The 72089-nt window shown below is 41.5% G+C and overlaps 1 protein-coding gene across 2 annotated transcripts; it reads left to right on the top strand.

Moving 5' to 3' along the window:
• Positions 1–41450: 41450 nt before the first annotated feature.
• Positions 41451–64317, top strand: REST (RE1 silencing transcription factor). 2 transcript variants are annotated; one of them, XM_081095978.1, is made up of 4 exons: positions 41451–41805; positions 44161–45064; positions 55188–55271; positions 60705–64317. In XM_081095978.1, exons 2-4 carry the CDS (start codon positions 44170–44172, stop codon positions 62561–62563), a joined length of 2838 nt encoding a protein of 945 aa, XP_080952104.1. In that variant the 5' UTR covers positions 41451–41805; positions 44161–44169; the 3' UTR covers positions 62564–64317. The 2 variants fall into 2 exon arrangements, with proteins under 2 accessions (XP_080952104.1, XP_080952103.1); XM_081095977.1 differs by lacking the exon at positions 41451–41805 and adding an exon at positions 42644–43158.
• Positions 64318–72089: the final 7772 nt, after the last annotated feature.

Below are 72089 nucleotides of genomic sequence, written 5' to 3'. Positions count from 1 at the left end.
TCTTCTGTTACCTTGTTTTCACTTCTTAATCAAATCTAATCCCTCCTTCAGGATCTGTTCAAACACTCCCTACCCAGTGAAGTCAAACTTTCCTGCCACTCCCAGTTTGCATGCATTCAGTCCACAAACATTACTGAACTCTTGCTACTATTATGCTTATAGCTGCCACTATACCAGCACTGAGGCCTAAAGGCAGAATGGTGTGCAACAAAGGCCTTTAAGCACTTCAGTGTTGTAGTGGGGAAAGCAGACCCATAGATGCATAGTTACAATATGAAATGGCAAGTGTAGTGATAGAAATGTTAGAGGGCCCCTAAGAGGGGAAGTGTGTGCCAGCTAGACTCCAGGAGGGTTTCAGCAGAATACTCATCCGTTTTCCAGGTGTGCTCTTTCAGGGATGTGGTCTCTACAGATTGTTCAGCACCAGGGCAGGGGACCATTAGTCATTGCAGATGGTCCTGGTGTCATCCACCAGGTTTTGCTGCTTTTCTGGGGCTGAAGCTGAAATACAACTGAGACTTAGATGTTATCTGTAGGGAGGTGACCTCTGTATCTGGCTATAAAAATCTCAGACAGTTTGTTCAGCTATCTGTCTCAGTTTCCCTATTCCACTTGTCCTGGCTTACCAGCCTGTCTCATAAGTGGATCCTTTAGCCACATTAAGCCTTCAGATGAGACTGCAGCCCCAGTTGACATCTTGACTGCAACTTCATGAGACCCCCAAGCCAGAAGCACCTAGCTAAGGTGCTCCCACATTCCTGAAATTGTTTCAGCTAGCTAGTGTTTATTATTGCTTTAAGCCACTCCGTTTTGACTTACTGCAGAAATAGAAAAGTAATACCAAAGATTTATCTTCCTCCTGACTCCTGAGATAAACATTAAGAAACCACCTGGCTGGCATGGCTCAGTGGTTGAGTGTCAACCTATGAACCAGGAGGTCACAATTTGATTTCTGGTCAGGGTACATGCCCAGGTTGCAGGCTCGATCCCCAGTCTGGGGCATGCAGGAGGCAGCCTACCAGTGATTCTCTCTCACCATTTATGTTTCTACCTCTCTCTCCCTCTCCCTTCCTCTCTGAAATCTATACTAATAAAAGCCTTGGGGGTGATCTGGCCAGCAGGGGAGGGCAGTTGGGGATGATCAGGCCAGCAGGGGACCTGTTAGGGGGCGATCAGGCTGGCAGGCTGAAGCAGTTAGGGGCAATCAGGCAGGCATGCAGGTGAGTGGTTAGGAGACAGCGGTCCAGGATTGTGAAAGGGATGTCCACCTGCCGGTTTAGGCCCAATCCCGGCAGTCGGACATCCTGGGATCAGGCCTAAACCAGCAGTCAACATCCCCCAAAGGGTCCGAGATTGGAGAGGGTGCAGGCTGGGCTGAGGGACACCCTCCTCCCGTGCACGAATTTCGTGCACCGGGCCACTAGTATATATATAATGGACTATAGCCTAGGTTTTTTGGTAAGTCATTTTTTTGAAACAAATACATAAATAAATACAAACTCACTGTAAAAGAGTCAAACAATAGAGAAGTACAGAGATCAAACAAGAAAGTTCCCTTGTATCAACTCCCTACACCCCTGTCCCACATCAACTGTCCTTGGAGGACGTATTGACATTTTTGTGTACAATCTTTTAGCTCCTTCTCTGTAGCATGAGTGCCGAATGGCTGCTTTCTTTATCATTTCTTCGGACCTTATGCATTTCTCTAGCATTTATTTCATTCTATTTTATATTAATGGTTTGCTGTTTTCTTCAGGGACAGCTTCATGTGTATGCAACCTGTGCAGTCACATGGGGCCCTGAAATTAGAAGGAGCCTTTGATTGATTTAATGCTCTGTTGTCCCTGTCTTGATATTATTTTTTAAAATATATTTTTATGGATTTCTGAGAGGAAGGGAGAGAGAGAATCATTGATCGGCTGCCTCCTACATGCCCCCTCCACCCCCCCCCTCCCCCCCGCATCAAACCTGCAACCTGGGAATGTGCCCTTGATGGGACTCTAACCCAGAACCCTTCAGTTCACAGGCTGAAGCTCTATCCACTGAGCCACACTAGTTAAGGCTGTCTTGAAATTCTTAAAAAACATTTTAGCAGAGAACTTGACATTTTAATTTATCCTGGGACTGGTTTTCAGATTTATCTTCCACACGATTATAAAGATAGGGGCCCATGGCAGTGATCCTGTCATGATCATCTTGGATTTCCCCAAGTACCTTGAGAATGTCCACATTTAACAGTAAACATTTGTTAAAATGAAGAGAAAGTTTATCTCTGAAGGGCTCTTTTCTTTTTGTTTTGAAGTTATGCACAGATATCTTTAATGATGATCAACAAACACAGAATAATCCAGAATTCTTATTATTATAGTTGAGCCTCATTTTCTCTCTGATTTTTGCATGCTACTCTGAGCTCCCTTTGTTCCATGCAAGGAACACAGGAAGAATAACGTTCTTTGTTTTTCCTTTAGAGAGATCTAGAAACACATTCTCAAGAAGCAACAACTTCTGCCTCTTGCAGCCTGTAAGTCCCATGTTTCAACAATATCTGTACTCAGAGAAGGACTGTAAGCCAAGCATAAAGAAGAAATTCATGTTTTCAGGCAAGCAGTCAGTAGGCGCACTGAATATATAATGGAGTATATAACTATAATATTTAATATTTTGTCTTCTGCCCCTAGTTCAGCCAGTGATATTCTGCGCATTTCAAATGTTCAATGTTCCTTGAATTTCTGTCAGGGGGAGATTAGCATGACTTCTTAAAAGGAACATATAAGATTTCAGGTTGTTCTAATTAATGATATGGGACTTTCGGACTGGAACACGTGGTGTTCCCCTGGGCAGGATGGCTTCCCTGGGCTCTTTGTCGGAGTCGAATGAAACCACGGGCAGAAAATGGTATAGAAAAGGCGGAAATTTATTGAAGAATAAGCACAGATTCCCACGTGGAGAGAGGGAAAGAGTCCAACTGAGTTCCTTTTTCCCAGGTTTATAAGGGCTGCAGTTTTTGTGCCTCGATATCCCCTCTGATTGGCCACTATTCCCCTTTGATTTGATCACCATAGCAACTCCTGAGCTCAAAAGGTCAAACCTCAGGTGGGGCATGTGTGGCCCTCCTCCCTTATTATTTTCCTAATTCTCCTTCTTTGAATGAGGGGCTTCCTTCCCTTTATTTTGTAAATGTATCTTTTGCTACTTCCAGCTCCCTTATCTTATGGAAATGTGGCGTCTGCCTCCCCCAACTCCCTTGTCTTATGGAAATGTAACTTTTTGCAGCTCGATAGCCTGTGCTTTTTCCATGGACCCCTTTAATTTTTTTAAATACATTTTTATTGATTTCAGAGAGGGAGAGGGAGAGAGAGATAGAAACATCAATGATGAGAGAGAATCATTGATCAGCTGCCTCCTACATGCCCCCTACTGGGGGTGGAGCCTGCAACCCAGGCATATGCCCTTGACCGGAATCGAACACGTGACTCTGCAGTCCCCAGGCCTATGCTCTACCCACTGAGCCAAGCTGGCTAGGGTAAGGCTTTATTTTTTTAAGTGAAACATTCCTTTGTAAGTGAATCTTCAGTGAAAGTGCCCTGAGTGTGTGTGGGGAAAGGAAGGCTAGCCTGGATATTTATTGATATGAAAAGATCTTTGGAGTACGTTATTAAATGAAAAATGGGAGTTGCAAAACTATAAGGTATAGGAACCTCAATTTTAGGGATATGTAGGTGTATTACCAAAAAAAGAGAGTTGAGAAATGTACATACACTAAAACAAAATGAGACCATTTGATTTTGAGATCTATTTTCCAATATTAAGAGCAGAAAAGGGGGGCGGAGTGTCAGCTTAATTCTCTGAGACCATCAAAACATCAGCTTTATCAGATTTTATGGCCAACTGGAGAGGAATTTTTCCTGATGGCCTGGAGCCAATACTGACAAACATAATTGACAGGGTGATAATTAATGCGGGATCTCTGGTTTGCTTTAATGTGCTCCCCTGTCTACCTCTGTGGTCAAAATTTCACATTACCTGAAGCAATGCTTTGCACGTAGTGGATGCTACATAACTACTTCGAGCTGGCAGGAAGGAATGTAAGAACGTACTGTGAAATGGAAAACAGATGTGACTACTTTGGAAATGTAATCAAACAGCTTTTGAGGTACTGGGAAGGCGCGTGTTTGCAAACCAGGAAACACCCAACCCCAGGAAGCAGATGCTGGTCTGCTGTTGGTCAAAACATCTTTTTCATAGAAAGCTCTGGGGTCTCATTTTTACTTTGGTGACTTTTTAAATGTTCTAATCTGTCTCGGGAATTTATTTCTAAAATGACATTCCGAGTCACTGCCTCCATTCACAGCAAGCTGGGTTTTGCGATAATTGCCTTTGATGTCTGTTCTGTGGCCTTTCTTCCTCTCCTAACCTCTGTCGTTGTCAATTACCCTGGGAGGCTACCCACACAATGGAGACTATTGCCTCAGTAACAGCTGTATCAGCAGTACTGCTGAAGCCTCCACAGAGAGCCAAGCCAACTTCCAAGGGTTTGCGCACACTTTGCGCAAGGAAAATAGATGATTTTCCTTTCTACTGGGTATGCCCACCATCACATGGTTTTGAGCCGCAGTTCCTCTCAGAGCTACACTGGATCCCAAGCTGCCTCTACTGTGGGCAAATAGACTCTTTTTTTTCCTTTTAAATATGTTTTTTATTGATTTCAAAGTGGAAGGGAGAGGGAGAGAAAGATAGAAACAACAATGATGAGAGAGAATCATTGATCAGCTGCCTCCTGCACATACTACACGGGCAATTGAGCCTGCAAACCAGGCATATGCCCCAACCGGAAATTGAACTCTGACCTCTTGGTTCATAGGTCTACGCTCAACCACTGAGCCACGCCTGCTGGGCCAAATTGATTCTTAATAGTGCAAGGTTGCAGCTGGTGAACTCGGAAGACAGGTGGAAAGAGGAGGAGATCCTGGCTGTGATGATGGCACTGCCCCAGAGGCTGTCTTCCACAAACCATTTCTACCTTCCACACCTAGAACCTTTTCTTGAAGGATTAGGACAGCGCTTCTCAACCTGTAGGTCTCGACCCCTTTGGGGGTCGAACGACCCTTTCACAGGGGTCCCCTAAGACCATCGGAAAACACATATATAATTACATGTTGTTTTTGTGATTAATCACTCTGCTTTAATTATGTTCAATTTATAACAAAGAAAATACATCCTGCATATCAGATATTTATATTACAATTCATAACAGTAGCAAAAATGAGGCTTCCTTGGGGTCTAAACTCTGACCTCTTGACTCAAGGAGCTTTGAGGGAGGGGGAATGGGACTCAAGATTACTGGCTTGTTTGGGGCAGTAGCTCAGTAAGTGGCATCGGGACTATGCTTCATAGGGATGGGGCTAAAATAATCTAATCCAACATATTAGTTTATTTAAGTTGGAGGAAAATGCTCACATCTAATGCATCCTGATTTGGGGAAAATAACTGAAATTTGAAGACCATTAGAAGTACCTCATTACGAACTTTTTAACAGTTTAACATGTGTCCTGATTCCCAGCCCATCACACCTCGACAATTCTCAAGGACCAGAGGCTCCTTTTTCAGACACTCGCTCTCCAGATTTTCACTATTGGCCATTTCCCAGTAAGGTAAATTAAAGATGCCAGCCATACTGGATAAAGTCATACTTTGGGTTTCCACTGCCTTCCAGAATTATCACATTTCAAATAAGACAAAACAGTGAAAGTTATGCCCATCATCATGAACTCAATGACTTTCTGAGCCCAATCTTAACATTATTTAAATTGACAAGTTGTTGGCCCTGGTTGAGTAGCTCAGTTGGTTAGAAACGTCTTCTTGATACCCCAAGCTTTTGGGTTCAATCCCCAGTCAGGGCACATACAAGAACCAACCAGTGAATGAATTAGTAAGTAAAACAAGAAATCAACATTTTTCTATCTCTTTCTAAAATCAATCAATAAATAAAATCAACAAATTGTTTCTTACAAATGATATTAAATTCAAATGTCCTTGCAAAATGTCTATTTTGACAAATAGAGTTGCAGGTTGAAGTGGTTTTAAAATTTCTGTGAAGCCAAGCAGTTCACAGAGAGTAAGAGGTAGTTTCTTATTTAAAAAAAAAAAAAAAAAAAAAAGATCAAATTTTTATGTGGGCTAGTGGAAGAACGTATTGTCATAGAGAATACTAAATTGTCTACAATGTAAGATGAGTTCTTTAGAAATAGAAAAAAAAACATTTTAAAAAGTGGCTACAATTGATTCTGGAAGGAAAAAAAATATATGGCAAGAGAAGTCATTTAACCTCTTCTTCTATTGGACCTATGACATTGGACATGACTTTGTCCTTTCCATTGTCTTTATTTAAGTCAAACTTATCACATGAGATTCCAGCTGTATTACAAAGGAGCTGAACCCTAGCTGGTTTGGCTCAGTGGATAGAGTATTGGCCTGGGGACTGAAGGGTCCTGGGTTCAATTCCAGTCAAGGGCACGTGCCCAGGTTGTGGGCTAGATCCTCAGTAGGGGGCATGCAGGAAGCAGCGGATCAATTATTCTCTCTCATCATTGATGTTTATATCTCTCTCTCCCTCTCCCTTCCTCTCTGAAATCAATAAAAATAAAGAAATAAAAACTAAATATTTTTTTAAATGGAGCTGAAACTTTGTAGCAAGTCACCTGAATAGGTATAATTAATGTCACAAATTTTATTTTGAACTTGTAAATCTGCTTTTGGAAACCATTTATTTGCATGGTAGATTTAGTTTTAATATGTCCTACTTCTGTGCAAAAATCCCTTGGATCCCTGAAGTCTCTCTAAGCTCCTTTCAATGCTTCTTAAATTTTAATGTGCATGGACAGCTTGTCAAAATGCAACTTTGAACTCAGTAGATCTGGGTTGGGCCTCAGATTCTATATTTTTCACAACCTTTCAGGTGATGACAATGTGCTGGTTCATGGACTACATAAAGCAAGACTTTGTTTTTTTAACATTTTTTAAAAATATATTTTTATTGATTTCAGAGAGGAACAGAGAGGGAGAGAGAGAGATGGAAACATCAATGATGAGAGAGAATCATTAATCAGCTGCCTCCTGCATGCCCCACACCAGGGATTGAACCCACAACTCAGGCATGTGCCCTGTCAGGGAATCAAACTCTGACCTCTTGGATCCTACTGAGCCATGCCACCTGGGCCATAAAGCAAGACTTTAGGCCACAGAATTCTGAAAATGCACTGGGACCAGGTCTCAAAAGCAGGAACCAAATGGGTTGATAAAGGAAGACTTTTCATAAGAGGACATTTAAGAATGAAAGAGATAGCAATAGAAACTACCATAAAACCGGACTTTTTGAGGGCTTTTTTTTTTTTTTAAATAAAAAGGGATTTGGTCAAATTGGCTTATTATCATTCCTTTCTTGCTAAGTAAGCACTAAACTTTAGTCCCAGAGTGGATATGAACAACACACAAGCCACCACTGGAGAAAGTAGCCAGATAACAGAACAACAAAGCCTGGACAAGTCCTGATCTCTCCATCTCCCTCCCGCCCTTGCTGCCCTTAAGTGCAAGTTAACATCAAGGAATTCCATCGAGCAGAAGAAGATAGGAGTTACAGTTTTTGCTAAAGATATATATGATCTCAAAGCTGCACACTCCCAGGCCTTTACAGTTTTGCAGAATTCAAGAAAAATTCTTTAAGGACGCTTTCTGGCTTCCGTAACAAAATGCAACATCTATTCTCTGATTCTTTCTGAACTTTGATTTCTTTGTAAAATGTAGTATATCCTCACAGGTCATCATGAGAAAAAAAATCATAGAATTCAGACACAGGTCAAGAGTGACCTCAATAGGGATTTTTCCTGGGCCTTTACTCGGCCAAGCAACTCCTCTTGTTTCCCATAATCTATATTCATGCTTCGATCATGACACTTAATACCTTGTATTTAAAAGTCTCTTTAATAATTTTCTTTTTAAAATTTTTATTTATTGATTTGAGAGAGAGAGAGAGAGAGAGAGAGAGAGAGAGAGACCTCAGTTTTTTGTTCCACTTACTTATGCATTGATTGGTTGATTCTTGTAGTTGCCCTGACTGGAGAATGTATCTGCAACCTTGATATATCGGGATGATGCTCTAACCAACTAAGCTACCTGGCCAGGGCAATAATTTTCTTACTTAAACTAGCTCCTTGGAAAAGATAATAATAAAGGTAACATTTAGTGGGCACTTGCTCTGTGCCAGGAATATTCTAAAGACTTTTTATCTCTACAGTAGTCTATGAATTAGGTGCTATAACCATTTTACAGATGAAGAAACTGAGATTCAGAATTGTAGGAATTGCCTAAATTCATTGAGTGATTGGGATTCGAGGCCAGGCAGTCAGCTCTAGAACCCACATTCCACGTGAGGGGAAGCCTTCTCCAGTATTCCTCTCAATAATTCTATAACACAACACAGTGTGGTGTGTAGTAGGCACCCAATCATGTTGGATTTCTCATTGGTGAAATCATCAGGAACCTGCTAGAAATGTAATAAATGCTTGTAGAGTCTAAATCTCTTCCGGAAGTGCCAGATACATCTGTGGTATGAATGTTCTACTTGTCTCAGCACACCGGACCCAGATTAGCCTTCTGGTTTCTTTTACACTATATTGTTTTTCGTCTCTGATGTCTCTGTTCCCTTTCCAGTCTCTTTGTTACTCCTTCATCCTCCATGGAGCTCTACATATTGGAGTTCCAACTTGATATTATGTAAAGTTGTCTGTCTTTATTTCTTCTCTCATTCTTTTCCCCACTCCTTCACCCTGCCTCTTTATCCTATAACTCTAAATACTTTCGTGATGATGCTAATGATTCCCAATTTATATTGTCAGCCCAGGCCTCTTCCCTGAACTCTATGCTCAGGACTTCCTTGACCTCGCCACTGGCATGTTTCATGGGCATCTTAAACCTCACAGGTTCAAAACTAAACTTGACTGTAAGGTAAAGGCAGAAAAAATAAACCCCACAAGGTGTGGAGACCGGCAAACCTCTTGCCAAAAAAAAGTGTTTTTTCACATGACATTGACTATGAAGGAGTAAGTAAAATGATATTTATCAATAACTTGCCCAAAGTCAAACTATGGCCCCTAGACAAATTGTGTGTGTGTGTGTGTGTGTGAGAGAGAGAGAGAGAGAGAGAGAGAGAGAGAGAGAGAGAGAGAGAGAGAGTTGATTAACTTGTCAATGCAAGAACTAGCAGATGGCAAAGCTGGTTCAAAGACCATTTGAAGAATAGAGATTTATAAATGCTGCCTGGAAAGACATGCTGAAATAAATTAACTAGGTGAGAGACAAAACTAGTTAATGTCCTATAGGGCTGTAAGACTGTAACCATTTAAAGGTATCTATTCTGCTGGAGAGAAATCATTTCCATTTCTATCGGACAGAAATCTACAAGTTAACATGTAACTTCAAAGATTCTGGGTGTAATCAATAGTAAGTAGCATAGCAAGTGTGGTCATTTTTTCTTTTTCTTTTTATTTTTTTAGAATTAAATCATCCTTGGGTGGGCCCGTTAAGAGAGAACTCAACTACAATATTGAAAAGTTGCACTGCCTTCTTTTTGCCTTATTTCCACGTTTTGAATGATTTTTCTTAACAAGTATCAGAATCTTTATGCACTTTTTTCTTGAGCACAGAGCTGGGGTATTTTTTGTTTGTTTAAATATATTTTTATTGATTTATTGAGGAAGGGAGAGGTGGAGAGAGAGAGAAACATCAATGGTGAGAGAGAATCATTGATCGGCTGCCTCCTGCATGCCCTCTACTGGGGATCAAGCCCACAACCTGGGCTTGTGCCCTTGACCAGAATCGAACCTGGGACTCTTCAGTCCACAGGCCAATGCTCTATCCACTGAACCAAAAGGCTAAGGCAGAGCTGGGTTTGGTTTTTTTTTACTCCAAAGCTCATATTCCTTATACCATACTTCATCAATACATAATATATTTTTAGAAAATATTTTTTAATTGATTTCAAAGAGTAGAAGGGAGAGGGAAAGAAACATAAATGATCAGAATCACTGATTGGCTGTCTCCTGCATGCTCCCTACTGGGGATCAAGCCCACAACCCGGGCATGTGTCCTGAGAGGGGTTTGAACTGTGACCTTCTGGTTCATGGGTCAATGTTCAACCACTGAGCCAGGCAATACATAATATCTTTAATTTAGGAGGGCTGCTAAAGTGATTTTCAGGCTCTAGGGCTGACAACTGAATATCCATTACCAGAATCAAGTGCTCTTAGAAGGCCAAAGGTTGAGCCTTCTTGTTAGATTTCCTCAAAGCCTACTCTGTTAGTCCCATTGAATTTTCTGTTCCCAGAAACCTAACAAGTACTTCAAGTTTATACCATTCATTTGCAGTTCACCCAATGTTTTGTTTAGTGTTATTTATCTGTACGTATATTCCAGTCTCCACAAGTAGATCATAAGCCTTTCATAAGGAGATTTTCTTTCTTATAGCTCCTTGGATATGCTCTACAATGCTCAGTAAGGGTTACTGAGTAATGAGGCCGCATGCATGTGACAAAATGAATGCTAACGAAGTTGAAATAAAAGAGGCATATTGTTAAGTAAAATAATATGGAAAATTTGATGGAAAGAAGGAACCTGAAATTTGACTAGAAGAAGGCATAGGATTTATACTGCAATAATAAGAAGGCTATACTTATCCCCAAAGAGATTTCCTAAGAGAGGGAATTATCAGTGATACCTGCTGGAGGAGGTGTTTCATGGGCAAATCACTTATTCATTCAGCAATCTCTATTGAGTGTATGCTATTTGTAATCACTGGGGATACAGCTATGAGTAAGTCAGACATGGCCCTAGCCTTCATGGAGATTATAGTGTTCTGGGAAAGATGGATACTAATTGCAAAAAGAGTATTAAATTACTACTATAAAATTAAACTTAAAAAATTTACTTAAAATAACATCCAAAATATACCTAACCAGAAGAACCAAGATGGCGGCATAGGTTAACGCCGGAGTCTGCTGCTTTGAACAACTACTTCAAAAGTGAAACTAAAAGACGGAATGGACATCACCCAAAACCACTGGAATGCTGGCTGAATGGAAGTCCTACAACTAGGAGGAAAGAGAAACGCATACGGACACTCAGAGGAGGCGCAGTGCTGAAGTCGAATTCTGAGGTGCGGAGTGCGCGCGCGGAGTGGGCTGGCGGCGGAGGGCGCGGTTGGCGTTTTCAATCGGGAGGGAGTCGCAGACTCTGAGCTCCAGATCCGGGCGAGTCTTTAGGGACCCAGACTCAAACGGGAGAAGCGGGTCTGTCTGGCTTCGGTCAGAGCGAGTGCAGCTTTCTCTCCGAGCTTTGCAGCGGGTGCTGGGACTCAGAGAGGCAGAGCCCCTGGGGACAGGACTGAGAGCCGCAATAACTGCTCTCTCAGGCCCACCCTATTGATCCTGTGCGACCCGCCCCGCCCAAGCCCTGCACAGAGGCATTTGCTGGATAGCCTCAGGCAAACGCCAGATTAGCACCTCCCTAGAGGACAGAAGTTCTCTCACTGCTGACACAGCTGATTCTCATAGCCACTTGGCCTGGAGGTCAAACCCTCCCTGGAATTAGCTACAACAATCAAGATTTAACTATAAGACCACGAACAAAGACCACTAGGGGGTGCACCAAGGAAGCATAACAAAATGCGGAGACAAAGAAACAGGACAAAATTGTCAATGGAAGATATAGAGTTCAGAACCACACTTTTAAGGTCTCTCAAGAACTGTTTAGAAGCCGCCGATAAACTTAATGAGATCTACAAGAAAACTAATGAGACCCTCGATGTTATATTGGGGAACCAACTAGAAATTAAGCATACACTAACTGAAATAAAGAATATTATACAGACTCCCGACAGCAGACCAGAGGAGCGCAAGAATCAAGTCAATGATTTGAAATGCGAGGAAGCAAAAAACACCCAACCGGAAAAACAAAATGAAAAAAGAATCCAAAAATGCGAGGATAGTGTAAGGAGCCTCTGGGACAGCTTCAGGCGTACCAACATCAGAATTATAGGGGTGCCAGAAGATGAGAGAGAGCAAGATATTGAAAACCTATTTGAAGAAATAATGACAGAAAACTTCCCTCACCTGGTGAAAGAAATGGACTTACAGGTCCAAGAAGCGTGGAGAACCCCAAACAAAAGGAATCCAAAGAGGACCACACCAAGACACATCATAATTAAAATGCCAAGAGCAAAAGATAAAGAGAGAATCTTAAAAACAGCAAGAGAAAGAAACTCAGTTACCTACAAGGGAATACCCATACGACTGTCAGCTGATTTCTCAACAGAAACTTTGCAGGCCAGAAGGGAGTGGCAAGAAATATTCAAAGTGATGAATACCAAGAACCTACAACCAAGATTACTTTATCCAGCAAAGCTATCATTCAGAATTGAAGGTCAGATAAAGAGCTTCACAGATAAGGAAAAGCTAAAGGAGTTCATCACCACCAAACCAGGATTATATGAAATGCTGAAAGGTATCCTTTAAGAAGAGGAAGAGGAAGAAAAAGGTAAAGATACAAATTATGAACAACAAATATGCATCTATCAACAAGTGAATCTAAGAATCAAGTGAATAAATAATCCGATGAACAGAATGAACTGGTGATTATAATAGAATCAGGGACATAGAAAGGAAATGGACTGACTATTCTTGGGGGGGAAAGGGGTGTGGGAGATGCGGAAAGAGACTGGACAAAAATCGTGCACCTATGGATGAGGACAGTGGGTGGGGAGTGAGGGCGGATGGTGGGGCGGGAACTGGGAGGAGGGGAGTTATGGGGGGAAAAAAGAGGAACAAATGTAATAATCTGAACAATAAAGATTTAATTAAAAAATTAAAAAAAATATATATACCCAACCAATACACCTCAAAACTGTCAAAGTCATCAAAAGCAAGGAAAATCTGAGAAACTGTCATAGCCTAAGGAGACACGATGTCTAAATGTAATGGGGTTAGGATTCTGGAACAGAAAAAGGACAATATGTAAAAACTAAAGAAATCTCAGTGGACTTATTAACTATGGACTTCAATTCATAAGGATGTATTACAATTAATGAACCCATATTGGTTCATTAACTGTAACAAATGTGCATTTTAATATAAAATGTTAATAATAGAGGAAACTATGTGTTTGGGGAAGAGGTCTATGGGAATTCTGTCCTATCTGCTCCATTTTTCTGTAAATCTAAAAATGTTCTAAAAAAAATAAAGTCTAGAAACAATTTTAAATGTGTTCACTGTAAATAAAGACAAAAATTATTTGTGATCAACACTAAGAAAGCAAAAAACGGGATGTTTGTCGTTAGAGTCTATAAAACTCCCAAGAAAAGGCTTTCCTGGAGAAATCAGACTAAAGCTGAAACTTAAAACTTGAAAAGGAGTTGGCCAAGAAAAGAGAAAGTCAAGATCCTTCTAGGCAAAGGTCACAGGGAATTCTAAGACTGTGAGAAAATTAAAAACAAGTTCTGTGTGGCTACAAGAGCTTTAGGCAAAAAAGATAAAATGATTCTGTGACTGCCTCAGATAAGCCTTGGATACCCATACCAAGTTAAGGATGTTTAAGTTTTTTTCTAAAGCCAAAGGAGAACCATTCATTCAATAATAATATTATCAGCTACTAGTATATTAGGGGAAGCTCTGCTAAGCACTGGTCCTATGACAATGAACACAGCAATGAAACCCCTGCCCTCAGGAAGCCCACAATGGCTGGAAAGGGCAGAAGGGTGTTGAGAGAAGATGGAGGGGGTTGGGGGATTGAGCCCTGAAGGGCCTTACTCTGCAATAGAGGTTTTGAGGCAAGGAATGGCTTGATCTTTTGCATTATTTCTAAAACCTCACTTAGGCTATAATCTATTCCTCCACATCAGCCAAAGTGGGCTTTGCAAACATAATCTCAGGACTGGTCATTCAACCATAAACCCTCCATTGTTTCTCCTTGCACAGCAATGGAAATCCAAACACCTAACACACTTAAAGTAAATTAAGCACTAAAGAAATTTTCTCAAAATATGTCAACTTGGAAAGAAAATATATCTGACTTGTTTTTCAAACAGATTTCTACAGTGTTAAAGTGAGAATAATAAGAATTCCTCTCCAGATTAAACCAGGCATCTTCAAGGTCACTCTGAAGTGATCTGCATATGCAGCCCAATGTTCTTTAGCTTATCTATACTACTAATCTCTGAAATCCATTTAGTGACAGCCCTCCTTTAAATGGAAAAAAAAGAAGAAGCTTTTAAAGTATTCCTGACATTCCTGAAGTTGCATACCACAGTACACCAAATATACAGGTTTGTGAAACATCTTTTTATCTTCCATACTGACTTGTTTAATATATACATATATCAAGGTTTGGCCAGGTTTATGCTTGAGCAAATTTTGCTATAATGTTTTTAGGAGACACAACACAGTAAAAATGATAAGTAAATGTATGCATTTGGTTAATATTCTGTAAGATTTTAGTTTTGAGATTGTATATTTCTGTAACGGCTGCTATTTTCTTTTTTAATAAGTTGGCTTCTTTCATTTATTGATTTAAAAAAAAATTTTTTTTAGAGAGACATTAATTCGTTGTTCCACTTATTTATGCATTCATTGGTCGATTTTTGTATGTGCCCTGGTTTGGGATTGAACCTGGAACTTTGGCATATTGGGATGACACTAATCAACTGAGCATCCAGTCAGGGCTGTTTGCTATCTTCTTACAACTTTCTTTCTGATTAGTTGTAAACCACACAAACAAAAAAAATCACAAATTCTAATTTTATAAAATATATAAGTATTCAGTATTTAAATTCATATTTATAGAAACTAACAAAATAGAAGTAAATTGTAGGACTATCGAAAATAATGTCAATGATAGGACTAAAACTTCTCTTTAGCTGTGAATGACCCATTTCATTTTGACTTTTAGTTCAAGATGACTTTATACTTGCTGACATTAAAAGTGAGTATTCTAACCCTAGCTGGTTTGGCTCAGTGGACAGAGCATTGCCCTTTGGACTGAAGGGTCCTGGGTTTTATTCCAGTCAAGGGCAAATACCTCGGTTTCAGGCGCCACATGAGGGAGGCAACCAATCGATGTGTCTCTCTCACATCAGTGTTTCTCTCTGTCTCTCCCTCTCCCTTCCACTCTCTCTAAAAATCAATGGGAAAAATATCTTTGGGTGAGAATTAAAAACAAACAAAAACTGTAAGCAAATAAATGTATTTTTTAAAAAGTGGGTATTCTAAAAAAAAAGTTTTTATTGAATGTTAACTATAATTGGAAAAAAAGTTATGTTGCCATTTCACAGTTTAAATAAAGGGAAAGTTTACCTTCTTAATTATAATTTCCACTCCCCTCTTTGAAAAATAAAGAGCTTGCCCAGTTCATACCCATTTACGAACCCACCTTAGGACCAACTAACAGCTGCTCTGCTTACAACCCATTCTGTGGGTGGGAAAACATTGGAGACTACAGGTCAAGTTAGTCTGGGGCAAAACAAGTGGGAATGTCAGCATCTGAACATTCCTATAAGGTCACTGAGGCAGCTCCTTATTGCACCCCTCTCCGCAGACACAGCTCTATCAGAGGCTTGTTGGGTGGATTTCCTCCACGAAGCCACTCTCCCCTCTGCTAGACCTCTCTTGGCCCAGACCAGCTTAGGTGCCCTTTAGTGGACCCCATTGGCTGTCATGCATCTGTTCTCCCACCCTAGCATTTCCAGAAATGCATTGTCTTCTTTCTCTTACTTTTCAGTCTGTTTTCTGAAAAATCAGACAGAGGCCAAAAACCAGGACGACAGGCTTTATTAGAGGAGAAGGACCTGCCGGGCTGTCTCGCCAAGGGGAGGACAGCAGCACGTGCAGGGGTGGGCACGCCTTTGGAGGGGTGGAATGGGAAGGGGTGGGGGCTTAGGGTACTCGGCGCACACTGATTGGTGGCTTACTGCATTGTCCATATAGGACAAGGGCTTAGGGTATTTGGCAGGTGTGGATTGGTGGTCCAATGTATAGTCCACATAAGGTACCTGGTTAGTCACTCAGGTATTTCCGGGCTGCAGGTTATGTCATACCCCGCCCACCAGTTGGGGAAAGGGAGGATCTATCATTCTCCCCACTAAACTGTGAGCTATTTTTTTTTTTTTTTATCCTTAAGGCCTAGCAGGGAACTCGTTGCTTGTCCACAAATATTTATTTGAATGCCTATTTTGTGCCAGGCACTGTGCTAGATGCTGGAATTACAATGATGACCAAAGCAGATGTTATGGAATTTATAGTCTGGTAAGGGAGATCAGTTGTTAAATAAATATACAAGTCATGAATTCATTCAAATAGTGTTTAGGGCCATGAAATCCAAGCACCAGGTGCCAACAGAGCGCATACAGGCTTTGCAGGACTTGATCTAGTGAAGGCCTCCTGGAGGATGTGACCTTTAAGTGGATTCCTGAAGAATGAGAACAAGTTGCCAAGCAGAGTAAGTCTGTGTTGGGAAGGGGGTGGGTGCTGAGTTGGAACAACTCACTGGGGGAGCCTGAGACTGGAAATGGCCAGTTTGGTGCAGTTGGTGAAAGAAGGGCCTCAGCCAGGTCAGGTGCCTCCTCCTATGAACCAGCTTGAACACTGCCCTGAAAGTTGAATTTGTAAAGCCACTGGATGAAGAATGGAATGTAGAGGAACAGGAAAGGACAAAAGGAGATTAAAACAGGAGATAATGGGATCTTGTTGAGTGGAAGTTGACTGAGTGACTAAACTTTAGACTCAAAGTATAGAATATAAGACCTGGAAGTCCCCAGAAATTCCACCTAGGTTTTATATCTCAGTTAACAAGGAAATTGAGTCCCAGGTGGTGCTATAAATTATTCAATGCTAATAGCTTAATCATAGCAAGGCTAGGACTACAAACCAGTTGCCCCTTCTGTCTCTTCCCATCATTTCACATTGACCACTTTATGTGAGGCAGGTTTTTTAACTTTTAAAAAAGCATGCTTTACCCCTTGCCAATGTGGCTCAGTTGATTGAGAGTCTTCCTGTGTAGCAAAAAGTTGTCAGTTTGATTCACTGTCAGGTACATGCTCAGGTTTCGGGCTCTATCCCTAGTAGGGGCATGCAGGAGGCAGCCAATCTATGTTTCTCCTTCATGTAGATGTTTCTCTCTCTCCCTCTCCTTTTCTCTCTCTCTAAAATAACACACACACACACACACACACGCAATGCTTTACAAAATAATCGATATATAGCGTTCATTGCATTATTCTCTACTTTGATTATGTTTGAAAATGTAGATAAAGTTTTATAAGAAGCAATGCTTTAACACTGTTGGAGTGTAGGTACAAATGCAAGGCATTTGAAAATTTGACAAAAGAAACTGGTCCATAGCTTCCTGGGACTCCCAGACTTACACAGCACCCTTTGGTTCCCAGCCTGCTAGACCCAGCTGGGTGGCATTTGGAGGGATTGCCATAGTCACAGATAATTCCAGATTGCTGATCTCCACGGTACTTGCATGAGGCAAGACACATAACCTCTCTTTGGCTCTTCTGTAAAATCGGAGTCCATGCTGTAATGCCAAAAATAATAATGCAATTTAGTGATGAATTTGATGTCCTTTATTCAAGAGGGTAGACTCCATGGATTGGGGGAGTAAAGTGCCTAAACAAGCAGGGAAGCACTCTTCCCAAGGGATTTGGGCAAGAATGAGTCTTACAGAGTAGCGGTTCTCAACCTGTGGGTGGCGACCCCTTTTGGGGGTCGAACGATCCTTTCACAAGTGTCACCTAAGACCATCGGAAAACACATATATAATTACATATTGTTTTTGTGATTAATCACTATGCTTTAATTATGTTCAATTTGTAACAATGAAAATACATCCTGCATATCAGATATTTACATTACGGTTCATAACAGTAGCAAAATTACAGTTATGAAGTAGCATCGAAAATAATTTTATGGTTGGGGGTCACCACAACATGAGGAACTATATTAAAGGGTCATGGCATTAGGAAGGTTGAGAACCACTGTTATAGAGAATCAGAAGAGGCAAATGGGAAAGAGGATTGGCTAGGAGGTCAGGGTCTCTATAAGAACAGCAGGTCCTGTTTTCTAGGATAAGGTAAGCAGGCTAAAGCTGAGTTGGAGGTTTATGATTGGTGTATGTTAGGTTTCCTCAACAGTAAGCTATTTCCTGTAAGTGCAGACTGACTTCAGTTTAGATTTATGACATGGGCCAGGCCTCTGGGGCAGTCTCTATTCTATGGGTCTCAATATATAAATTACCTTTATCATTACTTATTATAAGGGGGATGTTGTGAAACCAAAATGAACTCATGTATGCAGAAGTACCTGCCTGTCCCATGTACCCTGATCAATGAACACTATTTTTAATTGATTTTTAGGAAGAAAAAGGAGAGATTAATTTGTTGTTCCACTTATTTATGCATTTATTGTTTGATTCTTGTATGTGCCCAGACAGGGAATCCAACCTGAAACCTTGGCGTATTGGGAGGACACTCTAACCAACTGAGCTACCTGGCCAGGGCCATCCTAGAATTATTTTCTTAGCGTATTTTCTCCCACATGCTCACAAAATTTTTTGTTGTTAGTTTATTTTGTTCATTAGATTCTACCTATGAGTAAAATCACATGGTACTTGTCTTTCTCTGACTGGCTTATTTCACTTAGAATAATGTTCTCTAGGTCCATCCGTGATATTACAAAGAGTAAGATTTTCTTCTTTTTTTACGGCTGAGTAGTATTCCATTGTGTAAATGTACCACAGTTTTTATCTACTCATCTACTGATGGACACATGGGCTGCTTCCAAATCTTGGATATTTGAATTAGTGTTTCAGGTTTTTTCAGATATATCCCCAGAAGTGGAATCACTGGGTCATTTAATTTTTTAAGGTACCACCATGCTACTTTCCACAGTGGCTGCATCAATCTGCATTCCCACAAACAATGCACAAGGGTTCTTTTTTCACCACATCCTTGCCAACACTTGTTGTTTGTTGATATATTGATGATAGCAATTCTGGAAGGTGTGAGGTGATACTCATTATGGTTTTAATTTGCATTTATCTAATGATTAGTGAAGTTGAGCATCTTTTCACATGCCTATTGGCTATCTGTATGTCCTCTTTGGAGAAGTGTCTATTTGGGTCCTTTGCCTGTTTTTTTAATTGGATTGTTTGTCTTTTTGGTGTTGAAGTTGTTTTTTTAAAATATATTTTTATTTATTTCAGAGAGGAAGGGAGAGGGAGATAGAAACATCAATGATGAGAGAGAATCATCAGTTGGCTGCCTCCTACACTACTCCTACTGGGGATCGAGTCCACAACCTGGTCATGTGCCCTTGACTGGAATCGAACCCAGGACCCTTCAGTCCACAGACTGACACTCTATATATACACTAAGCCAAAATGGCTAGGGCTACTCTTGACTCTTACAAGTTCTCTGTAAGTTTTGGATATTAACCCCTTATCAAATGTATCATTAGCAAATATGTTCTCTGATTCAGTGGATTATCTATTCATTTGATTGATGGTTTCCTTTGCTGTGCACAAACTTTTTAGTTTAATATAGTCCCATGTGTTTTTTATTTCTTTTGTTTCCCTTGCTTGAGGCAAGATATATATATATATATATATATATATATATATATATATATATATATATATTTTAATATATTTTATTGATTTTCCACAGAGAGGAAGGGAGAGAGAGATAGAGAGTTAGAAACATTGATGAGAGAGAAACAACGATCAGCTGCCTCCTGCACATCTCCCACTGGGGACCGCAACCCAGGTACATGCCCTTGACTGGAATCGAACCTGGGACCTTTCAGTCTGCAAGCCGACGCTCTATCCACTGAGCCAAACCGGTTTCAGCTATATATATTGCTACAAGAAATGTTCAAGATTTTATTGCCTGTGTTTTCTTCTAGGATGTTTATGGTTTTGAGTCTAACTTTAAGACTTTAATCTATTTAGAGTTTATTCTTGTGTGTGGTGTAATAATATGGTCTAGTTTCTTTTTTTTTTTTTTTGCACATATTTGTCCAATTTTCCCAACACCATTTAGTGAATTGACTATCTTAACTCCCTTGTATGTTCCTGCCTTCTTTGTCAAATATTAATTGACCATAAGGCATGGGTTTGTTTCTGAGCCCTCTATTCTGTTCCATAGATCTATATGTCTGTTTTTATGCCAGTACCATGCTGTTTTGATGACTATGGCCTTGTAGTATAGTTTAATATCAGGTAGCATGATTTCTCCAACTTTGCTCTTCTTTCTCAGATTGCTATAGCTATTTGAGATCTTTTGTGGTTCCATAATTTTTTGGAATATTTTTTCTAGTTTTGTGAAATACACCATTGGTATCTTGATAGAAATTTCATTGAATCTATAGATTGCTTTGGGTAGTTTTATGATGTTAATTCTTCCTATCCATTAACATGATATACATTTCCACTTATTTGTAACTTCTCCACTTCCCCTCTCTCCCTCCCTCTCTCCCTCCTTCCTTCCTTCCTTTCTTTCTTTCTTTTTCTTTTTTATACTGTACAACCCCCTTCAGTGCTCACAGCCCACAGGTAAGGAGGCTGGGCAATGGTTCAATGATGCAGTATTCTGTGGCATGGGTTCACTATGAGAGGCCCACAAAGAAGGGCCCATCATAAAAAATTCAATTTATTTCTTCAGTGTCTTAAAATTTTCTGAATATAGGTCTTTTACATTCTTGGTTAAATATATTCCTAGGTGGTTTGTTTTTGTTTTAAATATATTTTTATTGATTTCAGAGAGAAAGGGAAAAGGAGATAGAAACATCAATGATGAGAGAGAATCATTGATCAGCTGCCTCCTGCATGCCCCCTATTGAGGATGAAGCCTGCAACCTGGGCATGTGCCCTGATCAGGAATCGAACCATGGCCTCCTGGTTCATAGGCTGATGCTCAACCACTGAGCCACCTCGGACGGGCCTCGGTGTTTGTTGTTGTTGTTGTTGTTGTTGTTTTTGATGCAATTGTAAATGGGATTGTTTTCTTAGTTTCCCTTTCTGATAGTCCATTATTTGGTGTATAAAAATGCAACTGATTTCTCAGTGTTTATTTTGTGTCCTGAATTTATTTATCAGTCCTAGTAGTTTTTTTATGGATCACATATTTTTACATCGTCACAGCTATGCTAATATTTTTGTCTTCTGTTTCCGTCATTTAACACTTTTTAGCCTAAACATATAAGATAAATATATTTCTAGTACTTTTAATAATTATCATATGTAATAACTAGAGTATCTTTTCTTGTTGATGTACCATGAATCATTAATCTGGTCCTTTAATGTGTATTTGTATTTTAAAGTTATTTGCCTTAAGAGCTAAAACTAACTTACTTTCTTGTCCCTGGGCTAAACAATTCTGGATCAGATAAAAGTAACAGCTATTTGCTCTATGAAATTCTTGCCCCTAGGAGATACCACTATGAATCAACTGAAATAATTTATTATCAAAATGAATAACTTGTTTATTTATACTTGTTTCAAAAATTTTCACCTTGCTGTGCTCATTAATCCAACACCATCCTATCTAATAATAGACAAACATGGTAATTAACCGTACCTTCGCTACCATCACCATTGGCTGATCAGCATAATATGCAAATTAACTGCCAACAAAGATGGTGGCTAATTTGCATACTGCAGGCAGGGCAGGACACCAGAAGCCGCCATCCAGGCCCCCGTGTGCAACCCCAGGAGCCGCCAGAAAGCCAGGCCGCAGGCAAGGCAGCCTCCCAGGGCCAAGGAGCCGCCTTGCCTGCTGCCCGTGATCGTGATCGGAAAGCCGGGCCACAGACAAAGCAGCACCCTGGGACTCAGGAGCCCATCGGCAAGGTCTGCAGGCGAAGCAGCGATCAAGCTATGAGGGGGAGGTTGGGGGGCGGAAGGAACTACAGGAGCAGCTCTGGCCAGAGACTGAAGACTCCCACCAGAGCAAGGAGCAAAGACTGAAGGCTCCAGCCGCAGTGAAGACTGTGTCCAGAGCGAAGGTGGAAGGCAGTGGCCAGAGTGAAGGTCTGGGTCCTGGGTGCCAGAGGAAAACTGGTGCTGGCAGCCAGGGGAAAGAGGGCCTATTGGACAAATCTTTGTGCAACGGGCTTCTAGTTATATTATAAACCCTGATCATTCCCAAACAGTCCCTGCCTTGCCAGACCTGATTAAGTTATCCAACTTGGGCCTAAAACCCTATAAATATCCTCCTCTGAGCACTAAGATTCTGTCAAGTGCTGTTTCTGCAGTATTCTAATAGGCAGCTTTGCTTGATCAATAAGTTTTCCTGGGGGTCTTTGGAGGTTAATGATTGGCAACAATAATCTACATCCTAGGATTATCACAAGCAGTGAATGAAATCAAGTACAGTAATTACTTTAATCACAGACCAGGAATGTATGACCTATCATGGTTTCCTGTTTTTCTTTTGCTGCACGGAAGCACAGAAATACATTTAGTGCTTACTCATAAGAACTTGGAGCTTTGGTCTCTCAGATGGTTACTTTCTATTTTTTACAGCTTTGTATTCTTTTTTCTTTCTCTCTTTCTTTCTTTCTTTCTTTCTTTCTTTCTTTCTTTCTTTCTTCCTTCCTTCCTTCCTTCCTTCCTTCCTTTCAATCCTCACCTGAGGATATTTTCCCATTGATTTTTAGAAAGAGTGGGAGGGAGGGGAAGAGACAGAAAAAGGGAGTCATCAATGTGAGAGAGACACATTGGATTGGTTGCCTCCCGACCATACCCCAATCAGGATTGAACCTGCAACTGAGGTATGTGCCCTTAACTGGATTTGAACCCGGGACCCTTCCATCCGTGAGCTGATGCTCTATCCATTAAGCCAGACTGACTAGGGCTTTCATATTTTAATTTTTATTATTCTTTTAATCATCACCCAAGGATATGTTTTTATTGATTTTGGGGGGAGGGCGGGGGGGGGGCGGCAATTCATGTGAAAGAGTAACATTGGTTGCCTCCTGTACAAGTATCAGCCTGAATGGGGTTGTGGGTCGAGAACCAAAGTTTTCTTCAACAACAGAGACATTTTTCCACGAAAAACTTGGTAGAGAACCGAGTTGTTTGAGATAGGAGCTGGTGAAGAACAGACTTTTCTTGAATGTCTCCCATCTCGAACAATTCAGTTCTCCACCAAGTTGTCTGTGGCAAATGTTTTAGACCAGACAACTCTTTCATGCTGGTACCTATGTTAATTACCAGTCACGCATTTCTCGGGAGAGAATGTGTGAGAATGAGTTAGTTTACCACTAAACCCCGCGTTGTTAGCATCCCAGAAAATTGTGCTGTGAATCTTCTCGTTTGTGCTGTGAACCATGCTTTTGCTTTTGCTGCTGTTTAGTATTCCTATTTACATATGTACAGCAAGTCACCATGGTTCCTAAGTAGGTTAGTGATAGCAGCAAAGAGAAAAGGAAAGTTGTGAAAACAATGATAGACCTTAAAAAAGAAATAATTCCGGGGTGAGGGCATGTGCTGGGAGATGGGAGCGACTGGGGAGAGATCAATAGGGAGAAAAGGAGGCTTATGTAATACTTCAAACAATAAAGAATTTAAATAAAATAAAATAAAAATTTGTAAGAAGTAAAAAGAAAAGAAAAGAAAGAATTGCAAAGCATATAGAGGTGTTCATGTGTCTCATCTGGCTGCTGAGTATGGCATGGGGGAATCAATGATAAGCACAATTTTAAAATGTAAAGAGGCCATCAAGAGTGCTGCTAAGGACGTGAAAGTGCTCACGAAATAAGGATCACAGGTAATTGAAGAAGTAAAAAAATTGTGTTGGTTTGGACAAATGAAAAGCAGTTAGCCTGTGACAGCATTTCGGAGGCAATGATATGTGAAAAAATGAAGACGCTGCATACTGACCTCCTTAAAGATACCCCTGAAACTAGTGCTGGAAGTGATTTAGTTAAGGCTAGTAAGGGATGGTTTGATAAATTTAAGAAAAGACGTGGCATTCATGCTATACTGAGGCATGGGGAGGCTGCCAATTCTAGCAAAGTACTTGCTGATAATTTCATGACAGAATTTCAAGAATAGTACATAGAGGCTGAGGGATTTGATCCCCAACAAGTGTTCAGTTGTGATGAGACAGGCCTCTTCTGGAAGGAAATGCCAAAGAGGACCCACAGCACACAAGAGGAGAAATAATTGCCAGGACACAAGCCACTGAAGGAAAGGCTGATGTTACTGCTGTGTGGGAATGAGAGTGGGGACTTTATATTAAAGCCTCTACTTGTCTACCATTCTGAAAACTTGTGAATTTTCAAGAAAAATAATGTCATGAAAAACAAGTTGAATGTTATGTGGCGGGCTAATAGTAAAGCTTTGGGAACCAGGCAATATTTTATTGAGTGGAGTCATGAAGTGTGAATAAATTCCTGGAGGAAAACCAGTTGCCACTCAGGGTACTGCTTGGAATGGACAAGGCTCCTGCCCACCCTCCAGGCTTGGAGGCCGAGTTGGTGCAGGAGTACAGCTCCATCGCTGTCAGGTTCTGGCCACCTAACACAACTCCTCTTACCCGGCCCATGGGCCAAACAGGTCATTTCTAAGTTTAAGAAACTTGACACAAAGGCACTGTTTCAGAGGTGTTCTGAGGTGACCTCTGAAACTAATTTAACCCTCAGGAAGTTCTGGAAGGAACATTTTAATATCCTCACTTGCTTGAGGCTCAGAGACAAAGCATGGGTGGAGAGGCAGAGTATCTTTCAGGACCATGCAATCAGCCTGGAAGAAACTGTGGCCTGAGTCTATTGCTGAAAGAGACTTTGAGGGCTTCAAGGATAATGTGTCTGTTGTGGAGGATATTGTGTCTCTTGGCAAGTCCATAGGGTTGGAGGTGGATGATGATGATGTGGAGGAGTTGATAGAGGACCACAACGCTGAGGTGACCACCAAGGAACTCCAAGACCATCAGAGAGAGCTGCGGCTAAGGAGCTCTCTTCGGAGGAGGAGGAGGGAAGAGAAAATATCCCTACTTCACTAATCAAGGAAATGCTTGGGAAATGGGGAGAAATGCAAGTTTTATTGAAAAATATCACCCTGACAAATTAAACTCGTTCAGTGACAATGCAGTGTTTCACTTCAGGCGAGTGTTAAAACACAAGCAAAACCAAACAGCATTGGAAGGTTTTTAGTGAGACGGAGGCCCAATGAGCCCGAAGCAAGTTCTAGTGGAGCAAAGAGACAAAAGAGAGAAAGAACCCCGGAACCGGACTCCCCTCCAAACAGTAACATCCCTCCACCCTCCTCTCCATGTTCGGTCATCTGCAGCTCTCAGCATTAAAGGTAAGGTCTAGTGTGTGTGTAAATTTTCATTTTTTACTGTAAATTTCATTTTTTTGGTTAAAATTTAATTTACATTTCATGTCCTTTCTGTTTTTAAAGTGTTTCTCTATAGATTAAACAGTACATCCTATATAATAAAAACCTAATAATGCAAATTGACCAAACGGCGGAACTACTGGTCAGCGGGGGGCAGGGCTGGCAAGCAGGGGGCACCAGGCCAGCCGAGGCGGGTGTAGAGGGAGGGGACAGTGACTGGGCAGGGGCAGCCACTTGCTGGCCCATGCCGGGCCCCCAATTGGCCCTCCGGTCGCCTCCTACAGAGGGAGGTCAGACTGTGGCTTAGGCCCACTTCCCATGGGACCGGGCCTACACTGTCAGATGGACATTCTTTGAGGGCTCCCAGATGGCAAGAGGGCACAGTCCCAGCTGAGGGACCCCCCACCCCCCACCCAGTGCACTAATTTTTGTGCACTGGGCCTCTAGTTAGACAATAAGAAAGGTTAAGACAGAGAATCATTTGGGGGTCTGGAACAGATTAATTCAATTTACGTTTTTTCTAGTGGGGAAAAAATTATTTGGGTTTCAAACAAATAGCTTCTCAAACAGCCTTCTAGGACAAATTAACTTCAAGAACCAAGAGTCTACTGTATCTGAAAGTCTAAACAATAATGTTCTTTGCAGTGCATGTCAGGCAGCTTCTAAGATAGCCCACAATGATCACTTCCCTCCTCTTCCCTTTTCTTGAAACATCAAGACCTAGTGTGGAATATGAAACTTAGAAGAGAGCCCTGGCTGGTGTGGCTCAGTTGGTTGAGCATCATCTGTGCACCGAGGAGGGATCACCAGCTCAATTCCTGGTCAGGGCCTGTACCCAGGTTTTGGGTTTGATCACTGGTCAGTGTGCGTATGAGAGGAGAAGATGGGGGAAACCAATCTGTTTCTCTCTCACACTGATGCTTCTCTCTCCTCCTCTCCTTTCTTCTCTCTCTAGAAAATCAATTTAAAACACACACATGCAGGCTCTTAGAAAAGTAAAGAACTGACATTCCCTGAGCATTCAGTATGTGCCAGGTACTGTTCTAGGTGTTCTCCACCTGTGATCTCATTCTGTCCCCACATCAGCCCTGTTAAAATGGCATGATTATTCGGAATCACCAGACTAAGAAAGGCAGGCTGAGAGAGGTTAAAGAATTTGCCTGAGGTCTCACTCTAAGTGGCAAAGCCAGGATTCCACCCGGGCCTGTCTGACTCAGCTTATACTTTCTCCCCTGTTATCACTTTACTTCTCAGACTTATATTGTTTTTACTGCAATTATAGAAGGTGAGGCTGAGGTTTCAGGGCAGGAGTCTGTTTATATAGAACCTCACAGGGAAAAATAACATCCTGGAGCAGTAAGGATCAAATGGAAATATACTGCAAGCCACATATGTAATCTAAAATTTTCTAGCAGCTGCAACTGAACATAGTAAAAAGAAACAAGTGAAATTAGTTCTTTAAACTTTTCTATTGAAAGTATTTTTAGATTCACAGGAAGTTGCAAAAATAGTACAAGGGTATTCCGTGTTCCCCTTTCCACATTTTTCCAATAAGAATATCTTATATAATTATAATGTCAAAATAAGGAAATTGACATTGATATAACCCACAAACCTTATTCTGATTTCATTAGATTTACATGCATACAAAAATGTTCCATCATAAGAAAGATCTCCTTTGTGGTACCCCATTGTACTCACAAGCCACCACCCCACATCTCATTCTTTCTTTTTTTTTAATATGTTTTTAATGATTTTTAGAGAGAGAAGAAGGGAGAATAATAGAGAGAAACATCAATGATGAGAAAGAATCATCGATTGGCTGCCTCCTGCATGCTTCCTCCTAGCAACTGAGCCTGCAACCCTGGCATGCGCCCTGACTGGGAATCCAACTGGATCTTGTGGTTCCGGGTCAACGCTCAACCACTGAGCCACACCAGCCCAGCTCATTCTTTTTTTGTTATTGAATTTATTGGGATGACATTGGGTAATAAAATTATATAGGTTTCAGGTGTACAATTCTATAATACATTATCTGTATATTGCATTGTGTGTTCACCACCCCAAGTTAAGCCTTTGTCTATCACTATTTACTCACCTTGACCCTCTTCTACCTCCCCACAACCTTTCCCTCTGGTAATTACCATACTGTTGTCTATGAAGTTTTTTGTTTGTTTGTTTTGCTTTGCTTAATCCCTTCATTTTTTTCAGCCTGCCCTCCAACCCCCTTAGTTAGACAGAGCAAGGATGATGGGCCAAGTACAGAAGAAGGTCACCAGAGCGGAAAGCTCTGGGTGTCTAGCAAAGGACAATTGTAGGGTCGGACCTAGTCCTCAGGGTGTCTTTCCTCCCATAGCTTATCGCTGTCAGTCTGTTCTCTGTACCTATTAGTCTGTTTCTATTTTGTTTGTTAGTTTATTTTGTTCATTAGATTCCACATTTAAGCAAAATCATTCGGTATTTGTCTTTCTCTGACTGGCTCATTTCACTTAACATAATACTCTTTAGATCCATCTATGCTGTTGCAAAAGGTAAGATTTCCTTCTTGTTTTATGGCCTACTAGTATTCCATTGTGTAAATGTACCACAGCGTTTTTATCCACTCATCTACTGATGAACGCTTGGGCTGCTTCCCAATATTGGCTATTGTAAATAATGCTGCAATGAACTCAGGAGCGCATATATTCTTTTGAATTCAAATTTCGGGTTAATTCAGATACATTCCCAGACGTGAAATCTGTGGGTCACTATATCTCATTCTTAACAACTTGACCCCATCTAATCTATTCTTTATATCTACAATTATGTCTGTTTGAGATGATACGCAGATGTAATTGTGCAGTATATTAGTTTCCTAAGGCTGCTTAACCAATTATCACAAACTGGGTAGCTTAAAACAACATAAATTTATTATCTCACAGTTCTGGAGCCTAGGAGTCTAAAATCAGGTGTCAGCAGGGCCAGTCTTCCTCTGACTAACCTCTAGGGCAGTGATGGCGAACCTATGATATGCGTGTCAGAGGTGACACGCGAACTCATTTTTTTGGTTGATTTTTCTTTGTTAAATGGCATTTAAATATATAAAATAAATATCAAAAATATAAGTCTTTGTTTTACTATGGTTGCAAAGATCAAAAAATTTCTATATGTGACACAGCACCAGAGTTAAGTTAGGGTTTTTCAAAATGCTGACGCGCCGAGCTCAAAAGTTCGCCATCACTACTCTAGGGAAAGAGCCATTCCATGTCTCTCTCTTCCAGCTTCCAATTGTTGCCAGCTTCTTTGGCTTGTGGCCACATCACTCCAATCTCTACCTTAGTCTTCACCTTAACTTGTCCTCTGTGAATCTCATGAATACACTTGGGACACACCAGGATAATCTAATTTCAAGATCCTTAATGTAATTACATCAACAAAATCCGTGAGATCAAACTATACCTGGCATGTGTGGCTGGAGCCCTGTGAGTGAGGGTGAGAGAAGGAGGAGATATTGTAGGAGATGTGGGGGGAAAATAGTAGGAGATGAAAGTTAAAATACCAGTTGATAAATTACTTTTTGTTGTTGTTGTTGTTAATCCTCACCCGAAGATGTTTTTCCATTGAATTTTAGAGAGAGTGGAAAGGAGAGGCAGAGAAAGAGAAACATCGGTGTGGAGAGAGACACATTGATTGGTTGCTTCCCGCACACGCTCTGACCAGGGCGGGGGATTGAGCCTGCAACCGAGGTACTATGTGCCCTTGATCAGAATCGAACCCGGGACCCTTTGGTCCTCAGGCCAATGTTCTATCCACTGAACCAAACTGACTAGGGTCAAATTACTTAATTGTGGCTTGAGATCAAAGCGTGGGGAAGCAGTGTATATTATTAACTGTTAAGTTGCTTTGTAAGCATGGACTTAATGTCATGTGGCCAAAAAAGTTGCTGCAATAAATCATAAATACCTGGACAGGTCATGGGGTGTAGCCATGCCTCGGGCCTATAACTTCTTTAGTAAAAGGTTTTTAAGCAAGCCCTGTTCATTGTTCTTGTGCATCTAGGTTAACACACCTTTGAAATGCCAGAAGTAATACCTCTCCAAGGCTAAGGCGTGACCATCCTCAAGAGAGTACATAATTTTGATTACTACCCTGTAATCCAATCCCTGCCTTACTTTCTCTCACCTCCAGGTAACCTCCCTTAACCTCCTTCATTTCAAATGCATAAAATAAACTGCAAAACTATTATTCTTGGAAGCATTTGCGATCTTACTTCCCAGCAGTTACTGTCAGTTTTGGCTCAAATAAACTCATAAGAATTCTCTACAGGTTTGGACGCTCTTACGTCCACAGTCAGGAGAGATGAAATAATCCTGACATCTTTTCTAAGCCATGGAAAGTCTGAATAAACTATCCTTGTCTGAGACCTAGAGTATGCATTTCTGTCTATCAGATTCAGTGTTTCAATCCTCTGGGCTGACACTCCTCCACCCCCTTCATTTTCCTTGTTTCTAGGTTACATGCGGACTAGCTTCTTATGGAACACATACTTTCTTCTGAGCACAATATAGGAATTTAGATTTTATCTGCATCCAATTCAATATGCTTGACTTGGTTAAAGTTAGATTGTGTGACAACCACAATTGTGAAGAGATTGCAGTGCTCTGGTTTTGTTTCTGGGAGAACTCATCACTGCTTATGTAAGGTCTCTTACAGCTAACCAAGCCCATACCTTAAGGGTGTCTGTCCTGGACTGTGCCATGCACTTCATCTTCAGTCCCGATCTGCTCCAACTCCTTTCTGGCTTATCTGACTTTCTTTCCTGCATCCCTCCTCCTGCCTCTTTATCTTTCAGCCAAGAATGAGTCTCCCTTCCTGAACGACACACTAGGAATAACCTTAAGACAGGGGTCCTCAAACTACGGCCCGAGGGCCACATGCAAATACAAATATTGTATTTGTTCCCATTTTGTTTTTTTACTTCAAAATAAGATATGTGCATAGGAATTTGTTCATAGTTTTTTTTTAAACTATAGTCCAGCCCTCCAACAGTCTGAGGGACAGTGAACTGGCCCCCTGTTTAAAAAGTTTGAGGACCCCTGCTAAGGTAACTGATGTCTGTCTAGACTTTGAAATCTTTCCTTGTAAATTGCATGCATGTGCTGCTTAGTTTCCTGCAAGTCATACTCCGCCTCCGCCTTGAAGCTTTGCCTAGCTGGAAACAGTTTTTCCTCCAAACTCCAAAAAGCACTGCCTGTGCTTTTATTAAGCAGGGTATTCCCCCCGCCCCCTCCCCGCTCCCCCAAGCTAGATTACAAACTATTGAAGGTCAAAACCTATTTTATACTTCTTTACCTGTCTCCCACCCCTCACAACCTTGTGCCTTAAACAGAGAAGGTGCTTAGTAAATATCTGCTAAATAAAACAGCTTTAAGAATAGAAAATGACTTGTTAGCATAAATTGGTAGAGACTCTATCAAGAGAAGAATCATCATGCTCAGATATAACATTTTAGATTTTGAAGACTTACCAAAATTATGCAAATAACCCCCCTTCCCTTCCCCGCCCCCCCACCCCCCCACCCCCCAACACACACACACTACTTTCTGTTGTTTACAGCTATAATTTTAAAGTCAGGCTTATTGAGGTATACCTCTGATTCAATAAAATTTGTCCTTTTAAGTTGTTTATTTCTTCTTTTCTTTATGTTAATCCTCAACCAAGGAAATTTTCCCATTGATTTTTAGGGAGAGTGGGAGGAGAGGAAGAGACAGAGATAAACATCAATGATCAATGTGAGAGAGACACATCGATTGGTTGCCTCCTGCTCATACCTTGACCAGGGTGGAGGAACCTGCAACAGAGGCATGTGCCCTTGACTGGAATCAAACCCGGGACCCTTCAGTCTGCAGGCCAACACTCTATCCACTGAGCCAAACCAGCTAGGGCTAAATTGTTTATTTCTATGAATGTTGAGACCTTTATAGAGTTGAATAGCCATACTATAGCCAAGTTATAGCTCACTGGCATCACCCCCAAATTCCCTTGTGTCCTTTTGTAGTCAAATTCCTTCCCTCACTGCCAGCACCTGGCAACTGATGATCTGCTTTGTGTTTCTATAACTTGCCTTTCCCAAAATGTTACATACATGGAATTATAAGGTAAGTGACCTTTTGTATCTGACTTCTTTCACTTAGCACAGCGGTTCTCAACCTGTGGGTCACAACCCCTTTGGCGGTCAAATGACCCTTTCACAGGGGTCGCCTAAGACCATCCTGCATATCAGATATTTACATTATGATTCATAACAGTAGCAACATTACAGTTATGAAGTAGCAACGAAAATAATTTTATGGTTGGGTCACAACATGAGGAACTGTATTTAAAGCGCCAGAAGGTTGAGAACCACTGATAGCACAATGAAAAGTTGCATGTATTAGTAGCTAGTTCCTTTTTATTGTAATTGGAAGGGTCCAGAATACCTCTTTTTATTTTTCAGTAGAAGGCATTTGAGTTCCTGAAAGCTTTTATCTTCCTAAAAGCAGGACCTCCCAAAAGAACTAAAAAGAAACCAATTGTCATAAATCCCTTTTCCAAGCAGGGATGATTCACTCTTATCACAAGATGAGAAGTCTTCACACTACATCTAACCAGACATTGTCACAAAACTATTATATCTCCTATCTATTCTCCTGAGGCACAGTTATCTTTCCAGTCATTATTTTTCCATAAATGTCCTTTCTCCTTTTCCCTTCACTTAGAAGAAGTTCTTTGTTTGCCTTAGCTGGTTTGGCTCAGTGGATAGAGTGTCGGCCTGCGGACTGAAGGGTCCCAGGTTCGATTCCAGTCAAGGGCACATGTCCAGTTGCGGGCTCGAGCCCCAGTAGGGGGTATGTAGGAAGCAGCCAATCAATGGTTCTCTCTCATCATTGATGTTTCTATCTTTCTCTCCCTCTCCCTTCATCTCTGAAATCAACAAAAATATATTAAAAACAAATACACAACTGATAAAAAAAAATAGTTTTTTGTTTTAACATGTGCCCTTCTCCACTGACCTTATCAAGTTGGTATATGATCCCAAATTCTAACTTCCCCTTTGAGTCACATTGTGTGTGTGTATGTGTGTGTGTATGTTTGTGTGTGTGTGTGTGTGTGTGTGTGTGTGTGTGATCTATATACCTTAACAAAAATATGGTGCCTAAATTTTATCTTTTGCTAATCTGTCTTTTGTCATCTTGATTCCCAGGACCCCAATCACTTAAACTAAGAGAGTTCAAGGAAAGTTTCAATTCCCTGACACTGTTATTCTATTGTATGGACATATTAAAATTTGTTTATTCATTCAACCAGTTGGACTTTTGGGTTGTTCCTAGTTTTTGAACACTTCCCTGCAGGGTCTTTGTGTGTCATATAGTTTCAATCCTCTTAGGTTAATATCTAGGAATAGGATACCTAGAGTATATGCTAAGTGTCTCTATAAGAAACTGCAAGACCCCAGGTGGGGTGGCTCAGTTGGTTGGAACATCATCTGGATGGGCTGGGGTTGTGGGTTCGATCCCTGGTCAGGACACATACAAGCAGCAACCAATGAGTGCATGAATGGGTGGAAAAACAGATCAATGATGTTTCTCTCTCTCTCCCTTCTTCTCTGAAATTAATGGGTGAAAATTTTAAAAAAAAAGAAAGAAAATGAAGCTAATTAGAGAGAGAGAGAGAGAGAGAGAGAGAGAGAAATGAATTGCAAGACTGTTTTCCAAAGTGGTTGCACCAGTTTGCATGTTTGTCAGTAATTTATGAGAGTTCCAGTTGCTCAGCATCTTTTTTTAGAATATATTTTTATTGATTTCAGAGAGGAGGGAGAGGAAGAGAGAAGAAATAACAATGATGAGAGAGAATCATTGATCAGCTACCTCCTACACGTCCCACACTGGAGATTGAGCCTGCAACCTGGGCATATGGCCTGACTGGGAATTGAACCGTGACCTCCTAGTCCATAGGTCAACGCTCAACCACTGGGCCACGCTGGCCAGCTCAGCATCCTTATCAGCACTTTATATTGTCAACTGTTTTTATTTTTAGCCATTCCAGTATGTGAAGTGATAATTTGAAGACAAATAAGAAAAATGTACATGCTCACTCAGCTAAGAAACATTTATTGATATAACCAGTGCCTGGTTTTAGCTTTGGCTAGGTTAATACACTTTGTCAGATGTTTGATTTTGTGACTGTCAGAAATATGATCATGTTGATAACATGCGACACAATTCCTTATCTCCAGGTCCTTACAGTCAAGTGAGAAAGACGTGGGAGAGAGTATACTTCTCATGGCACTTTGGGAGCAGACTGGAAGCATTTTGCCTTTTCCCGGGAGGAAAAGAAAGGCTTCTAGAAGCTGTCTTCTAAGTCAAGTCCCCTTTTCCCTTGGTTGAGCTTTGTAGATTATGTCAGTGCTAGGTCTTCAGTATTTTATTTTAAAATTAAATTTTTCTTGTTGAAATATATTTTCAGGAAGTGGGGCTTCTGGGGCCAGGGAAAAACAGAGGGAAGACTGGAGCGTCTGAGAGATGTGGAATGAGCACCAGACTGTTTGGAAAATTGAGCCTCTGGATTCTAGTTCCAGCTGTGCCCTAACTAGTTGTACAAACCTGGACAAGCCAGCTGCTTGCCGACCTCTCTCCTTTCATCTCTAAAATAAAAGCTTGGACCCCGAGATCTTTTTCATTTGTGACCTTTTATGGTCTGTACACCATATGAGGGGAAAATTTTGGGAAGAAGGACAATGGCAAAGGCTAGAGCAAAGAGATAGAATGCAGAGCTGGGGCAGGGCAATGCGGGTGCTGGCTGTGCTGATAGAGGGGTGTGGATTGTATCAAAACACGGGGAGATGGAGAGGCAGTTGCCTAAGGCCCAAATAGACTGTTAAAAGCCACCAAGGAAAGTAGAAGAGATTGGTATGAGAAACTAGGGGTATGTTAGCAAGCAGGGAGATTTTCTACAAAAAGCTGAGCACAGGGATTGAGGATTCAGGAGCGTTTATTTGTTCGTTCAACAACAGTGGGGTATTTTAGGAAAAATTCAAGGAGGCAGGCTAACATTTAGCATGAGGGGTCTGTGATGGGAACTGAGCTGGAAGTATTGACTTGGGGATGGTGTCTCCTCTTTGAGAGACTGCGATACCAAGCTAGGATCCTGTACAATTTAATAAACACTTGTTTATCAACTACCAAGTTATAGGCACTGGAGGTAAAGATCGATTTCTCTGCCCTTCTGGAGCTTGAGTTCTAGTAAGGGAAGATAAATATTAGATAAGGTAAATAAAACACATAACTTATTAGTGATAAATGCTAATAAGAAAAACAAAGCAGGGAAGGATTGGATATAAAGGGGTGTGTGTGTGTGTGTGTGTGTGTGTGTGTGTGTGTGTGTGTATCCTAAATAGTGTGGCCTCTGAGAAGATGATTCCTGAATAGAGGAAGGGAGGGAATGAGCAGCATTCAGAGAGGTACTGGATGGTCTTAGAAATGGAGCAGCAAGCACAAGACACCTGAGTTGGGAGAGTAGTCAGGGTTCAAGGAGGCCCTTAGTGCTGAAAAGAATAAGAATAAGGGGAGAGTAGTTCAAAATATGACCTGGGCTTTGGGAGAAGGCAGAATGGAGCCCAGCTCATTCTGAAGCTCCTTGTTCACCTCCCTCATCTCAGCATTTAGGGACTACCTTCATGGCTGAATAAGACACAGTTTTCCAGGTATCAGAACCCAGAACAAAAGGTCAGGGGCCAACTGGCCCCAAGGGTAGATGCTGCTGCATTAAATAGACCTAGACTAGGCCTTAAATCCCTCTGTCTTCAGACACTATCTATCTTGAAGCCAGTGTGGCTCAAGGCCTACTGATGGATCTCCAGAGAGGGCAAAGAGAGCTATGAAGGAGAAGGAGGAGAAGGAGGAGGAGGAGGAGGAGGAGGAGGAGGAGGAGGAGGAGGAGGAGGAGGAGGAGGAGGAGGAGAAGGAGAAGAAGGGGGAGGAGAAGGGGGAGGAGGAGGAGGAGGAGGAGGAGGAGGAGGAGGAGGAGGAGGAGGAGAAGAAGGGGGAGGAGAAGAAGAAGAAGGAGGGAGCTATAGAAAAGAAACTAGAGAGGCCAGGTATAGTGAACTTTTAATATATATGATTGTACTAGGAAAAAACTGCACATGATTTGAAATTTCAAGTGGAATAAAAAGCACCCTAGCTTTCTAAGCTCCTGAGAATTTTAGCCATCACTAGTCCAAGCTCTGCATCCTACAGAGAAAACTCAAGAGAAGTGATTTCTCAAAGCAACACAAGAAAGGAGAAAGAGGTCTCTGGCTTACATGGCCAGTGCATTTTCTGTTCTATCACAACCTTTTCACCCTCACGGTAAGCTGCAGAATAAGGTTACAGAGAAAGTGAAACTATTTTAAGTTGTGTTTTAACTTCACTGTTGACTAAATGAGAAATAGAAATCATGCTGAGCAAAATTTCGGAGCCACCATTCTCTCCCTGCAGGATCAGTTACATTGGCAGGAAATTCCTGGAGGTGTGAGCAGTGACAGGTTCTACTGGAAATGTAGAGAGCATGGGAGAAAGGCCCGTATATTGGTCTTTGACAGGCCAATGTCTCTCATTGGCTGGTGACAGCAGGAGTGGAACTGAAATCTTTCAACATCAGGATGAAGATGTTGTTGCCAGAATCGGTTTGCCTCAGTGGATAGAGCATCGGCCTGAAGACTCAAGGGTCCCGGGTTCAATTCCGGTCAAAGGCAAGTACCTTGGTTGCGGGCACATCCCCAGTGGGGGGCGTGCAGGAGGCAGCTGATCGATGTTTCTCTCTCATCAATGTTTCTGGCTCTCTATCCCTCTCCCTTCCTCTCTGTAAAAAATCAATAAAATATATATATATATTAAAAAAAAGGATGAAGATGTTGTACCTTAATTTTTAATCTGAATAAACCTTTCAGATATCACATTTTGCACAGATAATTGAACTTCAATGTAACATTAATGTGGTTCAGTCAGATTAAGCTCTTTTCTTTCTTTTTTTTAAAGTGTAACGTTTTAAAATTATGTGTAGCACAGGCACAATTATTTTAAGTTAATAAATTTTTATTTAAGGAATTTTACATATTGTAATTCCTTCCACTGCCTTAGTTCCTCCTGAGTTTGAGTCTTAATCTCTTTTAAAAATAATTTTCACTCAACCAACAGTTGTCATGTCAGTCAGTCCATAGTTCTTTTAGTTGGGCTTCTTTGATCTCCACTTGAATATGGACATACTTCAAAAATTCCCCACCTAGCCCTAGCTGGTTTGGCTCAGTGGGTAGAGCATTGGCTTGCAGACTGAATGTTCCCAGGTTTGATTCTGGTCAAAGGCATATGTCTGGGTTGTGGGCTTGATCTCCAGTGGGGGGCGTGCAGGAGGCAGCCAATCAATGATTCCCTCTTATCATTGACTAGAGGCTCAGTGCACACAATTTGTGCACTCGGGGTGGGAGGGAGGGCGAGGGGGGGTCCCTCAGCCCAGCTTGAGCCCGTAGGGGATGTCTGACTGACAGGGAGTGGGCCTAAGCCAGCAGTCGGACATGCTCCCACCACCTCCACTGCACTGGTCAGCTTTGAGCCCATCTTCTGGATGAGCAGAGCTCCCCCTGTGGGAGTGCACTGACCACCATGGGGCAGCTCCTGCATTGAGCATCTGCCCCCTGGTGGTCAGTGCTCATCATAGCGACTGGTCGTGCCACTGTTCAGTCAATTTGCATATTAACCTTCGTGCAAGAATAGGCCTTCCTTCCCCTGGCTGCCAGCACCACCTTTGTTCCGGCCTGGAGCCACCTTTTCATAGTCCCATGCTGCCCAGAGGCCCGGAGTGGCTGGGGTAGTGCGGAATGCCTGCGTTGTCGCCATGGTGATGACGCAAGCATCCCGCCCCACCCCAGGACGCTCGGCACCTGCATATGCAAATTAACCCACCATCTCTGGTGGGTTAATTTGCATACGCACTCCTGATTGGCTGGTGGGCGTCACAAAGGTACAGTCAATTTGAATCTTTCTCTTTTATTAGTGTAGCTGTTTCTAACTCTCTCCCTCTCCCTTCCTCTCTGCAATCAATAAAAAATATATTTAAAAACAATTCCCCACCTATAATCATTGGGACCAAGCTTCTTCTAGGAATTTAGTTTAGGGCCAGAGTTAGGGTCAGAGTAGATGGAGCTGCCTGGTTTCCAATTTCAGACACCCTCTAAATATCAATAAGTTCATTCCTAAACTATCACACTCTAGAATAGTACAGATCTTTGGGATATGCCAATATCTAAGATGAAAAAAATTTGACTATTAGCTTTTCATAGTTTTAGCAGCAGTCTTTTTTCTTCCCACAGATCTAACAAATAGGTCTGTGAATAAAGGAAACAAAATATTTACTCTATGGTGTGTTTCCAATGATGTAGGTCTACAGAAAAATAAGCTCTTTTCAAAATAAAAATTTTAAAAATGGTTAGGAATAAGAAGCACATGAAACTAAAAAGCTACATTTTACCAAACTTTAAAATTAATTGTTGTGCCCAGATTTCAAAGTTCCCAAGACCTCCAGGGAGCCAGTCAGTCCAATGCAAAAGCAAAGAGTCATTTATTTCAAACCTAGGTTTGGCTCCCCTGCCACACTCACCGATGCAACGGTAAGCTCCAGTGGCCGAGAGAGAGAGGCCTGATGGGACAGGGGGTTTTAAAGGGGGCTGGAGTGAGGGCAGGAGAGGGGACTGTGGGCCCCGCCGATTGGCCAGGCGCGAGTCGGTACAGGATGTGGTCATAGTGATGGCGAGCACTTCCCTTGATTATTATTGGTTAGTCCAGAGAAATCCTGGGTGTGGCTAGCAGCGGCTTCTTCCCGTGAGGAAGCACATGGCTCCATCCCAAAATGGAGGACCCAAGGCAAGATGGAGGGCGCACATGGCTCTGTCCCAAGATGGAGGACCCAAGGCAAGATGGAGGGCGCAGTCCTTGTCCGGCTCCTGCTACTGCCGCCCGAACTCGCCACAAGGCAGGATGGCCCTCCCGCACAGCACCCGCAGCTGGCCTGCGGGCAGACTGGGACTCCAGCGCGTCTGGGCGGCACAGGCCCAGCAAACGGGGTGCGGCCGGTGGAGTGGCCCAGCTCTGGAGGAGCGGCATCCACTCGGAGCAGGCCCGGCCCATGGGGCCGGTGCACTGCAGCATGGCGGCCTCCCCGAGCTAGGGCACGCGCCCCACTCCGCTGCTGCCGCTGCTGCACTGGGCCCGGTCCGGGGGGCAGCGGACGGGTGGCAGCCCGCGCCGGGCTCCCGCCGTGGGCCGGGGAGCCAATGCCCCCCCCCATGGGGCCCGGCGGTCGTCCCACGCAGGCCCGGGTCCCCCTGACCGGGCCCCAAGGGCCGCATGGACCCCCGGCCCCAGCGCGGGCAAGCGGGGAGCCGACCATGGGGGAAGGGAGGAAAGAGCCAGGCGGTGAGGCCTTCCGCTCCCATGACCTCCCCGTGGTTGGTCGCCGCCCGGCCCCACCCCTCGGCCCGCCACCGGCCACCACGCAGCCGGTCCAGACTCGGACCCGCTCCCGGGAGGCCAGGCCCTACAGCGGGCGCGGAGGGATTTCAGAGCCCAGCTGCCAGACTCCTCCTCCCCCACGGCCCGGAGAGGCGGGCGGTGCGCCTTTCATTAATCTCTTGCCCTAACTGGTTTGGCTCAGTGGATAGAGCTTCGGCCTGTGGACTGAAAGGTCCCCGGTTCGATTCCAGTCAAGGGCAGGTACCTTGGTTGCGGGCACAAGCAGCTGATCAATGTTTCTCTCTTTCATCGATGTTTCTAACTCTCTATCTCTCTCCCTTCCTCTCCGTAAAAAAATCAATAAAATATATTTTTTAAAAAAATAAATAAAAATAAATCTCTTGAGAATATTATTAAGAACATATATAATTAAAATTTAAAAAGTGATGAATTAAATATGTAGGAAAGAATCCATATTCTCAAAATAAAAAAAAAACCTCATTCATATTTTAAAGTATTTATCTTACAGAAGACCTTAAATTTTGGATGCAGCAGAGTAAAATACAGCCTCTTGTAAAACAATTAAGAATTCAAGTTCTCCCAAGGAAATTTTGTATTGATTTGTAACCTGGCCTTGAATTTGCCCTTGGTGTTCATGTCATGATAATTTGGGTCACTCTGAATATGCCATCTCTTGAATGAGGGCCTCTGCTAATTTTAAATGAACCCAGCTGCCAATTTGCATTCTTCTATTTGTACCACCGTATGTGGGAATGAATTCACAATTAATAAGACATTTCCAGTAAGTAGTCAGATAGAGGAAATGAAGGACATTTCTAATAAGTTTAAAAGGAGATGTTTCATTTTTGTCTTTTTGGACATAAAAAGGGGAAAGAAAACAGTTATGTCTTTGAGGGCTTTGATAGAGGACATGCAACCTCAAATTAGATTTTAGTTTGAGAGAGAAAGAGAGAGAGAGAGAGAGAAAACAGAAATTTAAAAAAGAGAATAAATGTAGAAAAGTTAGCACCAGGCCTAAATTATTATTTTTTCTCTCTTTTTTCCTTTTGTACTTTCTGTGTTTCCTTTCTTCTCTCTTTGATCAATGAAAATTAATACTTCTCAAGTTTGATTCATGGGGAGAGCTTGCACTTCATAGTAAGTAGTAATCAAAACCTTTGGGTGTTACACACCTTAAGGCCCACATTCCAGCTTGCATCTGACGCAGAATTCATTAATGATATATTGTCAGATACAGGAAAACAAAGGTCCTACTGAGAAGGAGACCAGGGAGCTCAGGAGGCTGCAAGCTCTCTCGTCAGAGAAACAAGTGAAGGAACTTAGAAGAAAAGGGACTGGGGGAACCCGGGTAGGAGTTAGGAAAGTCTTAATAGGTGGGTTTTCGAGCTTGCTGTTTTCTTTGTGTAGAATGTTCCTTCACCTACTTTCCACTTGTTGAAATTCTCCAAGGCCAGATTAGAAAACCATCTATCCTAAGAAGTTTCTAGACCCTGTTAGTTAGGAACCATCTCCCTACTCTGAGCCCCTATTTAGCACTTGCTGCTACCTCTATGATGATACTAGTGGCAGTCCAATTCATCTAGATAAGATTACTCAGGGCCTTGAATGCCACACGAGGAGGTTTATGGGAGCCATTAAGCTTCTGAGCACTGGCATGATTTAAAGTATCAAAGACAGACTAAGAAGGCAGTCCTGGTGTAAACTGAAGGAAAGGGGTGCCTAAATCTCTCTGCCATATCACTGTGCGCCAGGCATTAGGCATGGTTCCTCCATAAAACGTGGGAAGCCAGGCTCCTTTCCGACGCGTGGTCACCAGGCAGCCTCCATGTCCTCATCGCCCTTCTCCACCCCCTGTAATCCGAGGGTAATTTCTCCACTGAAGTCCTGCTTTGAAGGCTCAGCAATGACCTACTGCGACTACGGATTTGTCCGCTCATTATTCATTCTGTTTTGCGTCCACGATCTTCCCGAAACGTTTTCTTCTCACAACTCAAGAGCCGACTGCGTTTTTCTCGTTGACTGTTTACAATTTAGAACGCATTTTTACGGTTGAAACTTAAAAGCGGAGTTTAATTAGTCAAGTGGCTATGGGTGGAGCCTTGAAGAGATTAGGAAGGGTATTTTCGAGCGCTTTAGACTTGAAAGGCAGGCGACAATAGTTCTCAAGAGTCTGGTCTCAGCCTGCAGATTTTTCTTTGAACAGCTCTACTCTCAAGCGTGCACGCCTGGGCTGGGGGCTCACTTCCCTGTTGCTCGTGGAATAAGAAACCAAGGAGCGCTGGGCTTGCCTTTTTTTCTTCTCTTTCTTCTTCTGACGTAAGGGCAGCAGTGAGGGGCCCAGCGGATTAGGTGAGGCTGCCCCTAGGCGCACCCGTCCCCAGCCCCGCTCCGGCCCAGCGCTCCCTACCTCGGCCAAGGGGCGGGGCGCACCCCGCGGACGCGCGCGGGCGGCGAAGTGGGCGTGTCCCGCGGGCGCGCGCGGGCGGCGGAGGGGGCGTGTCCCGCGGGCGGCGGCGGCGGCGGCGCGGGCCGGGTGCGCGGCGCAGCCTCCTGTGCTGGAATGTGCGGCTCCCGCGAGCTTGCGGCGCAGCAGCAGAGCGAGCGCCGCCGAGGCCCCGGGCCCCAGACCTCGGCGGCGGCCGGGACAGCAGGGCGAGAGCCCGCGGCCTGAGCACTCCGCAGTCCCACTCCCGGGCCTTCGCGGGCCTCGACGGCCCCAGCGCCCAACTTTTCCACCCTCCCTCTCCCCTCCCCCGAAACTCCTGCAACAAAGAAAAGTAGTCGGAGAAGGAGCGGCGACGCCAGGTCCCCAGCCCCTCCTGGCCGAGGAAGGCCGGTAAGCGCGGCGCGGGGCCGGGGGCTCGGGGCGGGTGGGGGAGGGCCGGCCGGGCGGCGGCGGCGGCGGCGCCCGCGGGAGGGGGAGGGCGCGGAAGGACGCGGAGCGAGGCGCTGTCCAGGGCTGATTTGCAGATACTGTGGCTCCGGCGGCGGCGGCGGCCGCGCCGGACGGGGGCGGGCGGCGGGACGGGATCGGGTTACACCGGCGCGGCCCCGGGGGGCTGGGCCGGGGGCGTCCGTGGGGAGCGGCGTGGCGCGGGGACCCCCTCCCCGGTCGAGGCCGGCCTCTGCCTCCGCGCGGGCCCGGCGCCTCTCGGAGTCGGGCGCCGAGGCCGCGGCGCGGAGCTGCGTGGGGCCCGAGTCCTGAAACTTCCTCCTCGCCCTCCCGCTGCTCGCAGGTCCCGCCGCAGCCCCTCGCGGCCCGCGGCCCATGTCCCCCTCCCTTCGCGGCCTCTCCCTTTCGCCGGAAGGCGCCGTTGAGTGCGGCCGGGCGGGTTGAGTCAGCCTGGGGCCCGGGCGGTTCCGCCAATGGGGCTGGACAGCGATTTCTGCGCTCGGGCCGCTTCCCCGCCGCGGCGTCCCGCGCCCGGCCGCCTCGCCTCCCGGGGCGTCAGGCCGAGGGCGCGCGTCCCGCGGGGCGCCGTGGGGGAGTGAGCGCGCAAACTTCCGGGGGTCGGCCGGCGCGCGTGGGGGGCCCCCTCTGGCGCTCGGGGCGGGCGCCTCGGGGGGGCGCCGCGGAGCCTGTCGGCCCTGCGCGGAGGGCTCGCCCGGGAGCCGGGAGAGGAGCAGGGACGCCGGCGACGCGGTAACTTTCCTCTTCCCCGGCGCGGGTCCGAGGGCCGGAGCGGGGGCTGCTGCCCCGGGGGAGACGCTGTCTGGCCAGGCGGCGCCCCGAGTTGGCCCTCCTGGCCTTTTTTGGTGTTGGGGAGCCCAGGGAAGGCCTCGGGGCGAGGGTTGGGGCAGCTCCCGCGAACTGGTGTGTAAATGTGTGCCGCGAGCGGGGCGAGCCGAGAGGAAGCGAGAGCGCCCGAGTTTGCAAAGAGCTGCTTTGTGTTTGGTATTTTGAGAAAATGGCCGAATGCCTATTTCAGCCAGGAATGCCGCCGCCGAGGCAGGCGCCGGGGGCAGCGGCGCGTAGGAATCCGTGCAGCACGTTGGGGTTCGGAGCTTTGCTCGGACGGTCTGCCGGACACACGTTGAGATTTCTTGAGGGGTGGTCGTGAGGGTTGGGGGGACCATTAGGAAAGTCGATGTTTGGGTAAATAACCGAGGAGCCCGGACGATCAGCCTTGGGACAGCTTTTGCCCTCGGTTTGTTTTCTGTGATGGCATTTGATTCCAACTTTTTGCGGGTACGTATAACTCAACCGGTTTGCGTTCATACGCTTCGGTGAAACGGATTACTTTTTTTTTTTTTTTTTGTATTTTGGGCTAAACTTTTTTAGTTTTCTTGCCACTTATTTTGACTTTTCTAATTTGCAAGAGAACACCTCCTTTGAGAATAGCACCTTTGGGATGGAGCCTGGTTAAGACGGTTTAAAAAGCCCTACATGTTTTCAAGAAGGTGATCTTGTAATGGCTTCCACTAGGCAAGTAGGCCAAGTCAAGCACAATGCAAGAAAGTTGCTGATTGTCGAGTTGAATTGTATGATTACTTTTAGTAGGTGGTTTGAAAGATTATTTTCAGTTTTGAGTACACCAAACTTACTTTTTCTCAGGAAAAAGGGTCCGTAATTTTTTCCCCCCTTAAACAGGTCAAATCAGCAAAAAATAAGAAACAAAGTGGTACTTTTTCACAGTAGTTTTCTCCTGTGGAGTTAGTTGAGGTAATGTGAATTTAAGTTCAGTTGACCAATTTATTACAGGCTTCTACTTTCTAGACATGTTTGTCTGGCTTTTGGATTTCTCCCTTTTCTGATTTAGACCAGTAAATGTTGGAGGATTTGGGAGGCTAGCTGTTTACTATTCACATATTGAATTTTAAAAGTAATTTAATTAACATTAAAAATGAAACCTTCTGTTTTGTTTGTTTTTTTGCATCAGAAAAGTTAAAAGTGCTTGCCAGTGGTAGACCTACTTGGTGGACCTAATTATGTCAAAAACTTGATAAAGTTTTTCGGAGGGGGAGGGGTAATAGACTTTTTTTTTTTTTGGTTATGCAGTAAAGAATTTGAAATTACAAAAAGATTTTAAAGGCTTCTTTTTAGTAGTTAATGAAGTTCATTGAGCTTAGAGATTATATTGGAAATGTGTTTTTTGAAAGATATGAAGAATTACGGTAGTGTTTTGGTTTTAGACCAGTAAATATTGTGTTTAAACTGGTGCTTTTGTGTTTTGTTTTGTTTTGAATTCAGAATACAGTCATGGCCACCCAGGTAATGGGGCAGTCTTCTGGAGGAGGAGGGCTGTTCAACGGCAGTGGCAACATTGGCATGGCCTTGCCTAACGATATGTATGACTTGCATGACCTCTCCAAAGCTGAATTGGCTGCTCCTCAGCTCATCATGTTGGCAAATGTGGCCTTAACTGGGGAAGTAAATGGCAGCTGCTGTGATTACCTAGTTGGCGAAGAAAGGCAGATGGCAGAATTGATGCCTGTTGGGGATAACAACTTTTCAGATAGTGATGGAGAAGGACTTGAGGAGTCTCCTGAAATAAAAGGTGAACCCAGTGGCCTGGGAAACATGGAACTGGAAAGTTTGGAACTCAGTGTTGCAGAACCACAGCCTGTGTTTGAGGTATCAGCTGCCCCAGAAATTTACAGCTCAAATAAAGAGCTTCCTCCTGAGACACCTGGAGCAGAGGACAAATCCAAGACCTTGAAGACCAAACCCTTTCGTTGTAAGCCATGCCAATATGAAGCAGAATCTGAAGAACAGTTTGTGCATCACATCAGAGTTCATAGTGCCAAGAAGTTTTTTGTGGAAGAAAGTGCAGAGAAGCAAGCAAAAGCCAGGGAATCTGGCTCTTCCACTGCTGAAGAGGGAGATTTCTCCAAAGGCCCCATTCGCTGTGACCGCTGTGGCTACAATACCAATCGATACGATCACTATACTGCTCACTTGAAACACCATACTAGAGCTGGTGATAATGAGCGAGTCTACAAGTGCATCATTTGCACATACACCACAGTAAGCGAATATCACTGGAGAAAACACTTAAGAAACCATTTTCCAAGGAAAGTATACACATGTGGAAAATGCAACTATTTTTCAGACAGAAAAAACAATTATGTTCAACATGTTCGAACTCATACAGGTAAGAGGACCTTTGCAGTCCATAACTTCAACTCACTTCTGATAGTTAATTGAGTGGGTAGTTAACAATAATGCTAAAAAAAGGGGGGAGGGACTGGGTTCAAACCCTGATTCGATTATTTGCTGTCTTTGAACATGTTATTTATTCTCTGTGCCTCAGTTTCTCCATGGAGGTAACTATACTATAGAATTAACCCTTTGCAGTCATATTAAATTTGGACATGGGTGTCGTACTGGTCGGATTTAATTTCCATTGAAAGAGCAGTGATCATAACATGCAAGATTATGAAGGATAAACAAGATTTATTAAATCTTTTTTGGAACTACGTCACTACTAGTAGAATCACTACAAACGTTAATCACTTTCTACATCAGAGTCAGTATTCAAGGTGCCAAAATAAAACTCTTCATCGTTACTTTCAGATTCGCAGTACACTGCTTTCGGTAACTTTCTTTTTGCCATTTGGGAGTATTATTTTGAAATATCTTAACAAGCGAGAATGCCTAATTACAGTTAAACGTAATTTGCAAAGCTTTATTTGAAATTCTGCGAAGTATCTCCAAAGCTTGTCGATTTCTTCACTCTCAAAAGGCGACTGTTTTGCATGGCGAGTGTGGAACGGCCGCGTTTGTTTATATTGTTTCGTTATCTCCGATTTGTCGGGGCAATGTTTTGGTTCGTGACAAGGTCGCTTAGACGCTTAAGAGCTTTTCAGAGAAATTATGAACTGATAAATGAATGAATAGAGTTAAGATTCATACGGTTCCTTGCTGTGGTGGCTGAGAGCAGACATACGACCGGAACGGTAAAAAAGCTTTGGTGGCTGAGAGTAGACAAACGACCGCAAAGGGCTAAAGGATCTAGTGAGGAACACAAATCAAGTACTGACTGTTATATGGAAGAATATTCAAGAGAAATCTTACCAATGTTCTTTCTAAAATACATACTTTAACAACTTGGGATAGACCATTTAGCCAGCTTAGACTACTGTTTTTGTTAGAAGATGTATTTAGTTGGCAGTGAATACATCTAGATGCATACAGTAGTTTCCCGAAGGAATTTAGAACTTTGATAAAAAAGAAAAAAACTAACCCTTGCATAACCACATTTTACAGAGCCTCAAACTATTTAAAACATTTGACTTGGGATATTGAGCTCCTAAATGGAACAACTTGTCCCCAAAACACAGAAATGTGAGAATTTTTTCAAGTATTGGTGGCATTATCACTCAAATTATTTTCCTAAGAAAGCAACCACATGTGGAAAATGCAACTATTTTTCAAACAAAAAGTAATGTTCAACATATTTGAACTCATACAGGTAAGAGGACCTTTCTAATTTATAAGTAAGTGCCTTCTTTCAAAAAAATGGAACAATCTTAAAAATAGGAACAATTGCAAACATCTCAAAAGTAAAGAGAATGCTACACTGCACCAACATATACCCAACAGTTAGAAATATTTTGTCACATTTTGCAATTCATTTTAAAAAATAACAGCTTTATTGAGATATACTCTACTACCACACAATTCATCTATTTAAAGTTACAGTTCAGTGGTTTTAATATATTCACAGTGCTGGAGAGAATTATGCTAGGTGAAATAAGCCAGTCAGAGAAAGGCAAGTACCATATCATTTCACTTAATATGTGGAATCTAATGAACAAAATAAACACAAATAGAAAACAGACACCATGGTAATTACCAGAGGGGAAGGATAGTGGGGGGGGGGGGGGGCCGGGGGAGAGGGGAGTAGAAGAAGGTATGTGGGGATAAATGGTGGTGAAAGGAGACTTAGGGTGGTGAACATAATACATTTTACAGTTGATGTATTAAAAGAATTGTACACCTGGAACCTATATAATTTTATTAGCCAATGCTACCCCAATAAATTCAATTAAAAGTGTATATTCACAGTGTTGTGCAGCCATTACCACTATCAATTTTAGGACATCTTCACCCAAAAAGAAACTGTCAGTAGTCACTTCCCATTTCTCCTCAGTACCTCTTAATTGTTGGCTTTTACATTTACTTTAAAATTTTTGTAATTAGGAATCTCATTTTTTAAAATAAATGTTTGTAACTATAGGTAGTTACTTTTTAAAAACATTTTTATTGATTTCATAGAGGAAGGGAGAAGGAAACGTTAATGAGAATCATTGATCGGCTGCCTCCTGCACGCCCCCTACTGGGGATTGACCCTGCAACTCGGCTTGTGCCCTGACGAGAAGTGAACCCTGACCTACTGGTTCATAGGTTGATGCTTAACCATTGAGCCACAGTGGCCAGGCTGGTAGTTATTTTAATTTACATTACATTTTCCTGGTAAGGGTTGGTACTTTTCAGGTCTGATTACTGGTCTGAACAATCTAGTACTGTACTCTTGGGTCACAAGTGAAAAGGGACTATTGGGATGCTGTTTGGTTGTAGGAGTTGTGTCTCTGTAGAACTGAATCCCACAGGTGAAAGTGAGATACCGGGAAGGTAAATTGATATTGCTTTGTGTGAGTGGTAGATTTTAAACTTGGAGGTGAAATTCCATTGAAGGAAAGAAGCCTGCAGCAAGATTTCTTTTTTAAAAAAAAAAATATATTTTATTGATTTTTCACAGAGAGGAAGGGAGAGCGGTTAGAGAGTTGGAAACATCGATGAGAGAGAATCATTGATTGGCTGCCTCCGGCACACCGGCTACTGGGGATGTGCCCACAACCAAGGTACATGTCCTTAGCCAGAATCGAACCTGGGACCTTTCAGTCCACAGGCCAACACTCCATCTACTGAGCCAAACCGGTTAGGGCTGCAGCAACATTTCTAAGCCCCAGCAGATGGCTTCTGCATTTAAAGTTTTAAAATCTAGTCAAGTAGCCTAGCCAGCGGCATTGCTCAGTGGTTGAGCATTGACCTATGAACCAGGAGGTCATGGTTCGATTCCCGGTCAAGGCACATGCTTGGGTTGCTAGCTCGATCTCCCCGGTGGGGGTGGGAGGGGAGGTGCAGGAGGCAGCTGATCAGTGATTCTCTCACATCATTGATGTTTCTATCTCTCCCTCTCTGAAATCAATTAAAAAAATATAAAAAATCTAGTCAAGTAAAAGAATTTGTAGTCCTTTGGAATTTGTTGTAACCTATAAATGAATGTCTCCATGCCAAAGCATTTTATTTCAAAACTAAAGAAGTTCAAACGTTACAAAAATACTATAACTGAAGTGCATGACTTTTATGTGTACACCTTGATGAAGTTTTATGAATAAATATATTCATAACCACCATGCAAGTCAACAGAGACTATTACCAGCACCCCAGTGCCTTTGTCGTATTAAATTTTGGGGGTGGTGGAGGGCAGTTTCACTTTGATAACTTCAGAACTGTTGGGTCACTGAACTGTTTAAAAGTGTCCCCCAGAGCTATAACTGTTTTCTTTTTTATTATTTTTTATTGAATTTATTGGGATGACACTGGTTAAAAAAAATTTAAAATGTTTTCAACAATAATCTAAATGGTTGATGTAACATTTTTAGAAGAAAAAAGAAAATGAAGACAGTTGAAAAGATTTCAGTTTTTGTATATTTCCAGTTTTTTGTGTAAAGAGTTATTTTAAAAACAGGAACTCTACTTTTTGCCATTTCTTAATTTTTATTGTAGTGGTTATTTTAATCTAGTCATAGTATAGGTCAGTGGTTGGCAAACTCATTAGTCAACAGAGCCAAATATCAACAGTACAACAATTGAAATTTCTTTTGAGAGCCAGATTTTTTAAACTTAAACTATATATGTAGGTACCTTAATTAGGGTACTCCTAAGGCTTGGGAAGAGCCACACTCAAGGGGCCAAAGAGTTGCATGTGGCGCAGTTTGCCGACCTCGGGAATAGGTGGCTATATTTTACGTAGTTAAACCATCCATTACTTAACATTTTCTCCACATTAATTTGAGGTTGATATTTTCACAATAAGATTATATATTATATAGCTAACACTGGTTGTATGGATTTCACATTTTATTGTCAAACCGATTTGGTCTTTATGCTTTCTAAAAAGATTTTTCCATCCTATTACCTTGTGATTTTTATTTTATTTTTTTGAGAATTTTTATTTGAGCCCAAACTGATGACAATTACTGGGAAGCAAGATCTCCAATGCTTCTTACCTTTTGATTAAAAAACCCCACAATTTGGTGGTATATAAATGGAAGGATAATTTGATTATGTAAATTCTGAGAGTATCTCTGCTATTAAACCCATGGCTCTAAATATTGTATTTCTGAAAATAAATTAATCTAGTGCTGAACAGTAGAGATAAGAAATGGCAGCAGAATCACTTATTTCTCATTAGGTAGTCTAGCTTTCAGAGTAAATGAGTTTCTTCTTTTATTGAGTAATCAATGCTAGGTACTTTATTCTATTCTATGCTAATCTTAGAACAACCTATTAATGAAACAGGTTTGCCAGACATTAGCCTTTGATTACTTACTGAGAGGAAAACTTCTGGTTTAAAAGCTTGAAGTGCTGGGCCCAAGGTCACATGCAAGAGATTTGAAATCTGAATCTCTTTATAGGTAATTAGTATGGTGGGGATGAGGATTGTTTTCATTAGTCTTAAATAAAAAGATTTTTAATTTTGTGGCTTAGATATTTAACCAGTTCACAAATTGTACTTTATTTTTTATTTTATATTGATTTTTTTAGATTGAAAGGAAGGAAGAGAGAGAGACTGAGATTGAGATTGATTTGTTTGACCCATTTTTGCATTCATTGTGCCATGTCTGGGATCGAGCCAGCAACCTTGATATAGCTGGACAACATTCTAACCTACTGAGTTACCTGGTCAGGGTCACAAATTCTTCTTTAAAAGATGACATTTTTGCCTGTATGTGTGACTGAAAAATCACTGTTTTGTAGATTGTGCCTATAGTGTAGAATTGCACAGATAGAATCAATCTATTTTGTTATAAAGAATTTAAAAGTAAATTATTCTTTATTGATTCTTCATGTTAATCTACACTAGTATTTAATTTTATTTCATTAACTTTTAAAATAACAGCTTAATAGAATTTACATGCCATACAATTCACTATGAATAGGCCTGTTCTGGACATTTCATATATAAGGTATCCTCAAAAAATGTATACACACTGAGTAATTATAAAGACAGTGTTTATTTAAATATATTTCATTTTCAAAATTGAGCTATGAGCTGTTAAAGTGTGTATACATTTTTGGGGGGACACCCTGTATATGGAATCATTCAATATGTGGTCCTGTGGGATTACCTTTTCCCCCCTTAGCAAAATGCTTTCCAAGTTCATTCATATTGTATGTACAATACTTATTTTCCTTTAATTGCCATATAATTTTTTATGGGCACACAACATTTCTTTTTATTTATTTTTTTAAAATATATTTTATTGATTTTTTTTTTTTACAGAGAGGAAGGGAGAGGGATAGAGAGGTAAAAACATCAATGAGAGAGAAACATCGATCAGCTGCCTCCTGCACACTCCCCAGGATGTGCCCGCAACCAAGGTACATGCCCTTGACCGGAATCGAACCCGGGACCCTTGAGTCCGCAGGCTGATGCTCCATCCACTGAGCCAAAACAGTTAGGGCACAACATTTCTTTTTACATTTAAATTATTTATTATTTATTACATATGTCTCCTTAGGTGTACAACATTTTGTTTATCCATTCATCAGTTAATGGGTGTTTGGTTTGTTTACACTTTCTGGCTATTATGAAAGATGCTATTATGAACATTTCTTGAACAAGTTTTTTTAACCTATCTATCTATATGGAATTGCTGTGCTGAATAGGTAACTAACCATGTTTAATCATATGAGGAACTGCCAATTATTTTCTGAAGTGGCTGCATTAATTTTACAATCCCAGTAATGTATAAGGGTTTCAATTTCTCCACATCCTAGCCAATATTTGTTAATATCTGCCACTTTGATTGTAGGCAACCAAGTGGGTATGAAGTCTTCATCTTATTTTGATTTGCATTTCCCTCGTGGCTAATGATATTGTGCATTTTTCCATTTTCTTATTGGCCATTTGTGGATATTCTGTAAAGAACTACTTTTTTTGTTAAATTAAATCTTTATTGTTCAGATTATTACAGTTGTTCCTCTTTTTCCCCCCATAGCTCCCCTCCACCTGGTTCCCACTCCACCCTCTGGGCTCCCCCCTCACTGTCCTCATCCATAGGTGTACGATTTTTGTCCAGTCTTTTCCCACACCCCCACACCCCTGTCCCCCCTGAGAATAGTCAGTCCACTCCCTATCTATGCCCCTGATTCTATTATATTCACCAGTTTATTCTGTTCATCAGATTTTTTATTCACTTGATTTTTAGATTCGCTTGTTGATAGATGTGTATTTGTTGTTCATAATTTGTATCTTTACCTTTTTCTTCTTCGTCTTCTTAAAGGATACCTTTCAGCATTTCATATAATACTGGTTTAGTGGTGATGAACTCCTTTAGCTTTTTCTTATCTGTGAAACTCTTTATCTGACCTTCAGTTCTGAATGATAGCTTTGCTGGGTAAAGTAATCATGGTTGTAGGTTCTTGCTATTCATCACTTTGAATATTTCTTGCCACTCCCTTCTGGCCTGCATAGTTTCTGTTGAGAAATCAGCTGACAGTCGTATGGGTACTCCCTTGTAGGTAACTGACTTTTTTTCTCTTGCTGCCTTTAAGATTGACTCTTTGTCTTTTGCTCTTGGCATTTTAATTATGATGTGTCTTGGTATGGTCCTCTTTGGATTCCATTCCTTTTGTTTTTGTTTGGGGTTCTTTGTGCTTCCTGGACTTGTAAGTCTATTTCTTTCACCAGGTAGGGGAAGTTTTCTGTCATTTTTTCAAGTTGGTTTTCAATATCTTGCTCTCTCTCTTCTTCTGGCACCCCCATAATTCGGATGTTGGTATGCTTGAAGTTGTCCCAGAGGCTCCTTACACTGTCTTCATATTTTTGGATTCTTTTTTCTTTTTGTTTTTCCGGTTGGGTGTTTTTTGCTTCTTCGTATTTCAAATCGTTGACTTTATTCTTGCAATCCTCTAGTCTGCTGTTGGAACTCTGTATAATATTCTTTATTTCAGTCAGTGTATGCTTAATTTCTAGTTGGTCCTTGTTCATATCCTCGAGGGTCTCACTAGATTTCTTGAGGGTCTCACTAAGTTTATCGGTGGTTTCTAGAAAATTCTTGAAAAACCTTATAAGTGTGGTTTTGAACTCTATATCCTGTAGTTTGCTTTCCTCCATTTCTGTCATTTGTGACCTGTTTCTTTGTCTCCGCATTTTTTGTTTCCCTGTGTTGATAGAGTGGCTTTCTGTGCTAGGTGTCCTATAGGGACTAGTGACTCAGCCTCTCCAATTACCTGAGGTGGACACTCTTGGTGCACCCCTTTGTGGGCTTTGTGCACAGTCTTGTTGTAGTTAAGCCTTGATTGTTGTAGGTATCACTGGGAGGAATTGACCTCCAGGCCAATTGGCTGTGAGAATCAGCTGTGTCTGCAGTGAGAGAACTTCTGTGCTGGAGACACCCTTCTGGGGCAAGACTTGCTTCAGTGGGGTTTTGGTGCTCACTGAGTCTGCCCCCTGAGTGTGTCCCTTATGGATCTGAGGAGTTGTAATCTGGATGGTCCCACTCTGACCACTGGGTACACTGGCTCTTGGATCTCTAAGGAGGTGCTAATTTAGCCCCTGCCTGAGGCTACCCAGCAGGAGCTATGGAGAGATCTGCAAATTCCTCTTCTTTGGGGTTTGGAGCTGCCTAGATGAGGCCCAGCTGTGAAGCAATGCAAGCTGCTGTGGGGCCTTGGGCCTTTTGGAAGTTCTGGGTCTCTCTGACCCAGCTGCAGATTGTTAGTTTATCAGATTGCAAAGGGCCAGTCCTTTCATATGCAAAAGCCTCTGTGCACAGCTTGGGTGGGGTGGGGTCTCAGGGAATCAACAGGGCGGAGCAAATAGCTATGGCTGATCCTCAGTCCTATCCTAAGAGGCCCCGAGTCTCAGTGTCCCGATAATCATTGCAAGCACCTCTGAGAGAAAGCCGCCCTCGAGTTCCAACTGATGCCAGACAGTCCAGTTTCTCCCCGTATGAGTCTGGATCTCCAGAGACTCGCCTGGAACTGGAGTTCAGAGCAGTCGGGAGCTTGAGACTCCCTCCCGATTGAAAAAGACAACTGTGTCCTTAGTTGCCAGCCCTTTCCACATGCGCCCCCGTACCTCTGCACTTCTGCACCTCCTCTGAGTCTCAGTGTGCTTTTCTCTTTCCTTCTAGTTGTAGAATTTCCACTTAGCCTTCCTGTGGTTCTGGATGATGTCCGTTTTGTTTTAGTTGTATTTTTGAAGTGGTTGTGCGAGGCAGCAATTTCCTGTGTTTACCTATGCCGCCATCTTGGTTTCCTCTGCAACAACTTCTTTCAAGAACTACCTTTAATATTTTAAAAACTATCTTAAAATTCTTCCAGGTAAAAGTAGTCATTCTATGCTATGAGTTATTTACAGCTAATCTATAGCTACCAGCCAATTACAATTGAGCAGTTACATTTACATTTCTCACTCATCACCACATTCTTTCTTTATTCTCTTCCTTGTTTAATTTTATTAGACACATGTGTTGCTATATCTTACTATGTAGACAAAAAATAATAATTGATATTTATTGAGGGCTTTATATGTGCCAAGACACAGTGTTAAGTACACTGCATGTATTAAATTCTCACAATTCTAAAAAGTTAAGGTACTGTTACTTTTCTAGATGCAGAAACTTGCTCAAAGTTGTAATTATTATCTATGGCCAAAGACTAGATGAAACAAATTTTCAAACTTAAAAAAAGTTTGTGGTTGACAACCCACACTCAAAAACAGACACATTTCCTGTCTTTGTGTCTTAAATTCTTCAGTACTAAATCACTGGCCTCTCATCTTCAATTGCTCTGTCTATGGTTTTATGAATAAAATTTGTTTTAACACTGACATTTCATAACAGCTGTATCTACCACTGGAAATTTTTAGCTAAACAGCAAAATCCCTGCTCAAAAGCATTCTTGCTTTAAACTAACAATTTCAAATGGTAGATTTATCCTTCTTTTTTTTAAGTGTTTTTTTTTTTTTAATTGATTTCAGAGAGGGAGTGGGGAGAGAGAGAAAAGCAGCAATGATGAGAGAATCATTGATCGGCTGCCCCCTGAGCTGGGATCGAGCCCACAATCTGGGCATGTGCCCTGACTGGGAATTGAACCTTGACCTCCTGGTTCATAGGTTGACGCTCAAACACTGAGCCACACTGGCCGGGCTAGATTTATCATTTTTACAAGGATTTTTAAAAAGTTAGCTAAGCCCTAGCTGGTTTGGCTCAGTGGATAGAGCGTCGGCCTGTGGACTGAAAGGTCCTGGGTTCGATTCCTGTCAGGGGTGCATGCCCGGGTTGTGGACTCGATTCCCAGTAGTGGGCATGGAGGGGGCAGCTGATCAATGATTCTTCTCTCTCATCATTGATGTTTCTGTCTCTCCCAATCCCTTCCTCTCTGAAATCTATAAAAAAAAATTAAAAAAATAAAGTTAGCCAAAACAGAAAGAAAAAAAGTTACCCAAGGCATAGCATCAAAAAATTTGGGTAGATTTTTCTTTAAGGATAATTCTAAATTTAAAAATAAAATGCTCCTTGATGCCTTATCAAGATTACTTTCTCAGTAGTTAACATTTAATATAGTCTGGCTAGGTAGCTTCAGTTGGTTACCCGGCCTGTTAGGGCACATAAAAGAATCAACCAATGAATGCATAAATAAATGGGGCAACAAATTGCCATCTCTCTCTCTCTCTCTCTCTCTCTCTCTCTCTCTTCCTCTCTCTAAAAAATCAACAAGTTTAATATAATAATATGTAGTATTTCTGTGAAAATTAAAAGTGCTATAGAATTCAGAAAGCCAGTGCTAGTGTCAGCAAAGTTGAAATGATGTAGTTAAACCCTATATGAAGTAACTTATATTTCTAATACATTTACATAAGTTGACTATGTGCCAGGAATATGAAAATAATACACAGTACTGATAATTGTATATAATATTAGATAGTTATGTTTGCCTTATTTTATCATATTTAAGCACTAATTATATTTTTTCAGGAGAACGCCCATATAAATGTGAACTTTGCCCTTACTCAAGTTCTCAGAAGACTCATCTAACTAGACACATGCGTACTCATTCAGGTTGGTAAGAAATGGGAACTTTTCTATCATTTATGGTAAACTACCATTATAAGGAAGTTCTAGACCTGGAACTGGGTAATTATTTATGATTACATTTTTAAATATAATTTAGAAACTAGTTAAAAATCAGTATTCTATTACTATGGAGTTCTATTTAAAGGGGGGATTCTTAATGAGTCCATAGGGAGAACTTTTGTAAATGTAAATGTGTACTTTTCTGGGAGGAGGGTTCTTAATTTTCATTAGCTCTTCAATAAATTCAGTGACACATAGACCAAGGCTGGTTAATGCTTTTTGAACAACTCCTACTTTCTCAGACTCCTTCAACACAGTATGACACCAGATTTCATAGTGTGTGGTTGCCAGGCTCTATGGCAGTGATGGCGAACCTTTTGAGCTCGGCATGTCAGCATTTTGAAAAACCCTAACTTAACTCTGGTGCTGTGTCACATATAGAAATTTTTCGATATTTGCAACCATAGTAAAACAGAGACTTATATTTTTGATATTTATTTTATATATTTAAATGCCATTTAACAAAGAAAAATCAACCAAAAAAATGAGTTCATAGGTTCGCCATCACTGCTCTAGGGTTTCCTTCTGAGCTTCTCAGGTCTTGAAATTTGGATTTGTTCTATTTTGAAAGTTGGTAGGGCTTCTCTGAGGACTGATATACAAAAGCCTACCTTTAAAGAATTATACATAATTTGAGATATTAACTTAGTAGCCTATAATAGAATTCAGACAGTTACAAGTAGGAGATTCATGTACTACAGTGAAAGATCAGGATCACCAACCAGAATTGGACCCCAGTATCAAGCTGGCCAAGTTAAAAATATCAGTCTAGGTGGTCTTGTGATTGATAATTATTTCATTTTGGCCATGATTGACCCTTGGTGAACTCCATGTCTCCTTTCAGATTTAGAATATACGATATGTACCCCTGTGGGCAAACTATGCTAAATACAATCTTGTTGTTTACAAACATCTATGTAGACAAAGCACGTCAAACTCAAAGGCTAACCTGGGCCACATAAACAAGGTTTAAGTTTATGTGGGCTGCAAAAAAACAAAAGCTTCAATTTTCATAGAAACATAGGTTTTTTTCTATACAGACATGCTGAATACTAAGGGCTGAAATAAATGAATAATTGTTAACAGAAATAATAGAACATTTTAATAAAAATCACTGGTTTTTTTTCTTGCACATTAACTTACCAGACACTGAATAACTGCACAAATTAATAAGCGTAATGCAAATAAACCTATTTTCTTGTTCTCCAAAAGCGAAATATTTTCTGTTGCACACACCAAACAAGTCAGTCCAATATTAATGACGTGGCAATCAGATGCTGAAATATTCGCTGCTAGTATTAGTGGAGAGAAATGGTGCACTTGCCTGTAAGGCGCATAAGGGAAATGAATGCAACACAATTATAGTAATCAGTCATTAGCAAACGTTGTAGTTCGTTATTAATAATTATGTATAACAGGATAGTGTAAAAATTAAGTTACGAAATTTTTATTAAAATGTATCTTATATACCGTTATATTGGCTGGGCCACAAAAATATTCATTGTGGGCCGCATGTGGCCCGTGGGCCACGAGTTTGACATGCTTGATGTAGACCTACCTCCCTTAAGTTAACGGTTACTGTAAATCTGTGTGTCCAATTGGGTAGCCACTAGCTGCATGTGGTTATTGAGCTTGTGAAATGTGGTTGATTGGAATTGAGTTGTATAAATACTAAAATTCAAACAGTATGAAGAAAATCCAAATACTCTATTTTTAAAATATTAATTACATGTTGACATAATATTGAATATATTAGGCCAAATAGTAAATCCATTTTACGTTTATAATGTGACTACTGGAAAATTTAAAATTAAATATGTTGCTTGCATTTTTTAAAAAATATATATGTTTTAATTGATTTCAGAGAGGAAGAGAGAGAGAGAGAAACATCAATTATGAGAGAGAATCATTGATCTTCTATCCTCTTGCAAGCCCCACACTGGGGATCAAGCTGCAACTTGGGCATGTGCCCTGACTGGGAATTGAACCATAACCTCCTGGTTCATAGGTTGACACTCAACCACTGAGCCGTGCTGGTTGGGCTTGCTTGCATTTTATTGTTATTGAATATAGCTGTCTTATGTCAGTGATAAGACTGGTTATAGTACAGATTCTGATTTATGAAGGGGTCACATAGTATGCTTGCTAGCCTTTCTTGACCCTACATGCCTGACATGTTAATATATACTTTGAGTGTACCTTCTAAATCTCCAAAGCTATTGAGTTGGATCACTTAACCAGAACCTGGCTATGTTACCTTTCAGTGTTTCCTGGTTTCATTTTCTGAGGGTAACTTGGATGATATCTAAAGCTTTGCTGAGTCTAGTAGACATATGTCCTGTTGGTAGATAGTATGCTCTAGCCCTTAAATAAAACATTTAAAAGCTTTACACAAGTTAATTCATTTAATTATCCTATCCTATATAACAAAACCCTAATATGCAAATTGACCAAACCACAGGACAACGGGTTGCTATGACGTGAACTGACCACCAGGGGGCAGATGCTCGATGCAGGAGCTGCCTCCTGGTGGTCAGTGTGCTCCCACAGAGGGAGCTCTGCTCAGCCAGAAGCCAGGCTCACGGCTGGAAAGCGCAGCAGACAGTTAAGGAGCGAGGGGTCCCGGACTGCAAGAGGGATGTCTGCTGGCTTAGGTCCGATCCCCCCCGTGGACATCCCCTGAGGGGTTCCAGACTGTGAGAGGGCACAGGCTGGGCCGAGAGACTCACACACAGACACACACACACAGTGCACGAATTTCGTGCACTGGGCCTCTAGTGATATATAAGTTCTAGTACCATTTCACAAATGTGGAAACTAAGGCATTGAGGAAATGTGACCATTTTTCTTGTAGAATGCCCTCCTTCTGGATTTGTCCTTACTTGCTTTTTCATGGTGTCATTTAGTTTTTCTCTGTCCCTGTGTCTTGTATTACTTATATGCCGGAAATTAAATCTAAATGCTTGATACTTCATGATTTAAAGTCATATCTGGTTGACCTGTACTATTAGAATGACAAAGTACTTATATCTTCATTGAAATACTTTTGTCATTGTATAAGGATTTATCTATGGTGTTTTAATAATCTTTGCCCGAACAATTTTGAGTGTGCTAACTGTTGTTTTTGGGTTTTCTTTGCTATATATTTTCTTTTGAATTATTATTTTTTAAAGATTTTAAAAATATATTTTTTATTGATTTTGGAGAGGGAGAGGGAAAGAGAGATAGAAACATCAATGATGAGAGAGAATCATTGATTGGCTGCCTCCTGCATGCCCTCTACTGGAGATTGAGCCCACAACCTGGGCATATGCCCTGAGTGGGAATTGAACCTTGACCTCCTGGTTCATAGGTTTATGCTCAACCACTGACCCACACTGGCCAGGCTTCCTTGCTATTCTTTTTGAGCTATTCTTTAAAACAAACAAAAAACTATACCATACTTTATTTTTTTAAATATGTTTTTATTGATTTTTGAGGTTTTCTAATACAAACAGGATTTTATGGCAATAGAAGGAAAATTGGAGCAAGTAAATTATGCTGCCATCAAATTTTAAACAGATTTCTACATCTTCCCATTCCTTGACTAATGCTTGCTATGTAAATATCCTCATTTACTAGGGTTTTTAAAATGGTGCTATTTTCCTTATAATTCTTTAATTATCACAAATGTTTGTTCAGAGGTAGGGTTTATGTGGATAGGCAGGATATAATGACTCCTCCCTTCCCCCCCAATACTAAAAATTAACCAGTTTGTTCCTACAGGTAATGTATAGAGGGTGCCTGGCTAACTGCCCATGCTAAATGTGTATATGGCTAAATAATCTAAATATTAGATTAAGTATATACCTGAAACCCATATAATTTTATTAACCATGAAGTCACTCCAGTAAATTAAAATTAAAATTTTTAAAAGAAAAGAATATTTTATAGGTGAGGAAATGAGCCTTTAGAGAGTTTTCAGTACCTTGCTCAAGATCTCACAGTAAATTGCAGAATCCCATATTTGATCATCCAGATATTCTTACTCCAAAACAGTTCTTAACTATTATGCCACCTATCTTTGCCTATTCTTGTCTGTATATATAAAACAAATGCTTGTCTCCATTGAGGTGATTCACTGGAGAGAGGACAAGATACGGCCAAGCACTATGGAGTAATGTAGCATGTTGTAGAAACTTATTTACAAATTTGTTAATGAACTAACATGGAAAAGAGTTGTCCACTTAGCTACATGTCCAATCTGATGCACTTGGATATGTATTTGTTTCTGTGATCAAGTGTTTTATCATCAGACATTTTCTAATCATGTAAAGCATACCATCTACATCTACATGGTTTTACTTAATGTCTGAGTAGCTTTGCTTTATGAAAATATTAAGATGTGATATGAATTTGAGAATGTTTGAGAGATGAATTTTCATAAATGTCAATTTCCATTTTTCTACTATGCATTCCATTGGACCAGTGGGGTATGGATACCATTTGGTAATATTTACTAGTGTGTGATCTAGAGGGGTATGTATTCAGGTAGAATGTGTTACTCTTATGCCTTTAATTTGGGGGTGGGGGTTGTTCTGGTTCTGTAATGTACCTGTGATTATTACTTTGTTTGCTTATTTTACATACCATATCTATTTGTATGTCCCTTCAAATTTACCTAGTTTTCTTTGGCCGTTTTTAAAAAGAAGGTGGGTAAAAATCAAGGAGAGATTTCTGACTAGGCTATATTTTTGCTTTAAAATAGCATCTTTGGCATTGGGAAAATTTGCTGAATGACGTTTGACAGCTTTTGCCTTGATGGATAAAAGGGTTAAATTTAAAGGGGGGAAAAAGGCCCTTTGCTCCCTGAGGCTAATACAGTGTTTTAAAACTTGTGTGGAAGGCCTGGGAGTATAGCTTAGAGTATAAGTTATTTCTTTAAAGTCTCAAGACTTATCTTTAAAATATCTGAATTTTATATTCCACTCCATTATACTTTTTTTAACTAAACATAAAACATTTGAAGTTATTTTCTTTGAGGGTCCTCACTCCAAAATTACCATCCAGAGCTGAACTTGGCCAGTAATTGTTGTGTATTAACAAATGTCTGCACTTTAATAGTTCTTGAGAGCCTTAACGTTGATGAAATTTTTAGATGATGATGGCTGTGAGATACTTATTTCTTCGTTTAGTTTCACAATCAATGTCAAGGGATGGAGAAAAGATATACAAGTAAATATGGTAAATGTAAAGTGCATGAAATGGTCTTCAATATATAGTTTTTGTGGGTTTTTTGTTAGCATAATCCAATTCCTTATATTTTAATGATCTTGCATTCATTTTTTAATATGTCTTTGACGTCTCATTTACTTTTAGGTGAGAAGCCATTTAAATGTGATCAGTGTAGTTATGTGGCCTCCAATCAACATGAAGTAACTCGCCATGCAAGACAGGTTCACAATGGGCCTAAACCTCTTAACTGCCCACACTGTGATTATAAAACAGCAGATAGAAGTAACTTCAAAAAACACGTGGAGCTCCATGTTAATCCACGGCAATTCAATTGTCCTGTATGCGATTATGCAGCTTCCAAGAAGTGTAATCTGCAGTATCATTTCAAATCCAAGCATCCCACTTGTCCTAATAAAACAATGGATGTTTCAAAAGTGAAACTAAAGAAAACCAAAAAGCGAGAGGCTGACTTGCCTGATAACAATAATACCAATGAAAAAACAGAAACAGAGCAGACAAAAATAAAGGGGGATGTAGCTGGAAAGAAAAGTGAGAAGTCTATAAAAGTGGAGAAAAAAGATAATGCTTCGAAAGAGAAAAAGCCTTGTAGTAATGCTTCAATCCAGGTGACTACCAGAACTCGGAAATCAGCAATGGAAACTAGAGAGATGGATGTGCATTCAAGAACCAATGCAGAAAAAAACTGTAAAACCAAGAAAAGCAAAAGGAAGATGGAAGCTGAAGCCCATTCCATACAAGATCCTATTAATGATGAGCAACCTGTGACAAAAAAGAAAAAGAAGACAGAAAGCAAACCCAAAAATAGTCAGGAAGTACCAAAGTGTGAGAAGAAAGTGGAGGACAATAAAAAGCAAAATACTTGTGTGAAAAAAAGTACAAAGAAGAAAACTCTGAAAAATAAATCAAGTAGAAAAAGCAGCAAGCCTGCTCAGAAGGAGACTGTTCAGAGAGGGCCTGCTCAGACAGAGCCGCTGCCACCCATGGAGCCTCCTCAGGTGGGGCCTGTTCAGACAGAGCCGCCTCCTCCCATAGAGCCTGCTCCGATGGAGATTGTTCAGAAGGGGCCTGTTCAGATGGAGGAGCCTCCTGCCATGGAGCCTCCTCTCATGGAGCCTCCTCCTCTTACCGAGCCTCCAGTTCCCAAAAAGTCTCCTCGAAAAGATAATAAAAAGGAAAAGTCTAACATGCAGAGTGAAATGGCAAGGAAGGAGCAAGTCCTTATTGAAGTTGGCTTGGTGCCTGTTAAAGAAAGCCAACTTCTAAAGGAAAGTGCAAGTGCACAGGATTTCTTACCACCATTGCCAAAGGAAAACTTAGAAGAAGAGGAGTCAAAAGACCAAAAATTACTCACTGAATGTGAAGGAAGTAAAGAAGCCCCACTTCAAAAAGCAGAAGCAGAAGAGGCAGATAAGAGTCTAGCTGTTGTCAAGGAATCTGCCAATATTTCATCCTCTGAACAAAACTTGAATATGCTAGAGGGTGAAACTTCAGATGGTAAACATCAGACTGACACTAGGCTTTGTGAAATGGATATGGATACAGATGAGAACAAAACAGAGAATCTCCCTGGAAAAGACTCGGCAGTTGAAGAATCAGTTTCACCACCTCTTCTTCCTCTACCAACAGAAAAACAAGAAGCAGTGTCCAAAACTGCTGTAGCATCACCTCCTGTTACCATGGCAGTAAATGAGTCTCAGGAAATGGATGAAGATGAAGGTATCCATAGTCATGATGGAAGTGACCTAAGTGACAACATGTCGGAGGGTAGTGATGATTCTGGATTAAATGGGGCCCGGCCAGTTCCACAAGAAGCTAGTAGGAAAAATGCAAAGGAAGCCTCGACAGTCAAGGTGGCTGAGGGAGATTTTGTTTGTATCTTCTGTGATCGTTCTTTTAGAAAAGAAAAAGATTACAGCAAGCACCTCAATCGCCATTTGGTTAATGTATACTTCCTTGAAAAAGCAGCTAAAGGACAGGAGTAATTAAACTTTGGAAACGGCTTCAATTCTTAGTTTGTGAGGTCCTATTACATTTTATATTCCTTTATACTAGTAGACAACCATTTAATTTTAAAATTGCTTTAATTAGTGTCCAATGTTAATTTTTAAGTGACACTCTTTTTCTACACTCTCTTTCTTACAATTCTCTCTACCTATTGTATACATTTTAGCAAATCCAAGGGAGTTAGTGTACTAAACCAGCAGACACCTAAATCTGTTAGCTTACACATTTAATTGAAACTAGAAGGCCAAGGTAGCATAGCATTTTATTGCTTTGTTTAGCTATAACTTGTCGGTTTACCCCTAATGTCTGTCTTCCTGTTTCAGTTTAGTTCATTCTTAGTTTCTTATGTAGCTCTATAAAAATTGGCATGCTTAAATAGCAAATTACTTGAAGAATTTGCCTGCTTTATATACAGTTAGCACTTTAAAATTTTTTTAGAGATGAGAAGAGACATTTAAATTGAAGAAAAATTCTCCAAGCAATGGACATTGTTTCAGTCCAGGTATTTACTCCTGAGTTTTGATCAATATTTCTTATTTGTGTATGTTAATCATCATAAAAACAATGATTTTTGGTGTTTCTTTTCTTTCTTTCTTTTTTTTTTTTGGTGCTTTAATGGCTTAAGATATTGCACATTTTTTTTTTAACCTATGCAGTTAAATTTTTTCCTAGAAATAGCATTTGTGTTGAACAGTAACACTTTACACATATATATGCATGTTTATTTTGTCCTTTTTGGAGGAATGCTTTTAGTCTTGTTTGCAAAAGGGCAGTTTTTCTTTTGCTGCAGTTGTCTTTTTTGCAGAATATTAGTGTGTGCAAGTTGGTGAGCAAATGAAACATACAGGTTCAAGTCATTAATTTTGATTTTCACATCTTATATCTATAACTGTATTTCATATAAGTTATTTATTTTAAATGGATGTAGTAAATTCACAGCTCTCAGCTTGAACTTTGCAATAAATGAACCACTAGACTATATTGATGGGTTTTTCTCTCAAATACCAACCATAAGTAAAACTTATTGGCCTGTTTTAGTACACTACTACTTAAATGTACAGTGTTAAGTCATATCTTTGAGGAAAACCTTTTTTCATAGATGGTTGGTGTCCATATGGCTACTCAGCTGAGTAAACAATTTTGACATTTGGAAATTGCAAACCTGGAATTAAGAGACAGATAACACATTCAAATTATACAAAATATCAATTGTGAGATTCCAAAGCCATAACAATTATACAAAAAAACCTAGGATGAGAAGAAGGTAGTATGAGTGCTGGTAGACCAGCCACTACTTCCTATGAATACAATGAAAAAGGCTGGTGAACCTTAATTACAGTCCAGATTTAAAAATCACACTTTCTCAGGGATCTCCACAAACGAGTGGGTTTCCTGGCTGTCACTGTGACAGCCTCTTTGTACAGGTGAGGCCTCAAATGAAATGCAGCTATCTTGGTGTTCCTATACTTTGTAGGAAAAAATGTATATTCCCAAACTTACTTTGTTTTGGTAGGTTCTTTGGCCAGTCGCCAAAGAATATGAAAGAATCCAACAGGATTTTTCTTGTTTATAGTAGTTATTCATTGCAGTAAAAATAAACTATGATCCCAATAAGGAATCTTAAACAATTCTGATCTTCCATTTTCTATTCTGAAATAACCATTTCATATTTCATTTATTTTCTTCTCTCTGGTGATCTCTTTGAGGTGTAGGTTGCAGAATTTGATAGTACAACATGAAAAAAGATTAGGAAAAGCGTTGAAGTATGGGTGGAAAACTTGTTAAAAATTTAGGAGTGAAGTTTGAGTTAAAAGACATTTGAACTTTGAATTGACTGGGAGACCAAAGATTCAAAGAAGATGATACTCTCAAGACATGAGGAGTGAATTGTGTGTTAATAGTGTGTTTTGTGTGCATGAATGGAAATTTGTAAATGATGTTGAATTCTAGGTGAATTCTTGGCTCCGACAATCATTGTCAACAGAAGATCAAGCTGCAAATATTTATGTTTTAAAACTTAAATTATAAAGCTAGTTAAATATTTCTAACAACTAGTTTTGATGTTCATGGGTACATTTTATGTAAATTACCTTTTACATTATGAAAAAATTCATATTAAGTACAGATTGGAGATTGGGAATCAGTTTGGGGGAGAGGCTTTTGTAGATTCTTTCATACTAAAGAAAAACATTTGACTTCTTGGGAATTGACTTATTTTCTTATCTAGTTTTAAAGACGAGAATGCTAAATAAAAATATGAAGGAAAGTAAAACTCCTTATTGTTAAATTGATCCGTGAGAACATTATTAGAAATTGGGTAGGGCTTTTGAGGCCTTTCTTCCAGAAAACAAAGACTTGATTGTCAGGCCTATATTAGGTTCTGAACCTTAATGCCATGTATTTGTACTTATTAAAAATTGTTTCAGTAAAAAGCATATTAATAATATGAACTTCTGGTCTAGTTGGGAGTTCTTCCATTTGAAAAATGTGATATTTGCATGAAACTGAATCTTTGTGTTTTCTCAGTTTCCCCTCCACTGGATAGAATTTAAGCTAGACTTCCCTTTTGATAAAGAAAAAAAAGTGAACATGTTATTTGTAAATTGATGTTTAGTGACTAGAGATAAACTTGAAATACTAGAATACATTATAAGTCTAATCCTAGGTAGTCTTATGAAAATGTATCTCTTAACTATCTTTTGAATCTATTGTTTTCAATATATTTTAAGTTATATATTTTCTCTTCAGAGCTGCTTCTTTCAGGCGCTTTTTTAAATTTTATTGAAGTGTAATTTACAAGGGGCAACATTTTTTTTTTTTACAAGGTTTCTTATAACTATGGCTGGATGTTTTCACTAGTCTTCCAAGAAGGGTCATTTTATTTTTTAGAGTCACTTCTAAAGTCCTGTGGTCTTTAACTTAGGGACTATTTTTTATATGAGTGCTAATAAATATTTAAACCCAAGTAGACCTCATTACATGTCACCCTATGAATGTTGACAATGGAAGGGACTACCTTGCCTGTAGTATATCAGTACTGGACTGAAAAGCTGGGGAAGGAATATAATTTTCTTTTTTGCATAAATCAGAAAAATAGCTAGTGTGTGGAGTTTCCTTCTTGACCTCAGCAGATAAACTGAGCTGATAGTGTTAATTCAGATTCAGGAAGTTATCTGAATCCTGCTTTGTGTAGATTTGCAATCTACATGCAATATTGACTAAAAAAAATAGCTTTTCAGTTTCACATGTATACATAGGCTTTCCCCACTCTTTTCAGCATCCATTAGTTAGTTAGTTATTGAACTTTGTAAACTGGCATTGAAACATTGCAACACTGTTTTGTTGTACCAATTTTATAAACTTACAGTGCAATACGTGTTATTTTTCAGAGACAAACCAAAGGTTAATTTCTCAAGGTTCTTGCTGCCTGCTTTAGCAGCCTTTGGAGGATCTTTTATATACATTTGTAATAGATGAAAAATAAAACATTGCAAATCTTCTTTCTTTTTCTTTTTAATGTTTAAACCATGTACCAAGTTTTTGGTCCAAATCATGTAAAATAAGTTAAACTTAAATTGCATTCTATTAACCAATATGAGTGTATTTCTGTAAGCATAGTTATGTTGAAATAAAGTTTTTAAAAGCATATTATGCCTTTGTTTATTATTGGCACATCAGGTATCAAGGAATCCAGATTTATTTTGCTGAAATTGCAAATGTATTAATAATATTCTAAATTATTTTTCTCCAGACAACCCATAGTGTCTAAAAAGGTCATAGCAATCTTTATTGCTTGGGGTAACAATCTAGTGCAGTGGTTCTCAACCTTCCTAATGCCACGACCCTTTAATACAGTTCCTCATGTTGTGGTGGCCCCAACCATAAAATTATTTTCGTTGCTACTTCATAACTGTAATTTTGCTACTGTTAGGATTCGTAATGTAAATATCTGATATGCAGGATGTATTTTCATTGTTACAAATTGAACATAATTAAAGCATAGTGATTAATCACAAAAACAATATGTAATTATATATTCAATATGTGTTTTCCGATGGTCTGAGGTGACCCCTGTGAAAGGGTTGTTCGACCCTCAACGGGGTTGCGACTCACAGGTTGAGAACCGCTGATCTAGTGGGTGGTAGTTCAAAGCATATCTTCCTGTTCTTTGCTTTCTGGAAGGTGGAGGTTGGGAGAAACAATGACAGGACAATTCATAGGAGGTTTTATGTAGTAACTAGTATCCTGGTGCACAGATTCGTGCACACTGAAAGGAAATTAGAAGAAATATTTTAATATTGCTATTCGCATCTTGCTAATGGAAATAAGATTCTACCGAGTCCCGTATCTACCTACTCTAGGACTTCTTTGAGGATCAAATGAGATGAGGCATGGGAAAATGCTTCACAGACATTTGGTTAAACTGTAAAATGTTTGCACCTGGCTATAAAGCAAGTCAAGTTCCTGAGCTGAAGAAACTCGCAGGATGCTAGTCGCTAGGGAGAGGAAGCCAGGTCTTGCTCCGTGACATTACCCGGTGCCCACAGCAACTGTTTCTGGGCTGGGCTGTGGGCTGCATTTTGCGTCATGGGGTCTTGGCAGCATTGGCTGCGATTTGTTGGGCTGTTGCTCCGGGGTGAGGGCGCGGCCTATGTCCCACTTGGGGGAAGCCGAATGTTGGTTTGTTGGTGCCAGGTCCGTGGTGCCGTTTATTTTTAAACTAGAGGCCCAGTGCACAAAAATTTGTGCACTCAGCCCAGCCTGTGCCCTCTCGCAGTCTGGGACCCCTCGGGAGATAACGACCTGCTGGCTTAGGCCTGCTCCCAGGTGGCAGAGGGAAAGCCCAATCCCTAGGTGCAGCCCCTGGTCAGGCTCAGAGCAGGGCTGATTGGGGAGTTGGGGTGCCGCCCCCTGCCATGCACAAAGCAGGGCTGATCGGGAGGTTGCGATGAAACCCTCAGTCACGCTCAGGGTAGGGCTGATTGGGGGGTTGGGAGACTGCCCCGTCACACTCAAGGCAGGGTCAATGGGGAGGTTGCGGCACCATGCCCTGTCACGCACAGAGCAGGGCCCATCAAGGGGGTTGGGGCTCCGTCCCCTGTCACACACAGCAGGGCCCATCAGGGGGTTGAGGAGCTCCCCCCGTCACTCAGAGAGTAGGGCGGATAGGGGAGTTGGGGCACCGCCCCCTGTCACACACACAGCAGGGCGGATCAGGGGGTTGGGGCGCTGCCCCCTGTCACACTCGGGGCAGGGCCAGTGGGGAGGTTATGGCTCTACCTTGTCACACACAGAGCAGGGCCCGGGGGGGGGGGGTGTGGTTGGGGCGCCGCACCCTGTCACACACAGAGCAGGGCCGATCAGGGGGTTGGGGCACCGCACCCTGTCACACACACAGCCGCAGGGCCATCAGGGGGTTGGGGAGCTCCCCCCTATCAGGCACAGAGCAGGGCTGATCAGGGGGTTTGGGTGCCCTACCCTGTCACGAACAGAGCAGGGCAGATAGGGAGGTTGTGGCCCCGCCCCCTGTCACACACAGAGCCGCAGGGCGATCAGGGGGTTTGGGCACTGCCCCCTGTCACGCTGATCCCGGTGCTGGGAGGCATATTACCCTTTTACTATATAGGATAGAGGCCTGGTGCATGGGTGGGGGCCGGCTGGTTTGCCCTGAAGGGTGTCCTGGATCAGGGTGGGGGTCCCCACTGGGGTGCCTGGCCAGCCTGGGTGAGGGGCTGATGGCTGTTTGCAGCTGGTCACACACCCTTCAGGGTCGGGGTCCCCACTGGTGTGCCTGGCCAGCCTGGGTGAGGGGATGATGGCTGTTTTCAGGCTGGCGGGTGACTGAAGCTCCCAACTGCTCCTTTTTTTCTTCTTTTTTTTTATTCTGTGCCAGCTTTAGCTCTGACTCCAGCTCTGAGGCCTCTGCTGCTGAAAGCAGGTATCTGGTTTGTTTGCGTTCTATAATCGAAACACTGTATCAACTCCAGCTCTGAGATCCCAGCCGGCTGAAAGCTGGTTTCTGGGGTTTTGTTTAGTTTCTATATTTGTTACAATGTTTCAAACTGCAAGCTCAGAGGCTGGCAAGGCTGGCAAGGCAGGCAGGGAACGTTGGAGTCCTCTGTCACTGAAGCAAGCAAGCAAGCCTCATGTTCACTTCCAGCTGCCTGGCTGCCGGCCGCCATCTTGGCTGGCAGTTAATTTGCATATCACCCTGATTAGCCAATGGGAAGGGTAGCAGTTGTACGCTAATTACCATGTTTCTCTTTTATTAGATAGGATGGCCAATGCGCATCATGGCAGCTCCTAGGCCGAGCGTCTTCCCCCTGGTGGTCAGTGCACGTCATAGCTACCAGACAGACACTTAGCATTTTGTATATATAGATTCCTTCCCAACCACAGGTCACTGCCTCTTCTCAGTGACAGGCCTGGTATTAGTAAATTTTGACTTACAGAGAAAGATGCATTGAAGGGAAGGTAATTGAGATATGTTGTGTTCTGAGTGCCATGACACTTTAAGGATTTTTGCTGTATTTAATGGAACTCTGAGAAGAAAATGAAACTCAAGGGAAAGTGATAGACCATTTTATTAGGAGGATTTTGCTTCTTTTGTTAATGGGAAAACAATTGAGCTTATGGTTTTGTGAAGTTGAGAGAAAAGGGAGGAGTTGAAGAACCTCTCTGGCTATGCAAAGCATCAAAGTAACTGGATTTGCATTCTGTCCTGATGCAGAGACCTGGAATATCCTCTGAGTCTTACAGCATTTTATATTTGAACTAGAGGTCCGGTGCATGAAAATTCATGCACTGGAGGGGGTCACTCAACCCGTCCTGCCCCCTCTCACAGTCCAGGAGCCCTCTAGGGATGTCCTCTGTGGGAGGCGACAGGGCTGATCAGGAGAAGGCACTGCTCCCATCACCCCGCTGCTACTGCCACTGCCTGCTGCTGCAGCTGCTGGCCCTCTGCCCTGGCTTCTTAGTGCTGGCCCCACCCACTGGTGGGTGGGGGGCGATCTGGGGCCAGGCCAGCTCGGGGAGGGGCTGTAGGAGGTTGAGTCACAGCAGGTTGCACCCAGTCCAGCCTCTGCAGAGGCGTGGCACCTGGACTGAGCCCACGCTGCTGCCCCTGTGGAAGGGGCGGCACTGGGACCTGGCCACGCCACGGCCTGTCCCACACCACCTTTGCAGGAGGGGGTGTGGCACCGCCTCTGCAAAAGGAGCCACAGCTCTGGACTGGTGGCACTGGACCGGCCCACCCCTCCCGTGTGAGCACTGGACCTACCCACCTCTCCCGAGTGGCGCCGGCCCTAGGCCCTTGCAACTGCTATGGCTTTGTCCAGATGGATGTCCGGATGGACATCTGGAAGACGTCTGCCCTAATTAGCATATTACCCTTTTATTAGTATAGATTGATGAGAGTTATTCACTCTCTTCCCCCTCCTGTAAGATTCTTTAATAAGCAACAAAGCAAAACGAGTTTCTAGACATTTATTGGGATAGTAGAATCAGTGACCAGGAGCTTGGAAGTTTCTGCCTGACCAAGGATATATGGGGAATTTATCTGAATATAGAAATACTATTGATAACTGATTTGGTTTGTTGTCTTCAAAGAAACAATGATTTTAATCCCTTGCTGCTACTTTCCTAGAGGCTTACCCCTGATACGATTTTTACATGTGACATACTCATACATTCGCATATTTTCCCCCTAATGTCTCAGGGCTTGACCCAGTAGTATGAGCTCTTCTTTATCGCTCTCATCTTCAGCTCCATGAAGGCAGATTAGTGAAGGTTCTAAGAACAGTGTGCTAATGTTTGCTAACGGGGAAAATTTCAATGTTAAATTGTCTTTTCAAAGGATTTTGTTGTTCATTGTATCAAGTGCTCTGCAAGGCCTAGAGTTAGAGCTGGGTTCGCAATAGGGCTTCCTTCCTTACCACTGAAATTGGAAGGAATTATTTCAGCTTTAATAACCCTGTTTCTTCATCTATAAAACAGGGACATCTATACAGTGTCTTTGAGTTTCCTTTTTCTTTTTTTGTGGCTTTGAGTTTTAAATGCTTATTGAACACTTAGCCTAGTGCTTGGCATACAATTGTAAGATTTCTTCTAGATAAACTGAGTATCCTTAAGTATATAAAATGCCTCCACTATTTGAGTATGATCAAGTTGTATAATTCATGTGGTTGTCCTGCATGTTTTGCAAGAGTGGGCTTTTAATGTTAAGGTAGTATGTGGGCTTTTGTGTCTGTTATAATATCCTTTAGAGTCAGTATGTGCACTTGTTTGTTTCTTCCAAGCACCTAAAACAGTATCTGGTCCTTAGTAGGGCAAATGCTTGTTAATTAGGCCAAGAATTCTGTGTAAGATGTATATCCTTGTTTTCAATGAATGAATATAGTACAATGGTAATTTTACTGTATTTTTAAAATTCTGATAATGTAGATATCTCTTGGTTCATAGACAGATTAGGGTATTTTTTCTGGATCTCTTAACATTAACAAGGCAAGGAGGGTCAACCCAAGTAGCAGAAAATAGCAAAAATGTTAAAGAGACTTTAAGCCCTAACTGGTTTGGCTCAGTGGATACAGCGTCAACCTGAGGACTGAAAGATCCCAGGTTCGATTCCGGTCAAGGGCATGTACCTTGGTTGTGGGCACATCCCCAGTAGGAGGTGCGCAGGAGGCAGCTGATAGATGAGAATGTTTCTTTCTCATCGATGTTTCTAACCCTCTATCCCTCTCCCTTCCTCTCTGTAAAAAATCAATAAAATAAATATTTTTTAAAAAAGAGACTTTAAGAAACTTTATTTTGAGGCGGGTTCAAGCTTACAGAGAAGCTGCAAGAATGTTCCCCTTAAAGTCTTGTGTACCCCTCACTTGGATTCACCATTCTCATTTACTTTCTATATGTATTACTGAACCATTAGAAATTATTGCAAGCATACTCCTTCCTCTATGAATATTTATGTCAGTTTGTATTTCCTAAAGATAGGGGCATTTTCTTGCCAACCATACTAAATCAAATTCAGGACTTTTAAGATTGGGGTATCATTTAATACACAGTCTATTTGAGTTGTGCCAAATGTCTTAGTACTAAACAATCCCCCTGTTCCTAATCACCCATTGCATTCAGTTATCACATCTTTCCAGTTTCCTTTAATTTGGAACAATTCCTTTTTTTCCTTAATGACAGGAGTTTGAAGAGTACTAGTACATGCCTGCTGTTTAAAAAATGTTCCTTAATTTGGATTATTCTGATTGTTCCCGCATGGTTTTAGTTATGCATTTTGTCACAAATACTAACCTTGGGCATTAATTACATAGGAAGGCACATGATGTCATTTTATCCCATTGTTGGTTGCATTCATTTATATTATTTGTTTAAGGCAGGGGTCCTCAAACTATGGCCCGCGGGCCACATGCAAATACAAATATTGTATTTGTTCCCATTTTGGTTTTTTACTTCAAAATAAGATCTGTGCAGTGTGCATAGGAATTTGTTCAT

The sequence above is a fragment of the Myotis nattereri genome, assembly GCF_964212035.1.
Source record: "Myotis nattereri genome assembly, chromosome: 1".
NCBI lineage: Eukaryota > Metazoa > Chordata > Mammalia > Chiroptera > Vespertilionidae > Myotis > Myotis nattereri.
The sequence above is the reverse complement of the archived record's forward strand: the minus strand, read 5'-3'. Positions and strand labels throughout refer to the sequence as shown.

Excerpts from the sequence above, each read along its gene's own strand:
- REST (XM_081095977.1), top strand. The coding sequence starts at position 43,132 with ATGGCATTTGATTCCAACTTTTTGCGG. Across the intron at positions 45,065-55,187 it reads ACATGTTCGAACTCATACAG|GAGAACGCCCATATAAATGT; the intron begins GTAAGAGGACCT and ends ATATTTTTTCAG. Across the intron at positions 55,272-60,704 it reads ACACATGCGTACTCATTCAG|GTGAGAAGCCATTTAAATGT; the intron begins GTTGGTAAGAAA and ends ATTTACTTTTAG.